The sequence below is a fragment of the Alosa pseudoharengus genome, unplaced genomic scaffold, assembly GCF_046254945.1.
Source record: "Alosa pseudoharengus isolate Yale_2024_CS ecotype anadromous, Long Island Sound unplaced genomic scaffold, YU_APseudo_1.1 YU_APseudo_1.1_scf_13, whole genome shotgun sequence".
NCBI classification, from domain to species: Eukaryota; Metazoa; Chordata; class Actinopteri; order Clupeiformes; family Clupeidae; genus Alosa; species Alosa pseudoharengus.
Genome location: NW_027468598.1, coordinates 4,827,656 through 4,899,744, shown reverse-complemented (window position 1 = coordinate 4,899,744; position 72,089 = coordinate 4,827,656). Strand labels below are relative to the sequence as shown.

The window sequence follows — 72,089 nt, the reverse complement described above, 5'->3', positions numbered from 1 at the left end:
CACCCCTGTGCACTGTTTGCTTCCCCACCACACCTGCTTCCTGTGCGAGCTCTGCCAATCAGATGTCACAACACCAGCCACCAGACAAGGAGGGAAAAACACAGGAAGTTTCTGCACATCATGAAAAGGGTGTCCGATTGAACAGTGCACTGTACTGTATGTACTGGCTTATTTTGTAGTGGCTTGTCATGCTTCCAACTACAACCTTTGTAGACGTCTCGACGAACATCCCTTGGCAAATCAGTGCAGCAGCTTTACATTGTAACACAACACTTTTCAGTATTTAAAAACTCAGCAAGTGTAATGAACATGAGCGATAAGACATGACACGAATGGATGATGTCTTCACACACCACAGCATTGATCCTCTACGAAACTCACATTATCAACATTATCCAGCTTATAGCAAATGTCAGATCACATTGATTACTGCTCATTTATAAAATCCCATAATGCAACAATTTGCAAGGCCTCAAAAATAAACAGTAAGCAATTATGATTATATTAATTACTCAATCAATGAAATATGACATCATGTTTACTGTAAGCCAGTGTCTTAACTAGTTTTATAATTTATACATCTACCACAGTATCATGCATTGATTCTGTCAGCACTGATGCTGTCTGCATAGACTCTTTTATTACCTATTACCACACGGAACAACTCTTTAATAAGGGCATTCTTTTCAAAACCCAACAAAGCCATTTGTAGGCCATTGTTTGGTCTTGCTGCCATCTAGTGGCAAAAGTGATATATAATGTTTGGCATCTTTGTTAGTTTGGCCATAATTTGTCTACCTAGTTATGTGTAAGCCCTGTGTTCCTTAAAATATGTTTGCCTCCATGAAAAAACTTCATGAGCTGGATGCTTCATTATGAAGTTGAGCAAACAAATCACCATTAAGAAATGGCTTTGAAATGTGGCCAGAATGTACCCAGAACACTAATTACCTACTATGAGAAGCACCTGTAACGAGCATACTGTATACAGCCTATATCAGGTCAGCAACAGTTATAGAAGAGATCAGACACACCTAGCACATAAACCACGCAAACCTGTTAAAGCTAACAAGCTAAAAGCTGACAGACTTGCCTTTTCAAAAGCAAGAGTCAACAGAGCTGTTATAAAAGCTAGCTAAAGTGTTGAATGGCAATGCCATGCTGTAAAAGCTCAGAGCACAAACATACATTGTGAATAGTACAATCTATCTAATAACTCAAATTCTAATTCTATATCATCTCATATAAACTTCTCATTCCCTCAACAAATAGATTTCAGAAATAGTCACTGACCTTTTAGACATGACTACTGTGGAGCATTCCAAATGACCTAGCAGAGGAGGGCACTGAGGGCATCTGACAAATGCTGTCATTTCCCCATGTCAAGCTGCTAAGAGAGAGAGAATGCCATCAAAGTTAATGGGCACTAACACAGCGCTGCCAAGATTTTTCCAGGGCTTTATGGAACTCCTGCAAAGTGGTGTGTATTTAACCCAGTCTCTGGCAGAAGGGGCAGGGGGTCAGCATTGGCAGAGCTGCTTGCGTTGTCCTTGCCAGCACCATTAAAGCAGCCACGGCCCTATAATGGGGACTGACAGGTCAAGGACCTGTGGAAGGTCTATGTCCCACCCGCTCACCCTCCAGCCAGAAGCAAAACACCAGCTTGTCAAAGTAGTTCCTCTTTAGCTGCTGTCTTAGTCTTTGCAAACTGCTGAGAGCAGCACAGGCTTGGTTCTGAATGAATGATACTTTTGTGGATCTTTTTTTGGCCATCCAACAAACATGAGTGTAGAATGTATTCAGTGAAAGCCACACTGTTTACACGGTTGGACTTGCAATATTTTAAATATCTTATTTTCTCAGACTGACAGAAGTTTGACAGTGAAAATGGAAATATGTTAAAAAGTTTAACTTTGCGATGTATCTGACCAGGGGATGGGTTAATGAGTCTGAATACACAATAGTGCAATAAGTATCAGTAACTTAGCTAATTTGAACCATATTACCATATAACCTATATTAGTTGACTTGCACTTTCTTACCTGTAGGTGATTTTACATCATTCTCTTCCGTTTGGGCATTAGGGAATTAAAGTAATAGGGAATTAAATAATGAGAACTGCTTAGAGTCAACTTTCAAATCTCCCAGTGTCCTTATAGCCCTCTGTACTGTGTAATCTTGGCTTACCAGACAAAGGATAGCTGGTGTTTGTGATATAAAGACAGCATGATGTTCACATAAAATGTGAATTCTGGTAATAAAAACCAATGTGTTCATTATCAACAAAAGTTTATGGTGGATGTCCATGTCTCATATCAATGTAATTTAAACGAATGCAGAAAAGTATTTTCATGTTTGCAGTGTGGTATGGAGGTGGATGGGTAAAGTAAAACAAAACAATCATACCCATGTACAGGCTGCACCTGAGTGAGAATTTAAGCCCGTCCACAAAATGTTAGGGAATAGAATTGAGTATGGCTACGTCAGGCTACACCTGAGTATGAACTGGAATAGGAACAGAATTGAGTATGGCTACGTCAGGCTACACCTGAGTAGGAACTGGGTTAATACCAGGGCAGCAGAACGTTTACAAAATCAATGTATAAACCACAGTTTATGCTCAGGAAATTCAAGTCAAGTTAAGTCAAGTGACTTGACTTGTCTTGACTTGAGGAAATTAGAGTAATGTTTTCTGTGTCAGACACCAAACTATATGAAAATGGCAATAAAAAAATGCATCTACAAATAAAACAGTTTGCTCAGTTTGCGGTTGCAGTTTGCTGACATGAATGAAAACAATTTACTACTATCAAGACAAAAAAACAATCATGTCAACATTCTGTAGCTGGACATACTTAGTCTTTATACTGAAAAGTGCATGGCATTGCATTACACCTGATTGTAAGCCTCGGTCACACTTGGGTAGTCCGCCCACAGACTATCTACACATGCACAGGCTATCAACACACTGTTGAGACTGTGTCAACTACACTATTAGGGCTCAGCGTTGGGTAAGGTGATGTTCAGCAATTGTTCAACAAGTTTTATATCCTGAATCTATTAACAGATGATCTGTGGGCAGACTATCCAAGTAAAAGTGTTACCAAAGCCTCAATGACCTCACCAACCTAAATGTCAAGCTCACCTGCCTTAAGCTGCTTTCTGTGTCTCTGGGATCACCCCTAATCTATGGCTGAGTCAACTCATCTGTATGGAGAGGAAATTTCACATGGTCCTCAAGTTAATACAAAATAAAATACAATTTGCATTTCAGTGATTTCATCCTGTTGTCACTTTAATCAGTAAAATCATTATTGCTGTGTTTAATGGCAATCATTTTAGACATTTTTTGTGATAATATGCTTCTTTATGTGGTTTCTACAGACAGTCAGACAAATAGACACATCATTAAGAGGCTCCAATGAAAGGAGAATATTAGAAAATCATTCTGTAAAACGTACAAAATAATTAGGTTAGTGAGACAGCTAACCAAAGAGATATACTTTAGTTTTAAACATTACAAAACACATTCTGGACAGATTCAGGTCTTTAGGGCAGATGGCTTGGAAAGGGTCACTGATAATGAGCAGAATGCCTAACTGGATCATGATTATTTCCAAATCACCATGCTCCTTTACTAAATAGCTCTGAAAGTCAGCCACTCAAAACGCATCATTATCAAATGAATACACTTGAATTTAATAACTCAATAGCATAACACATAAACTGTTATTTATGATCATACACATACATGAGGTGTTTCTTCTGTTAAACACACCTTCGTAATCTGAGTCCATCTAAAGGCCATGTGATCTCTGGCATGTTCTACCACTTAATCATAAGCGTTCAAGTCATAGATATAGATATCTATGGTTCAGGTGGCACTGACAGCATCATCTGTGATCTTCCTCACTGACCACAGCCCCCAGTGGTCCCACCTCCGCCACATGCTCCGTCGGACAGTCCATCTGCTCCTCCACCGACTCCTGTTTTAGAGCACTGCTTTACAGAGGCTCCAAGTTTATCGGCGAGTAGGAAAGGGCTGAGGTGGCAGTACTGCACACATACACACACCACCAGGCAGACAGACCGACACACACACACACACACACACACAGTTAACTAAACCATCAGTATCACAGGAAAAGTACAACTGAATATCTTGGTGAGACCATGATTGTAGACTTTAAAGGAACACTATGCAAGATGTTCACCTTTACAAAGCCAAATTGATAGTGAACAAACTTGTAGGAGGCGAATCGTTCACCTAGCATAGCTATACAGCATAGACATTGCGAGTTGCTACCGAGAAACCAGCCATGCAACTAAAAGAACGGCGGCCCGACAAATCTTGCGAGATTCCTGAAACATTACCTTGACAGTAGATATAGCTCTTTGGAGATAGTTTTTGCCTGTTGTTATTCCTTCACCTCCACAACAAAAGCATTTTCATTGTGTACAGGGGGATAAGTCACGAGACATTTGCTATTTACAACAGCAGAGTAAAATATAAATATATCGTGACTAGAGGGAGCTCTACAGTCGCCAAAAATACCTAAACCTGCATAGTGTACCTTTAATCTATTTCACATTTCTTAAATACACAGACAGAATATTCCAGTTGAAGACATTTTTCAGCACCTTTGATGGCTTCTGATGAGGAGTGTCCAACATCTGGATGCTGAAGTCTGCAGAAAAGCGTGTGCACTGCAGCACAGTGGCCATCTCACCATCAACCTCCACAGCAACGTTCGTCTGACACAAGAAGAGTGTTGACACTGGTGTTGAGAACACAAAACCTCACTCTTTATGTTCCTTCATATGTATTATTATTTTGTGACTTATTTTATGACAAACTTTTTCCTGAAATTAAAAGATACATTTGTTTGACTAGAATCTCAGGTATCAGCAGTAGTCAAGAATGGTATGATGCTGCCCCCTAATTTGAGCCCTGCTGATGATGGACCTTCAGGGAACTATACTTTAAAGGAATGTGAGGCATCAAAATCCAGCTGTTCTGCGCAGTCCAACACTGTTCCTTTGTACGTCACCAGCGCCTTCTTCTCCAAAGTGGTCTTGGGTAATTTAAAGAAACGGTATGTTCCGGAGGCATATTTAACACCACCTAAGGAAAACAACTGACAATTTATAGAAGTTTGAACATTTTACTCTAATAGAATGACAAGATTATGCCAACTCAATTGAAATTATACATCTGACGAGGATGCAACAACTGATGAGAACTGAAATTAAATAAACAACCTGTCACAGACTCAGACAGTTCTCTGTAGAAAGTAGTTTATTAGTTTCAAAAAGTATTACATAATCAAGAAGAGTATATGAGCAAACCATTTCCATAACCTACAACGAATTACAAAAAACAAAGAGTAGGAAAAGGGACGTATTACATGGCAGCACCTGTTTTATAAATATACACATAATTACCTGTTTTTTTTAAGAGTTCACAGTTGTGGACCACAATATGAGTAGCAGCCACAAGGTTGGGAGTGCTGAAACCAATCTCCTTCACCATTGAAATTAAATCTTGCCAGTAGAGGGAGCCAGCCATTCCTTCACCTACCATCGATCCATCCATTCAGAACAAAAAAATAAATAAAGACTTTCTAACATGATACTGATAAGATTTGGTACATCAAACACCTATTTATATGACAATTGAAGGACTCTGGCAAGACATCCTGAGGTTTAGAAAAGAGAATGAAGTGTAAATGTCCATATATGACCCTTCCTGTACATCAGTGCTAATATTAGTGCCTAAAAAAGCATTTACCCCACAAGACAGGATCTTCCTTGAAGGATTCTGGCACAACTTCACTGGCATACATATCGCTGAAGTAGAGCTCCCCTCCTTCCTACGAGATAAATTATGTCACATAAAAATGACACAGCATAGTCATAGACCCACTGTAGGCTACTGCATGTCTACATATGCGACTGCATTGGTGCTGTGGTTTCACTCTTCTACAGTACTGCAAAAGGTTAGTGCTTCAGCTTTTGTTATTTATTTATCGTGATGAAATACAACAGATGTTGTGCTTGACCTTCCCTTCCTTAGAATTCCATGATTACACACACACACACACACACACACCAGGGTTGCATCAGCTGGCACATTTGATATGATACATGCACAACAGCACAGTCCCACCCATGTGACATCAGTGTATACCCCTTTAAGTTTTTTTTTTTATTGTTTTTGTGTCTGATTTGTTATGTATTTAATCATGACCAAATGTATGCTTTATATGGTATTCCGCACACATGGCTAGATTTACTTATGGCTTGGCAGTCTTGCTGAAGGTCAAACATGGCTAATGGTAATATATGCAAGGCTGTAAAATTTTAAAGGGACACTTTTCTCTTTACTGTGTGTCCTCAGGTGGGAACTGAAGCACTGTCTCCATATTTCCCCTTGACACATAGCCGAAGGAGGCGAGTGGCTCACCTTGAGCACTCTGTAGGCTTCCATTAGCACAGCCCGCTTGTCAGGGCACAAGCATATCACACAGTTAGACCTGCACAAAGCCAGAGTCTGCATTTACCACAAGCCACAGACATATATCATCTTATCTTATCTTTTTGTGAGCTACCACACTCTACATGTCAGCTTTGACTTTGTTGAAACATAAATGGAAAATGAAATATAGTTCAAACCTACACCACCACATCCAAAGAGTTACTTTGTATCCCAGCTTCATCAAGCTTCTCCATATAACCCTGCACAAACACAGTGTTGGGTTTTTTGTAACCAAACGTCTCCTGGTGGTACTGAACAAACTTCTGCGCGGCAGAGACCTATCAGATGAGAGAGACCGGAAGGTCACAGACACCATAAGGCCCATGCAAGTACTTCATTAAAAGCTTATTCTAAATACACACCAGTGATTCTGTCATGTCGATGCCAGTCACTTGGCCATGCTCCCCAACCATTTTGCCGATGACGTAGCAATCTCGTCCCGAACCACTGCCCAGATCCAACACTTTACATCCCTCCAGTTTCTCTGGGATCACAAGACCACAGCCAAAGAACCTGCAGCAACAACATCAGCATCCATCCATCCACCCATATTATATTAATTAACGTCTGTTTAGGCCTATATGCCAGAGTTAAAGGACAGACCTTCATATTAAAATATCTAAGGACCATTCTGGAAAAACATGACAGGCATGTAGGGGCTACAAATCTCCACTCAAACATTTACGGGTATCTGACCAATCTTACACAAGCAGGACTAGTAGGCTAGTACATAATTAACACCAGAACTCTCAAGGAATGAGGGTTACCTTTTGCACACGTCAGGGTGAACTACTTTTAAGGCATCCCGGGCGCTTTTCCGCATTAAAGGTGGAGGCCTGGAGCACGACGTAGCACTCGTCTGCAGATCTGCAGAAGTTTCCAATCGCGAGCCATAGTAATTCTGTGGGAAGTCGGTTGTATGCATAAACTTCACGTGAACTTTAGGGTTTTGCGGTATTTTGCTTCGTATGGCGCTATGAGTTAGTGGCCTGCAATGTTAAATATCTACATTTGTAAAATCTTTAAAACATGCAATGTAGCACCTTGATACTTTCGTGAACTTGCGACGCCATTGCGTCCTTTATGTAACTTTGTTGGGCTATGCTGGTTACTGCTGCCGCTGCAAAACAACACTGCAAAAATGTAATCTTACAACAACAGGGTCAAACACAGTGACATTCGACCAATATAGTTTCCATCAAAAAAAGGTGTTTCGGTTAAGTAAAAATTTGAGTTAGTCCGCTGACAAGCTCAGACGGCTATGCCATTAATCGTTCTTACAATAACACTTCTTACAATAACATAGGCTAAGCCTTTCCAATTTATAACTTGTATGGCTTCTGCGCGATGTAGACTAAATGTTATAGTCTAATCAATAATTAGTCCAGTCCTTACAGAATTACCGGGGTAGCGCTCTGAGTTAGTTCTCTAAACTCGATTCACCCCGGGCATGATCATTTCCGGTGCTGTGGAGCAATCTTGGAGTACATTTCCTTGTGTATTTTATGCTTCAGTCAAGGATTCAGTAGGCTATTCACTTTTTTCCTCTAATTTTCTGACTACATACTCGGTGATCGGATGAAGTATAGCCCCAGAACCGCATTTGGAAGACTGGGAATTTAGGCTACTCATCACCAATAATGAACAAACAATAGATTTTTTCTTCAATTAATTTATATAAACCCAGCGCTAATAAATGCAGGATTTATTATCTAAACATGATTAATGCACTGCAGGGTCTCATGTAGCCTGAAGAGACAATCAAATATCAAAGACACTAAGTTTCTGTTTTGTTATGGACTGACCTGGGAGTACCTGGATAGTGCAAATGCTGATCTATGTCTTGCATTTTAATTAACTAAAGAAAGAACATGCTTACAAATGTTGAGCATTCCTGGTCAGGTTTTAGGGTAACACCATAGACTCACCTTAATATCAGTCCTCCTCAAAATGACTCGGTCACCAAAAGCAGACAATTTATGTTAGCCTCTGGCCTGAACCCTGGACTTCAGCAGTGATAGGATAAAATCACTGTGACTCATGATAATAAATAAAAAATAAAAAAGCACGCTGAGAGTGACAAGTTAGCATGACCGTGCATGTATCACATTGTATGTGACGAAGATGGTCATACAATTTATGCAATTTAAGTTCTTCATAATGGATGTCCAAACAGGACTTAATCCTACAATGGGCACTTAACAAGTATGACAGGTAGCCCAAGGGTAGGTAGTCTATATTTGTTTGATCTTGATCTTGAATTTCGGTTAAACTAAGAATCAATCAAGATTGATCCGGTTCCCTTTGTTTGTGTGTCATTGAAACATAACAAACATATCATTCAAATGATGTGACTATAGTGTAATGCTTATGTCTCTTTTTAAAGTACACAATTACCGTAGTTATACAGAACAAAAAAATATCACAGTGGACAACTTTTTTACATGTAGGCTAGACCTATAACTTAATTTCCTCAATCATTGAAATAGATATTACATTCCATTGGAAACTATGCTATTTAATCAGTTTGCATATACGATTCTTGGTTTATATATGCTTGCTACATTTTTTAATCACAACTGATTACCTTGACCATGCATTTGCATCTAAAGTTTATTTGGAACATAATAAAGATTTACTCAAAGCAAAACATTACATTTGTGTAAACCATAGACATGGTCTAAACGTGTTCAGCGACTAATTGGACTTTGTGGTTTAGCACTTAGCCTTTTTGGACATAATCATCAGGATGAAGACATCATGTCCTGTTCTTACCAGAGGACTGTCTATGTGCTGGCAAATGTTCTCTTTTAAGATCTGTTCCTTTCTTATGTTGCCAACCAGTATCACTATGAGGCTATGTTCTGCAACCCACACACACAGACCACTGTAATGACAGTAGTCTCTTGGGCCCAGACATGGGCAGTATTTTAATTATATGTATTTAAAATACGTATTTAATTACTTTAGCGTATTTTGTAATTTGTATTTTGCAGGATTGGAAAAACTCAAATGTAGTTTGTAACAAAATACTTTGAGGGATTGTATTTGAGCATTTCAACTACTTAAATACTTCTCAAATAAGCCAAAATGTCACTCAATTAAATATACTACCCGCTATAACCATGCAATAGGCAATGATTGGTGAATCTGGTTTTAAGAATAGGCTGGGTGCCTGGAGATATCATTTGGGCAATTCCTTATATTCAACTGTAAAGTTGACTTAAACATTTCATTACCTTTTTGGAAGAAAAGCATGAAATGTTTACCCATTTTCCATTTTTCTTGCTGTGGTATGCCACATTGTGACCAACTTACAAGTGTTAGATCCAACTTTCTCCTATTACGATCCCCTTTGAACATGTGTAAAGTTGAAATGAAAAGAAAAGTCAATTGAAAAGAAAAAAAAAGAAAATGAAAAGAAAAGTCAATTGTGGGAGCCAAAATGGTCAACTTTATCACCCTTCTGTAAGGACAACATGGGGTGTAAACCCAATTTGTTTGTTTATGTCGATTTTTGTCACCCTGTAGACAACTTAAAGCCCCTTAGAACCTCTTAGGCTTAGAACATGTAAGGAAGTTGACAGTAAAAAGTAACTAGGAGCTTGAATTGTCAGGTGTGTTAAGTGCTACAAGGCTACAATTTGAAAACGATACAGATAATATACTGAGGAAGAATATTAGGACCATGGCCTTTGACCCCATGACCTTAAGTACCTAATAGCTGATGTTCATTCTCACTACAGGACAGTATTAAAACTTTGAATATTTGACATGAGGATTTATGTAAGGAGTAACATCTGCTGAGGTGTCCTGATAATATGCAGAAATAATGGAGGAGACGGAGACAAAGACCTCCCGGAGTGGAATTCTCTCCCAAGTTAATTCATTCCGTATATTGGGACACCTTATAGGTTGTTATTCTGTTTATCCCCCATGTTGCCAGTAGGCATGCATTTATAGCACAATAGCATAACAAGGGAAATGTAGTTCAGTTTAAAAAGAGGCCAACCTGTTCAATTTGTTGTACTACTTACATTGGTTACGGAAAATGATGGTGGGTAGTTTGCTTTGTTACAGTTGATTCCACTGTTGCGAAGCCTGCTTGTCAGTTCAATCATTGTTTACATTGATATGGGATGGTGATTACATTTTTTATCAGATCTACTTCATAGGTCCCCCAGTGTACAGAATTAATAACCCCTGCCTGCCAATCAAAAATAGTATTTCTTGTCTCTTGGGGTACATTTCAATAATATGCCTTGTTAGTACCATGATTATTGTATTTTTGTATTTCCAAACTACTAATTACTTGTATTTTAATTAAATACATTTTTCACATCAGTATTTTGTATTTTATTTTGTTACATTTCATGAGCCAGTATTTATAATTTGTAACAAAATAGTTTTTGATGTATTTGTGCCCACCTCTGCTTGGGCCTAGACTAGTAGAGTATAACAGCTTCTCAACATTAAGATGTGTCCTATCTCTGGGCCTCACGTTCCTCATCTCTGAATGTTCACTTATGCATTTACTTAACCTTTAGCTTATAAAAGTGTGAGGGATTTTGTTTAGTACTGTAGATGTCTCGAGAGACTTTATAATGAGGAGACACAGCACTCCAAAAATCTTCCATAGAAATGCATGGGGTTAGTTTGTAACGCCAATATGACAGTTGTCTACACATATCCCGCCCCTTAGGCTGCCAAATGTCAACATGTGAATACATTCTGCAAATCATGTGATGTGTTGTGAATACATTGTACCAATTATGTGTTGTGATCTCGTTGCTGGAGGTTGGTGTTGTGAAGACTTGGGCATGCGCTGTTCTGCTCGAAATGCCCGACAAGTGCCCAAAATACGTTGCAATATGGCCGCAGAGCAGGGCCGTAGTCACCATAGACATTGAGGGGGACGTGTCCCCCCCAATATTCAAATATGACCAAAATGTCCCCCCCCCCCCCCCAATATACGGAAAAATAAATAAAGAAAAAAGCGCTAGACTAGGCCTACAGGAAACCAACACACATCTGAAATGTAACCAAACATAAATAACGCACAAATGAGTGACCTAGTGATGGTTCCAGAGTAGCCTACACCCCTGAGTGGTTTGTCCTGGTGATTTTCCGTTTTTCGTTAGTGGTGTGCGCTGTTATAAGCTTCCATTTACTGCACCCTACTGCAGTGAGGTAGGGCTGTCAACAATATCGCAAAAGCTACCGGTACAATTTTCACAAAACTTGTTGGAAAGGTGTAGCACAGGCTAAGGACACCCCATACATTTTTGGAGCCGATCAGACTCAAAGGGAACTTTGAAACATTTTCCATATTGTAGCCTATTCTCGCAATGATAGCGAAAGTGAAACGTTATATTTTTAAATGATGCATTTCTGCAAGCCTGTGTCATTCATTTCTTTCACATGTCTTTCAACATAAATAATGCATTCATATGCTAGTAGTAATGCCAGAAATTACCGTTTATAGGCCTCTTAGAAATGGTTGTTGCATCTTGCATATTATTTAGATGCGCACTCAATCGCGCATCCATGCAGGCAAAACGTAGGATTCAAATGTGGCGACGGCACACAAATTGAAAAAGACGTTCACAATGCACTGGCGGTGATAGCCTACAGTTAATGTGAATCGCGGACAATAACTAAAGAAAGGAATTTGCACCTCCATTCACCAATTAAAGGCTGTAGTAGGCCTAGTGTTTCTACATGTTGTTGGCACAAAACATCATTTCTGTCAGAAGCCAGTCTATAGCCTAATGCAGGGGGTGACGTGAGTCAGACAGAAGAGGGGCCTGTCTTAGTAGCCTATTCCTGAATCCTGTCCCTTTCAAACTACGTTAAAATTGTGTGAGTAGCCACCAGCATAATACAATCTAAATTAAAAGACAAAATCTTATTAGGTTATAGGTCCAAACCTATGAGTCTAAGCCTTAGTTAAAAAAAATCTTTAGGTGTACAGTAAGTAACAAATCAAAGAACCACATTCTGTGTAATATAGAGCTTAACAAAGATACTCCAGTTTGTAATTTATTTTAAAGTATACATTTTGAAGACAAATGGAGTCATACCACAGGTCCAGGGATGGATTACTGAATGGGCCTATGGGCCTACTGCAGGGCCCAAGAGCTCAGGGGGCCCTGAAGCCCAAGCCTCTGTGTGAAGTTGCCTCTTCTCCACCCTTCTCTTTTCACAAAACTCACCAGAAGTCATCATTTAAAGGGTATTTTTTTTTTAAATAAAAAATCTTCCATGGGAGAATGCCTCAGGACCCCTCTATCTGGAGGAGAGGGGGGGGGGCATCTCTGCCCAGGGGTTCATAATCCATCCATGCCATGCTATGTCCGTCAAATGTTTGGAATACCCTAATTGACTGACTTAACTAACGACTTGTTTGTGATTTTTAATCATATTTTTTGCATGGTAGGAAATGTATTGAAATTCTGTTTGGGGGTCCCTCAGACCCCACCACAGATTTGGTCCCCCCCAATGTTGACATCATGACTACGGCCTTGCCGCAGAGTGGAGGCACTTGCATAAAAGGACTTGATGTCTCTCCCTTACAGAAAACTATACTACTTTAAAGGAGAAATCTGGCAAGTTTTCACATAGATCTTCATTTCTCGAGGTCACCGAGTTCAGTCAGTAGAAAAACAAAAAAAACAATCGGTTTTACCTAGCTTGAGTTGCTACAGCCAGGCAGCTAGAGTGCTACACTCTGGGGGCATGTCCGTGAGCTCCCATTTACATGCCCACAAAGTGTAGTGCTGTAGCTGCCTGACTGCATTAGCTGCTGGCGGTAGCAACTCAAGCCAGAGACTTTCTAATGAAGAGACACAGCACTCAAAAATCCTCCATAGAAATGCATGGGGTTAGTTTGTAATGCCAATATGGTAGTTGACTACACATATCCCTCTCCTTCCGCGGCAAAAAAGTCGACATGTGAATACATTGTGCCAATCATGTGGTGTGTTGTGAATACATCGTGCCAATCATGTGTTGTGATCTCACTGCTGGAGCAAAGTTGGTGTAGTGAAGCCTTGCGCACGCGCATTTTTGCGAAATAGATGGCCGATAAGGGACTGTACGATATTTAGCGGGGGGGAGGGCCGGTCGTCAGACGATCGGGTTAAAAATGTTCTGCCTGGCCCTCCCCCCTGGTCAATTTTTTTTTTCCAGGGGCCTCCCCCCGGCTCAAAAAAATTCTCCTAGGCCCTCCCCCCTACGTGAATCAAATAAAACTGGTCGGAAAATGACGTTTACAAGGTTAAAACGGCCAGCAAATGTCATAAGCACACTTACACACACGGGTACACAGTGTTGCGCGAGTTTGGTCACAAGCGGCCCGCGGTCGCCCGATATTTTAATCAACCCGACCGCAACTCGGACCGCGAATAATTAGGACAAAATTATACCCGACCCGCGATCCGACCCGCTTATTTACAAAATGTGTGCTTTTGGTTATAGCCTGCATGCAGTGTGACAGTTAGGCCATTTCTGTAAAACAAACTAATTTATTTGCGAAACTTTATGCAGTAGAACTACACGCAGTAGGCATGCAGGACATAATGTTTGCGCAGGAGAGAGAATGAGAATAAGAGCGCAAGCACGCACGCAACCACCAAGGATTAGAACACTAGGATAAGATTTGAAGGCCATGGACATACATCTTTCTTTCGAAAACAGAAATGGTGAGGCAAGGTAGGCAAGAGAGATACATTGCTGGTCAAAACGTTAGCGTAAGAACTGGTTTATAATGCTGAATGAAGCAAAAAGCTTTACTAAAGCACATCCACTGTTTAAAGTCACAAACACAACGAACTAACTTTTATGCATGCGCGAACCTAGCCTACCAGTAGATATGGCTGTGTAGCCTAGTCTGTGCCATAACATTTATTCCTGCAGGCTGCCCGTTTTGGCTGTCATACTTTTAAATGGCTTCGCAAGAAGTAGGCCTACATAGACCATAACTTGTACTACTGTCATCTTCTTTAAGAACTTTTCCCAATATTTCCCATAGCCGCTTTTCCTGAAGGGGTGTCTATATTATTTTAACTAGCGTCTTCAGCTTCTTTACTGTTGACTTTACTGTATTGATGCTTTACTGTATTGATGCTAGCCTTTTCGTGATATTTTAAGTAGGCATATTTGTAGAAAATACATATTTAAATAATTTTAACTGACCCGCCCGCAAATGACCCGAATATCATTAAAATATTTTGTTTATGACTCATAACCTCGGGTGACCTGCAAGCTTACAAGGGGGGTTGTGGGAGATTCAGGTAGCGTTGTGACTTTTTGGACTCGCCCACTCTGTCAAAGAGACGTGAATCATGTTTTGGCCTACAAACCTTTTAAAATATCGAAAACGGATCATTGATCAGGGGAAAAAAATATCATGGATCAGGAAAAAATAATTTTCCTCGGCCCTCCCCCCAGGCCAAAAAAATTCTCATGGGCCTTCCCCTAAGGCTTAAAAAATTCTCTTAGGCCCTCCCCCCCCTGACGACGTTACAATATGGCCACCAAGTGGAGGCACTTGCCTAAAAGGACTTTGCTTGAGCTAGGTAAAACGGATTGTTTTTTTTTTTTTTTTCATACTGACAGTACTTGGTGACCTCGAGAAGTGGAGATCTATGTGAAAACTGCACTTAACTGCAGAAATCCAATATTTTGCACATTGAAATGTTATTGTAAAGCATTAGGGCTGGTAACCTACTCTACTGTCATTGTTTACCTTCCATGATGTGTTTTCTTGTTGTTGTTGTTGTTGTTGCTGCAGGGGTATTTAAATAGGATACATCAGCCACATTACCTCATTACCTTTGTTCGTTCAAAGTGATTCTAAATTATCCCTCCTATTGTTGTAGCCTACTTTCCGCTATTAGCAATGTTAAGCTACATGCATTTTTTATTGCGTTGCGCAAGGAATAACTAAATTTATCCACCAACGAATTAAAAGGAGCTTTGCTCAATCACAAATCAGGAAAAGAGTTGTAGTAATAACAGCAGTAAAATAGGCCCATGGTATTGATTTAGGCTACCGCTTATTCTTGTTTATCGCCGGTGAAATGCGGAATCTAAATCCTGAATGATCCTGATGATCTTTTAATTGAAGTCTAGGCCTTCTTCTCGTGTTCATAAATTCCAAACGGCATTTTCCTTCTTGACTGACCACACAGTGGCGCAATAACACCAAGTACCCTGGCGCCACTGCCAATTCAAGAGAGCAAGGCGGCTGGCCGTCGGATTCTCTAAAGTGGGTATAAGATAGATATTTTGAATACCTCGCACGACGCGCCACATTTCTAAAAGGATCCAGTCATTGGTTATGAATGACACAGTTGACTTTATTGTTTTTATTATTTTCTCAAAGTCATTGATATCTATCCTTATCACTGTAGTCTGAGGATGAACGACTCGTTCTTATCTAAATAGTCAATGCAAAACCATAAACATAGCAGTCAGGGTTCCTTTATGTCAAACTGATAGGTCTATCCCAATTTGCACTGAATATTCATTTATTCCCATCCTCTCCAACATTATCTTGACAAGGGATGTTAAACAAAGATGCAGGCTTTGGTTGCGCACCAAGGCCAAGACAGAAAATGAAAATGAAAATGAAGACATATCAGTCAAATCAAATGCCTTATTCTATACATTTTACTGATAGGCAGTAGTTCAGTGATCTAAAAATAAATACTCCATAGAAATGGTAGTATGGAAGTTATATGATAATAATAATATTATTAATAATAATACAACCAATATTAAAAAAACATACTTTATATTATTGACTTAATTGCTAAATTAGGCCATAACACAAATATGTATTTCTGTTGTCTGTTGTGACTGCCTCAGCCTTCAGCAGCTCTGGGAGGCTTCTAGACAAACAGAAGAACCCAGGTGATGGTCTGGGTAAAACAGAAGGAGAGGGCGCTGAGGAGATGTAGCCTGGGAATACCCATACAAACATTCAGGAAATTTGGAATTTGCTCTTGTGAGGGTCTGGGTGTTCCCTGGCTAGAGGACAGGGAGAGTTTGTTTTAAATCTGGGGTTAGCGCTAGCCCGATTAGAAGGTCTTGACCTATGCATGCTAGTCTACCTTCAACATTTTACACCTCAGTGACCACCATATGACATACCAGTTGGCAGTTGGTGGAGGGAGTCTTGGCAGCAATAAGAACAGATAAATAAAGCTTCTTGCTAGAGGAAGAAGGCTGATGTACTACAATGAATGCAGACATTGTTGTTTCTATGCCTGCGCCATGCTCGAGAACTCTTCCCACAGCACGCTGTCTGACATTAAGCAGAATCAGTCAGCTGTGACCTCTTTTTGCCCTCTGTGTCCTGGGTCTCTCACAAAAGAGCGCACGGCTGCCTTCCAAAGGGCAGGCTAAGTATGTCAGTTTTTACCTTGTTGTAAGCAAATATCTGTGGGATAAGCTGAAAGACATTTTTCCCTAAAGTGATATTTGTTAGGGATACTCTCTAAGTCTGCCTATTTTACTCATCTTACTGTCAGTGTTAATTATCTGGAAAGGTGAAAAACAGGTCAGGGACTAAAATAAAATCCTTGAACTGCAGAGGTCAAAAGGTCATGACTCTGAACCCTTATAGAGGATAGAGGTTTAATGTCTGAGGCAGCTGTCAACAATAGGGTGTATGCAGGATGGAAAAAACACAAAATGGGAGTTAAATTACTGGGCTTTTATAGGAATCTGCAGTATACATTTGATGGTAAATTCATAATGAAATTGAAGTAGGCTACTGTACCTTACCAGCTGTAGAGTGCAATTAAGTTAAGCAAATGCAAAAATTATCCATTCAATTTTTAAGCAATAAGATTGTTTGATCATCAGACATGGTACTGCTGTCTGTGCCATGCGCTTGAATGGGCCAGTGGATGTTCATGTAAGGGCTTGTTATCAGGTTGATAGCCAATGCTTTGTTTGGAAAATTGTTTTCTTGTGATGGAAAAAAGATACAATTTCGGTTTGATGTTAAAGAGCTGACCTTAATCAAATCTCCTCTGCTAGAATTGTCTGTGACCCTTTGTACCACATCCAAAAAGCTTTGACCACTGACTTAGCCTTGAACATCAAAGCCAGTATTTAGAAAAGACTCCCAGTCTTCTCTTCTTACAGAAGTCTCTGAAAAACAGATAGCTGTCAAACTCCATAACCTGGCCTCTGGTTGAATGGCTTTCTTATTTGTTTAATTTCTTTTCCCTTTTTGTTGTCAAGGCAGGCGAGGGGTTATTGTTAGTTCAAGCCTGACAAACATGTCCGCAGAGGGTAGGTTCACTGCTAGACTAAAGGTTACATGAAGTTTAAGCAAAGGGTAATCATTGGAAGATCAAATAAAGTGGAAGTCAACATCAGGGGATGTGTACAGTGTGACTCAGGCGCCCTTCTGCTCAGGAGACAAAACCTTACTGTTCACATCCGCTGAGCTAAGTTCTCTTTCTCTCCCTCTCTCTCTCACACACACACACACACACACACACACACACACACACACACACATGCAAACACACACACACACACACACACACACACACACACACACACACACACACACACACACACACACACACACACACACACACACACACACACACAATGTCTCAGGCACATATGCAGACATACACAAATTCAGGGTCATAGTCTTGCACAAACTGAGATCTCACTTAACCTCTGCTCTGCCTTTGAACTTTCAGCCTTTTCAGTTAAAGTGATACATTACAACACTCACTCATTTCCCAGACATAAATACAGGAACATTAAACTGGAATGTCAGATAATTAGAGCATGATTTTAAAAGTGGCATAATGTTATATATCTCTCAGGAAAAGTAATAATAATTGAAACATATAATTGATATTGAAACATATGTAGCCTACATGAGGAGGACACTTCATTCATCCTCTCCTCCCCTTTTCATTCTAAGTTCCCCATGGCAGTACAGACTGACTTTGCAGGTTGATGGGAAGTAGAAAAAACAAGAACAAAATGTTTCACTTCCAGATTAGTCTGCCCTTTGGTAGGAAAGACTGTGGAGGTTATGGTGACTTTTTCAAGGTGCATGTAATGTCTTGTACATTGAGTTCATCTATGACGGATGTGTGTGTGTGTGTGTGTGTGTGTGTGTGTGTGTAACATACCAACATATACAGCAGCTGTGGACCTCTGAATAATATAAATCAAATGTAAGATTTACATTCTCCCACTTAAGCACAGGGGTCATTAGCTCTCATCTGCGCAGCAGGGCATGCTTTATGTGTATTGTTCCACATCAGCAGATTCATGCCAACTGTGCAACTTTCTTTAACCCAACAAAACTGCACGCAAGCTCTCATCCAATTACCCGGCCGAGGATCTGTAAAACCTCCAGCAGGGACATGAAGTGTGTCATCCACTTACACCGAGTGCTAACGCGCCTCTACTCCCTCTCTCCATCCATCAAAGCTCAGGGCCCAATGGATCACTGACAGGAGACTTTTTTGGAGGGAAATTTCAGTGCATTAGTCGAATAGGGGACCTGAAAGCTAAGCTCAGGCTTTTAGATGGTTAGCCCACTCTGGATGTTAAAAATGGCACCTTCGTCTTATGTTGGCATCAAAGATGTATTGAGGTATTTCACAGATTTATTTTGTGATCAACGTGGAGATTTTGCATTGTGCACATCTCATAATGACCTGAACTGGCATGAACTGGACATTTGTGCACAGTCTTGCCTGAAAACAAAACAATGGTCTGTCAGCTGCAGGTGTGAGGCGTCTCTCCAGCACTGCTGTGAGCAGTAGACGTTTGTCATATCTTTCAGTTCAACGGAAAATCTATTGAATCTGGACTGTGCAGCCCGGTGACCTTGCTTCTGGTGATGCCAAGAGCCGTAACTCCCCTCTGCTTGTTGGTGTCATTTATCTCGCACCTCCAGCATGCTGCTGATTCACTCCTCTGACCTTGCGTCGCTTTTCCTGCCATTGTCTGCATGGCGCGGCCCTCCGATAGGGAAGGCAGCTTCCAGAACTCCTACCAGGCAACCCGAAAGACACGCTTTTTAGTCTGACAGACCACAAAAGAACTCTGCTTCAAACTGCAACATGATTGTTTGTGTTTTTAAAGAAAGGGTTTGTCAGAAAGAGAGGTAATTACTGTGTGTGAGAGAAAGTGATGGAGAAGAGACATTAGCACTGTGTGTGTATGGCTAAGGGAGAGAGAGACATTAGCACTGTGTGTGTATGGCTAAGGGAGAGAGAGACATTAGCACTGTGTGTGTATGGCTAAGGGAGAGAGAGACATTAGCACTGTGTGTGTATGAGTAAGGGAGAGAGAGACATTAGGACTGTGTGTGTATGGCTAAGGGAGAGAGAGTCTCTTTCTCTGAGGCCGGTGGATCTCTGTGTGCATGAGTTCTCTTCCATTTCTCGAGATGCAAACTGTGAGCCTGAGGGAGGCTGCTTTTCTTCACAGAGTGTCTCTTTCTGGAATAATTCTCTTCACAGGCCACTGATCTCTCTTGATGGTGACCCAGCTGAAGCTCGGGGTCACACCCACTCGATCACTTCCTTCCACATTTATGTCACAGTGACCAACAGGAATTAAGGTCACAAGTGAGGGCTCAGCATAGTAGGTTGGGAGTCTGAATATAGTCAAAACTTTCTCCTCTGCTCTGTCATTCATCAGAAGCAGTGCATGCTAATTCTTTTATGGAATGGTAAATTGTATGTATGTACCTCAAACATATATATATATTAATTTGCAAATCTATCTCTCTACATTAACAACCAAGGAAAAGTGGGGTTTAAATAATATTACTATAAAATAAGTATTTATTTAGTGTGTATTGGATTTATCAATTCAAACTGCTGTACATAATAGGCTGTACACACTAAATTGCAGTGTATGAGGAATTTCTGGGTCCCAAATCGCAAGAAGATGTAAACATATCTTAACAGTGCATCAAGTATATTAGCAAAATTCTCCTTAGCAGACCAGCTAGCTTTTATTAGTGCCTGCTGTGCTGTTTGCAAGGTGCATTGCCTGTAGCCAATTGGCTTGCTACAACTCTGCTCCTGTATACACAGTATGCAGCATTTGTATATTAGCAATCTCTCTGTATGTACTCTATGTACATACAGTACAGTATACTATTAGTACCGGTATGTGTGCTGACCTGAAAATGCACTGATAAACAGCAGCGCATGCTCAGCAATATACAGCATATTTTCTCAGGATAAGTACTTCATATGTCAGGAACAGGATTTTCCAAAAATAAATCCATTTTATTCCAGTTGTGCATTTTAGTACTTTATTTAAAATCTGTGCAAGTAAACACCAAAAATGAAAACATTAAAAAATGATAATATTAATAACCATAATCATAATATAGCAGTTCACCTGCAAGAAAACAATACATATATTTATATATATTTATATACTTCTTTAAACAAGCATTCATTCTGAAGCTCCAAAAATGATTTTTAGCACTTGTACTGTGTAGAGCTTGATTGTTGGTTTTCTACTTGTAAAATAACAACATAAAGAAACAAAAACAAAACAAAAAAAACAAGTATAATGCACATCTGTTTCCAAAAGTTTAAACGGTTTCTCTTTTTTTCTTCTTTTATCTTTTGTTCAGCAGTCTACTTCTTATGACTGACAGACAAATCACATTGTTTAATGCTATGGGCTTCATGACAAAATACCTATGCTTTAAGACTCAGAAGATCCCCATGTCCAGCGTTACACAGGGACCATCCCATGCATCATCATGCAACAGGCAGTCAATATCAGACATAACACAACATGTTGCAGAACAGATTACTGTAATATTACCATGTAGAGACACATGCAAAAGAGGGACTGGAAACAAAAAGAACTTCATTTTCTTTAAAGTTATGTACAGTGTCACACAACAGTGTTAATATTTCCTCTGGGAATTTAAAACAGCTCTCTTTCATCCATACAAAATAGCTCATCTTTCATAAAGTTTTGGCTATTTACAGAAATATAGATTGCAATGAGTATGACAAGTCTTTTAAGGAAAAGAAAAGCAATGAAACTAATACCTAGGAAAATGTAAGACTTCAAAATGTAACATTTCAGCAAACTTTCTGTGGGACACAAAAAACCCTTTTGCATCTTTGACCACCCTTTGACATCCATGACCCACAAAATAGCTTTGACTTTGAGCAGACTTTAGGTGTACCTCATAGTCCACCTGGACCGGCCACCTCACGTGGATCTAACTCACTCAACCAATGTTTACACCAAAGAGACTGCACTTGTCCAGTGTATGTTAATTGGCCAAAGCTGACTGAAGAAGCTGTTGTTGTTACAGTATGCCCCTTTTAGCCAATGATTTTGTTTTTGTTTTTTAAAGTAAAAATTTACATGTTGGCACAGTTCAAATGCTACAACAACTTACACCAAGCAGTTCACCAAATAGTTGACTAAATGAATAAATTAAAGAGGCTTCAGAAAAAAAATACAAATTGTATTCAGCCCACATCACGTACCATGAAATGTGGAGACAATGTCACAGCATCAGAACATTAATCCATCGGCATTGCACCATCCCTGACTAAATGAAATTGATAATAGATTCCCATTTGGCTCAGTAATAGGGGCATCTATAATATTACAAACCTCAGCTGCAAATTTTAAATGATCATTCTTCAAAATAAAAAATGCTAGTTTCTGAGAGTGAGACACAGTCTCACAATTATAAACAAATTATTTTTCTTATTATTTATTACTTTTAGTGAAATATTGTCGAAAATATTTAAAAGTACTGTTTGGTTGCACTTCCCACAGAAAGGGATCATATTAAATGTATTCTGCAAGTAAAAAAGTGTAACATAGATTAAAATGCTACAATCAGCTTTAAGTATGTATAGAACACAAGAACAAAACAAACAAGGTCATCAAGTGGATGAAGCACAGTCATAGATAAATGGAGATGGTTGTTTCTCAACTCAGCAACATTTTATCTCTTCTATGAAACAGTTTTACATTATACATGTAAACAAAAAGCAAACCAAAAGGAAAAAGCAATGTTTTGCAAATGTCTGGGAATTGTTTCCTCCATTAGAAATAATTGCAGATTAAAAAAGGGGAGGAAAGCCAAACAGCCACAAAAAAAATGTCAATAGTCAATATACATCCACAGATTGACATGACTGTTGATTCTATCACTGGCATTTCTTGAGTGAACCATTGAGCCTCTGAGTTTCACTCTGAGGTCTCTCTGTATGATCCTCCCCACTGTGTCTAGGGGTCAGGATGTGTTCAAAGCCCTGCATGTCTGCAGGTGGTTCCTCTTTTACCTTCACCTGCACCTGACATGCTGTCCGACCCCGCTCACGCTCTTTCAACAAGTCTGCATTGCCCTTCTGTAGCATGTAGTACAAAATGGGGTTGGACCTCATCAGTCGAGGCGAGTCTGGTTGGGAGATGTCCTCGTCCCCACCAGTGGGTGTAGGTTTTGGTTTTGGAGACTGTGGTGTGCCCTGAACCCCCCAAGGTGATCCAGGAGCACTATGGCTCATGTGCCCAGCATGCAGAGACCTCGGGTCAGCTGGACCATGCAGTGGGACAGGACTACGGCTCTGGCCACCGGCTTCAGTGCTGTGCCCAGAGGGCTGATGTACCCTGCTGCCATTGAAAGTGTAGCTGTGCTTGGGAGAGCCTGTGGGTCCTCCCGGCTGAGAGAGCTCCCTCAGACAGTTGTTAGAGAGCAGGAGCTGCTTCAGCACATTAAATCCACGGCTGTCACTTGGAGGAGACTCACTGACAGGGCACCTCACCGGTGGGCTGTCTGCAACGGGAGGGCTCCGTGGACCTCTGACCTCCGGGCTGCCAGGCAAGCCAGAGGCAGAGCCATTGTTGTTGACCTTTTGGGTGTCAAGGCTGTCAGGAAGCGCACAAGTCTCACTCCCTGTGGGTTGTGCTTTTGGCTCCATGGAATATTTCCGCTTCTTAGGGATAGTTGGCCCTTGGTGCTCCTGCTGTTCCTCCTTGACGGAGACCTTCTGGGAGTTGTCTGGGGTGCTGAAGAGGACAGCCCTTGGCTGCTTTAAAAGATGGCTGAGAAGACCATCTCTAGGGATCATCTCTGGGGATATGGGTTCCTGCTTAATGACTGTCACATGAGGAAGACTAAGAGGACTGCTTCTGCTGGAGTCTGACATCATACTCTGGCTCTGTTTGACCTCCCTGTCATGGTCACTGGTGTGATGCTCCCTTCTGGGTTCAGTCTTCACTGTAACATCTCTCACAGGGCTTCTGGAGGCACCCAAGCTCTCGCAGAGGCTCGACTGCAGCTCTTGGCAGTTGCCCCGGCCTGCCTCTCGTTTCCTCTTACCTCCCACTTTGTCTTTGTTGGTGGCATTTCCCAGGAGAAGCTGGAGTACTGTCCGTCTTTCCAGAAGATTCTCAATTTCAGAAGTGGACTGCGAGGACTCGGGCCGTCGTGGGGGTATTAAGTAGGCCCCTTCAGATCTAGGTGAGGGGCTCTGCTGAACTGGTGCTGTGAGTCTATCCAGTAAAGTCACACTGTGATCAAGCTTCATTTCCTGAGGGTGCCTCTGGACAGAGGGCATGGAGGTTTTGAGTGGTGGGGATGAGCTTGCACTTTGTTTTCCAGACTGGGCTAAATTCTGCAGTAATTTACTGGCACTAAAAGCGGGCTCGGTGACACTTGGCTCACTTGGGAAGGATTTGTTTTTACACAGATCTAAGGGAATGGACTGTGAATGAGAAGAGTCATATAAACTGTAAGGGGAGGAAGTACTGCTGGTGTCTTTGCCATATGACAAAGTGGGTAAGATCAGGGGACTTTTGCTAACAAGTCCACATTGAGGACTGAGAGTCCTTATTTCCTCACACCTATTAACTACAGTCTGTCTGGCCACTGGCGCCCTGCTAACCTTGGGGATTATGACTGGGTGCAAATCTGGATTATCCAGACTTTTGTTTACATTCCCGTTATTTTTATGATCTAGCAGCAACTGCAAAAGTGTAACCTTGTGATGGGGCTTCATTTCAGGGTTACTTTCAAGCTCTCTGTCTTTGCTGTAAACTGCAGAGGGTGGAGGAGGTTCAGGCTTCCACTTGTTTATCAGACCCTCAGTTATTCTGTCTAAAGCTGGGGAGGAGGAGGTGGAGGAGGAGGCCGAGGAGGCGGCCGGTGGGGCACTGACCCTCCTGCCCTTTAGAGAGAGGTCTATTGGGGAGCAGCTGGAGCTGCTGCTCTCGGCGTCACTGCTGTCTTTGAGGAAGCTGCTGTCTGGACTCGAGTGCCCCCCTTCAGAGAGCACAGACGAGCCCCGGTGAGATGTGGCGCTCAAGTCACTGCGCAGGTGGCCCTGGCTGTTGAGCTGATGCTGTGTGTTGTGGTTGTTGAGCAGCTGCAAAAGTAAACTGCTGCAGTTTTGAGACGGCCTGCTGGCGAAAGGTCTCTCAAAGGGCCGCCGCTCTCGGAACGGAAGCAGTGGCCGAGGGGAGCCCGCTGTCCTGCCAGGCCCTGGAGGAGTCCCACTTGTACTCTGCCTGCTGGACGCTGATGCCATGGGGGCCGATCCGTTTTTGGCTTGTAAGGAGCTTACAGTGTCTGATGTGGTCGTCTGTTTTGTGTCCTGCGTTTTATGCGTGGCCATGGCTGCCAGCCTCTCGCTTGCTGACCGCCCAGCGAGCTGTGCTTTGAGGGCTTGCTCACGAGAGTACTGTTGCAAGTGAGCTTCGCTGGACAGCAGAAGAGCCAGCTGACTGCAGGCCACACTGGGTCGGGGGGATGGGGCCGGACTGGACCTAATGGTCACCAGGTTGGCCACCGCTTTCAGCCGTTCTGCACAGGAGAGCGACTCCGTGGAGGAGGACTGGGCGTTTTTCTGCAGCACCTTTGGCGACTCACTTTGCCTCTCTTGGCTGGCCCGCCTGCGCTGGTAAGGCACACTGTTGCTGTGGTTCTGGACTTTGTTCTTCTTCATCAGGCCCTTGAGGCGACTGGAGGCCGACTCACGGCACGGTCCGGCCTCTTTCCCGTCCTCTGCTGGGCCCTTGTTTATGTGGCCGCTGGCCTCTTGCTGCTGCACCTGCTGATGCTTCAGACTCTGCACGAGCTGCTGTGACAGGGCCACATTCTGGAGCCTTGAGCTGAAGGACTGCAGCAGGGACGCCAGCAGCGTGCTCTCGCCTTTGCACTTCGCCGAGCCGTTAAGGGCAGCGGCGTGCTCCTCCAACTCTCTGTGTCTCTGGCCATTCAACTCTGCCGGGGGCGTCGGCCTCTTCCTGCTCTCGTGCTCCATCCAGGCCTCGGACCTCAGCAGCCGGGCCTTCTTAAGGTGCTGGGTGACCCCAGTGTGGGGTGCGGTCCTCTCCGGCTCGGTGCCTTGTGGCGGAGGGGCATGGTTAGGCTGCCCTTGGCCTGGTGCAGGTGCTTTGCTGTTGCCTTGCTCCTGGTTGCCGTGCCCAGCCTGGCATCTCTGTGTAGCTGTGGCAGCCTGGCCTCCGGTGACCTGATGCATGAGTAGGCCTTCGAGATAAGTTAGAACAGCAGAATCTTGGTGCGTCTCAGGGCCAGGTTCCTCCCCATGAGTCATGTTCAACACTATAGTCTCTAATATGGTTCGCCACCACGACAGAGAAATAAAAAAATAAATAAAAATATTTTCCTCTTCTTTGTCCTTTTTAAGCTAGGAATCGGTGATTTTAAAAGTTACAAAAGGTACAAAATGTAATGATAGGGATGTTTTTTGATCCAATCTTGAAGAACAAAAGGAGCATGCATCAGATTTTTTCACAGATTAACCAGATGACCTTGTGTGCGTCATGACTGTCCACTGACGAGGGAAGTTCATGTGGATTTGTTACAGCCCCCGGAAAGGATTGAACAGGGGCATGTCAGAGCCTCCCCTGTGAAATTCCATGGCAGCCGCCATGCGGTCAGTCTGCCCCAAGGCTTCAGGGATGTCTGTGAAGATCCTCATCCACAGCCTAACCTCCTGACCACTGGCTCACCCACAGAAGAACCTACAAGACAAAAACAATTGAGCATGAGAAACCCTGGGCAATGACAGAGTAGCACTTCATACAAAGGATCAAGCTGCCAAACATTCCTGCAACGATTGCATTATTTCACTTTATTGCTAGCCACTCTTTTCTCCCTTGCAATTTGATTAATTCAATTTGATAACAAAATAAATTGTGTGCCCACATTAGCTAATAATGTTTGGTCTTTTAGGCTGTCTCAAACCTTTTCCCACAATGAACAAAATACTGAAATTGATATTAAAAAAAATATTTTAAAAAAGACTGACAAATAATACTATGGAATTCAGCAAGGTTTTCAGTAAAGCAGATTTACAAACAGGTTTTCTTCCAAAGAAATAAGAAATGCCTTTCCCCCTCACTGCTCTGGAGGGTATGTGTGAGTGAGGACACAGGCAGGCAGTTGGGATCTAGCCCTAAAGCAGTACATTAAATGTGGGTCTGTTCTAGCATGCATGCGCTGGGCCTTCCAAGAGCTCGTTTCCCCTCTCATGCGAAAGATCTTGGCCAGGGATTAGTCCTGAGCACGCACTTACGTGCACACTGTCACTGCACTCACTCACTCGCCCTTTCCTTCCCCAGCTGCCACACGCATGAGACCAAGGTCTGCCGAGGACTCTAGGGTAGGGTAAACAAGGTCATGGCTAAAGGAGCAAGTTCATAACCTACAATTAGCCCACTGCTTATTGTGACCACTGGCAATGAGGTATAGGAATTAGAGACTTCGAGACTAGAGGCTCATAATGGCTACAACTATAGACAAGTGAAAGACAAAGAGATTTGATTGATTGGCCAGGTATTAAGTGAAACAACAAGACAGTGTAATCCTTGCAAAGATGAGATGTTTTGACAGAACTGGTGCCAAGATAACCCACTTGAATGCCAAGAATAAGACTACTCCTTCATATGCACGTTAAAAGCAAAAAAAAAAAAGCCCATATAGGCCAAGACTGATGTCCGACTCATTGAACCAAACATGATTGGAGAAGGTCCAAGTTTTCAATGTTTCAAAGTTATTACGAGAAAGAGACCATGAAACCACAGCAAGCAGAGGCCCTTGTGTACGAGTGCCAGTGTGCCACTTATAATACCATTTAGGTCTGAGTCACAGACCAGGCTATTAGAGGGTGAGCCTGTGTGCTGTGACCCTGTGTTGATGCTGTGTGTGCATGCCTGGGTCTATGTGTGTGGACGTTTATGGAGAGGAAGCAGATCAGTGTGCTTGAGGTCACGCCCCCTCATGCTCCCATTCCCTCCTCTGCGGTCACCCCCACCCCTCCACTCCCCCCAGAGCTGTGTCAGCGCCTACCTGCTGCCTCCCTGATAACCCACCACCAGCTGTAGCCCACACGCAAACACCAGTATTGTACTCCCTCTCTCTCTCTCTGTGTGTGTGTGTGTGTGTGGGTGTACTCTGCCCTAAAAGTGGTTTGGTTTACTCCAAAAAATGCTCTACATTTCCAAACTGTAACAATCCTTGTTGTTGTTGTTGATGATCATGCCACTGAATCTAGCATCTACCTCAAAATCAAATGAGGAGGCGATACACAATGTAGAAGCACGTGAGCCTGAAATTAGGAAGAAGACTGTGGCAGTTGATTTGAGTTCATAGCAATAACTAACCTCCTGACAACTTTGTGGGGAACGGCAGCCATTTGAACTATCATTACACTGATTTTGCAGCCCATGGTTTAGCCCAGTAAATTGGATATCTTTGTCCTTTACCACTGACCCTGGCAATTAACCCACACATCACAAAAGTAAGCAATTAAAACCACTCACGAGGGAGTTAAATGACAGCATTTCAGCCCAGTAATTAAAGGCTTGGGAGACTTCGCCAGAAACCGAGGGTGATCTGTTAAGGTGGAATAATAAGCCTGTGGCTCCCCGTGACAAACTAGGCCAACTCTGACACTGCTTAATGGTCAGCCCATCTTCAGAGCAGCCCATTGGGTGGGCTCTACCACTAATTGGCACCTGAACTTGCAGGTTCGACAGAGAGCATCTGAGTGGAGGGGAGACCTTAAGGCCTTGTCAAGCTGCCGCCCTGCATGACAGAGGTACTTGACAACAACCCCATTCCCTTTAACGAAAAGGCTAAAGAAGTCCCAAAACAAACCTGCCCACTGCAGAAAGACCAATTGAGGCCAATCATGAACACACATCCTTCTGTTGTTGTCGTGTTTTTAGAGTTACGAGAGATCAGCTTGTGTCCTAGCCAGTTTAAATGGGATTAGAGGGTTTTAAATACACACTGAACTGTCTTGGTCATACAGTGTTCTGTATAGAATTATAGTCTCAAACCACCCTCATATACTCTCAATTTCTTCAGAAATTAAATGTAACCATTAAACTATCAATTTCACTTTATAATAATAGTAATATATTTCATAATATTTTAATGGTGATCAAAAATGTCATATCTGTTAGATATGCCAGTGCTCACTATTCAGCTCATATTTCTGTCATCACTACAGTATGCCATCATGATGAGTGCTTAACTGTAGTCAACTCTAAAAGAGAACTCAGAGATTTTTTGTTAGATGAGTGACCTGATTAAACAAAATGGTAAAAATGATTTTGATATCTGGTTTGAAAGTCCCACTTTGTAGGCCAGAGGTGTTAAGATTAATTGAGCCCCAAAAAAGTAGCAGATAATAAATGACATCCCCCTCATCCAGAAATTGTAATCCATTTGTGCTATTTAAAATGCATGATGAAGCAAAAAAAACCTGCAATATCCCCCATTTCAATTCAAGGTCATTCCTCCTCACTGCTGAGTCTCTCTAGTTGATGCAACAGCTGGCGCCCATACAAGGCATTAGGTTATAATAAAAAGTGACAAACCTGCCCTTGTTGGTGTGGATCACGTTTAATACCTGACAACTCTTGCTTAGCATATGTGGCCCGGGTATTAGAGATGTCTCAAGGTTAGATTTGATTTACAAAGCCCCAGCTAGGACTCAGAAAAGACAGCCACAGCTGCCTCCGTAAAACCAACAATAAGACTGGCTTGTTAGACCGAGACGCAAAATCAACTCGCATAACTGCAACAAGCGCATTCCTGAGATAGCGTTCAGTGACTCAGTCAATCAGGGCCATGCACCACGCAAACTAGGTCACAGTGACCTACTTCCAAAGGAGCATGACGGGCATCACGCATCAATGTTTTCACTGATGGAGCACGCCCCTCTTTGTGGATTTGCCAATTACAAAGCAAGACTTGAGCAAGTTGGGTGGGGGTTGGAGGTTGGCAGTGTTGAAAAGAAAAAGAAGAAAGGCCTGAGCTTGACCTACATACACATAACCTAAACATGTCTCCTGGTCCTTTGAAAAGGACTACCCTCCCCCTCATAAGTCAGTTGTGAGGAGTAAAACTAAGCACACACTCTATTCACTGGAATCTAAATATTACAGAGAGGTTACTTACCCCTCGGACAGATTTAGCACGAGTGTGTGTGTGTTTTTAACATCAGGAACCACAGCTCTTCGTTGCACTGTACTGTACTGCACACATATGTGACCGCTTTGTCCCATCCATTTGGGTAACAGGGGGAGAATGGAATGGATAGTGAATAAACCCCAAAGTCACACCACAGGAAGCCATGCGACCAATCCACCACACGGTGCCTTGGCTGAGAAATGTGTCCAGCAGAATAAATATTTGTGTTTTCTAGCCTAGATGAGGAACACTTGTGTTTCCTGAGGGGCAAATGGAAGTGTTAATGGGAAATAGTGTGTTAATGGGAAACTGTTTGTCTGGGATGTCCCACGATAGCACTCCGTGTTCCTTCTCATAACTTAATGGAGGTGCCTGCCATGCTGCATGTGCTCAACAGAATTGGAGGGCCTCATTATGAAGGACACACCCTCTCAGGAAAGTGACCATTCTGACCTAAATTAACTAAAAAAGGTCTACGTGATTGAACAGGATGCATAAAGATATACAAAATTTTCCTAGCAATATCTTACCACTCTTCAAGGCAATGCACTGTACATCAAATAACTTCATTAAGGCATTTGACTTACATAATAAACTAAGGGGTTTATCCATATCTAACAGCAATCAAAGATGTAGCGCTGGAACAAGAGCAAACCAATGCTTTTACATGTCCACATCAAGCTTTAGGAGGGTCAGACAGGCACTAGTAGCTTCATTAGGTCTGGCATCACAACACACGGTGGGAGTGAGAGCCTTAACAGAGACCACATCAGGGACGCGGCCAGTTTGTGGTGGCATAGAACACTGCATTGCTTTCATCCCATAGCTTCCTTGGAGCATCGCCTTCTCAAATCCACTGTAAAGATCAGATAGAACGCCATATAGGAAAGCCTTAGGCTGGATTGTTTACAAATTTGATAATTGCCTCAATGTCCAGAATCACACAATATTTTGTTATGCTGCAAAGCAGTCCATTGATCCACCAGACAAATAATCAAAAATTAGCAACGTGACTGCACTGTTCATCATGCATGGTGTCCATTATTATGTGGACAGTTAATTTAATTCCATTTGGGCTTAGTTTATAATGATTATTGTCTCCCAACATCTAATGGGTGGTGTCAGTAGATGCATAGCAATATTTTAGAATAGTTGCTATCTTTTAAATTCTTTTCTCTCTTCCAAATATTAATTGTTTGATAGCATCATCAATCCAAGATGTGGCCTACATCCCATCTTACGCCTTTGTTGCACAGTGTCTACATGTGTGGGTAGTTAAATAACTTTTAAATAAAATAAATTATCTAAAAAGAAAATAAAATGGTCAAGGTCAACTTTGAGTAAGAAAAACAATATTAAATATAAAAACTAAAATTAAAAACTTAGATAATTCTTTTCATAATTCATGCATGAAAGCTACAGTAAGTATTCCTCTGAGGAGATAAATCACATGACCACTCTGCAGTTCAGGTCTACGTGTGCCAGTCATGAACGGCTTAGTGGCATCAGCAGCCATTCCTGTTGGCTGAGGATGATGTAACCAAGCTTTCTTGGCTTGTTATCCAGACATGCAGGTGGCCAGGTCACTACTCAACCTTACTAGCCTGGTCACTGTGGCCTATATCTTCTGCAGGCACATACTGAACCTCCTTCATCCCTCACTTCAAAACCATTAAGCTTATGTGCCTTAGCATTTAGTATCTTGTAACTTGTAAATATACTGCACTAAATATACTGCACTCAGGCTTTCCACAGCCTTTGCCCTTGTTTGTGTGGATCACCAACATTAAACATCAAACTCAAGGACATTTCAAGAACTTTCTAGGTCCAATTACCTCAAGTTCAAAGAACCAACACCTCATGGTAGATCAAAGTTAATTACTATTACAACACTGAGATTTGTTATAATAAGAACTGGCAGGCTTTACAAAACCTCACAAACAGTACTTAAAAATAGAGAGTCTTGAATGTGTGGGCACTTCTCAACTCAATTGTGTTCTTGTGTTACCTTCATGGCAGACTATGTGGTATCTTGGCTTTTCTTACACAAAATGTATGAACACTTTCAATGACCCAAGTCTATTTTCAAAATCTTCCAAGGTCTTGATCCCCCCCCTCCCCCCCCTCAAATTCACTTAAAGGGATGTCAAAGCCCTGTGGATTGCCCTGTGTTATGACTCACCATTGGCGGCTAATACTTTGTGTGGTCTGAAAAACAACCCAGACATCTGTGCTCTGTTCTTCTCCTATTCATGTGCCTTCACCTACTGTTCTCCCTTCACTCCTTCCAATGCCTACACACCAGAATGGGTCTTATGGATGTCAAGCCATCTGACCTGTCCGTGTCTGGCCCTGATTTGTCGACTTCAGGACATAAATGAGAGGATCTCCTCACCAAAACACTCAGTAGCCATGGAGGGTTAGTGGGAGTCTGATGCTAAAAGATAGCAGGGTGCTGAAACAGCTGCAACATATTTGATGAGCTCCAGCTCTCACAGATGTTAATAATTCATGTGCAAAATCAATGACATTGATTCTTGACCTGGGATTATGACCAAGGTAAGAGTGACAAACGCATGGGTAGTACAGTGAACTAAAACTACAAAAAAGCCAAAAGTTTGCTAGTGTGTCAAACAAGAGCACCTCATGATGCTAGCAAATGATATGCATCAAAAAAGCTGACTTGTCATTTAAGCCCGCTGTCTTTTGATGAGTTATAAGGTTATGAGTTTAATCATTCAATCAAATTAGACACGGTCTTTATCCTTCTGCTTCTCAATGAGCCTCGTCCACCTCCACTCAGACTTGCTTCAGACGCTGCTTGTTCTCTAACTTTGACCAGGACATTAGAACGCCGAGGCCCCAGCGATACGGGAGTGTTGTGTTTCCCCTCACACCAGAGGTTAGGCGAGCCTGGCGTGGCTTCACTCGGCGATGCTAGCCCAGACACACAGTGTATAGTATAGTCCTGCCTTTTTTTTCTTTTCCGGGACTGAGATGCCAAGCACAGGTACAGTGTAGTAATCAATTTGCACTGCAGGCAGGGAGACTGTGTCTGAATACTAATGTGCCTTTGCTCCCCACCACCACCACCACCACCACCTCTGTCTCTCTACACCCCCTCTGTCTCTCTTCCTGCACTCCCTCCCTGCCCCTCTCTCTCTCCCTCATTGACACTTCCCCTATGTGTTCCGCTCCTAAGCAGGGTAGGGGGCAGCAGCCTTGTCTCTGTGCACAGATAACTACCAGCACTAATAAACTGTGTGAGCACCAGGATTAGAGGACTCTGTCAGCACAACTCAGCAGTGAAAAGCAGCTAAGTGAACGCACAACAAGGTCAACATTAAACCTGTGGTCACCCGGCCACCTCTCTCTCTCTCTCTATCTCCCTCTCTCTTCCCCCTCCCTCCCCAGGCTCACTTTTTTATCTCATCTACACTTATTCCCTACATACACACACACACACACACACACACTCTGTCTCTCACTTCTTCTTATTCACTCTATCCTTCTCTCTCACACACACACACAAAATAACACACACACAAAAGGATGCCATTTCTATTCACCTCAAACCAATACACACAGCCACCCACAGTCACGAGAACTTGCATCATTCACCCACACACACACACACACTCACACACACTCACACACACACACACGCCTCCATCAGCATGAGATAATTCATCATATTTTACTACTGACGGCTTTTTACCTCGGCTGAGCGATATTGCATCCTGGCGAAGTGACAACAGCAAGACACATGGCCAGGCTCCTACATCCTAAGGACACTTGCAGTCTCCCCCCACATCCCCCCCTCCTCTCTCTGCCTCAGTGGCTGCAAGAGCTGCTCCAACTCCACAGAGGTGGGTTTTAACCCCAGACGAGTGGACACGGCCATGGTCAGTTCTTTCTTTCTTGATATGCACTCCAACACAGCCCCCCCACCCCCCCCCACCCCCCGTTGTGGCACACACCTCTCTCTCTCTCTCACACACACACACACACACACACACACACACACACACACACACACACACACACACACACACACACACACACACACACACACACACACACACACACACACACACAAACAAAAAACCCAAGGAAAAAAGCTAAGCCAGACCGAAATGCTTGAATGGGTAAGACCTCGATTGCTTCAGCATGCCCTAGAGCTTTGAGCGCTCACAGAGAATGGCATTTAAAGTCTTTTTTAATTTGCCAGGGAAGATAAGGACATTCCCTGACAAATCACAGCATGTGCTACTAATTATTTGGACAGCAAAGCTTTTTTTAAACCATTACAGCTGAACAAATACATGTGGGATTCATACATGAAAGGCCTTTCAGGCATCAGGTCGGAGTCATCTAAACCATGTGTTTCTGTACATGTTTAAAGATTTATTGACTAAAGATTATAAAAGCTGAGCATTGACTAACTAATGTACATAATTAGTGTTGCAATTAAGCAGATCAATATTTAGCAAAAACTGCACCAAGAGCAAAGACATTGAGAAGTTAAGTTAAGTCATTGCATTGAGAATGACAAGTTAAGTCATTGCATTCAGGCAGCAGTTTCCTTTCTCCTATCTCTCCGCATGGTAAATAAACATGTTTTCAGGGCCTGCACGGCAAACGCAACCAAACTGCAAATCCACAACCTTGCTAAATAATTAGTTTCTCTCTGTTTGGGTCTAATCTAATTCCATCTAAATTATGTTGATTGAATGCCAAATTCATTTATCTGTTTGTCAGTTTGTCAGTCACTTTCTGGTGATTCAGCACTTTAATTACCCCGGGCTGAGTGGAGATGGAAAGTGCACACGAGGAAGGCGTTTTGGGTGGCTGTGAGTGAAAGGGAGAGCCTGTCAGGCTGTGTGGGGAGAGAGTTAATATAGCGTATTATCCATCATGCCCTGCTGGAGGAGATTGTGGGGGTGGGAGGGCAGGGGCGGGAGAAGGGGGAGATGGATGCCAGGACTGCTTGCCTTTGCAGAACTAGAGGAGCTCCATCATGTACATAACGAGCGTGATTATCAGTTTTAAACGAGAGGACTCAACCTCCCCGTGGCTGTCTCCCCCAGCCGCAAGAGAGTGTGCGCGGAGAACAACGGGCGAAAACGAGGAAAAAGAGGGAGAATGATGGGAGGGAGGCGGTGCAGGAGTGACACAGAGAGATGAAAATAAATGCAAATGAAGGAAATGGAGAGAATAAAGGTGGAGGAAAATAAGCAAAATCAAAGCCCTCATAACAATCGGCTGCTTGGAGCCTGCACTGGCTGTGTCGCATTAGGGAGCAAGGGGGAGACAAACAGCAGCAAAACACTTTTTCACAAAGGTGGGGGCAAAGCAGGCGGGAGGCGGGAGGGCTGGCAGTGCCAATAGCAATGCCCTTGACTTAGTGACATGAAGGGGGTGGAGGGGGGGGCAAAGCTGTCATGTGACACTCTTGTCATTGGCCACCTGGCAGATCCTCCACCTTCTCACGACCTCATCCTCCAGTGACCTGCAGCGCTCGTCTGGGTGCGGCGGGGGTGGGGGGGATGGGGGTGGGGGGTGGAGTCAGAGGGGGTGCCCCCCCCCCCCTCTGCTCTGACTGTGGGAAGGTCGAACAGGTCACTGTGTCCTCATCTGTAATCCGCTGCCATTCGTCAGCAGCCGGGGCCAGAGGAGCCAGCCTCGCTACAAGCAGAGAATGCCCAATTAGGCAGCTGTCACACAAAGCAAAGCAGAGGCTGCAACTGAAAAAAGGGAAGAAATCATCCCTACACACACGCACACACACAAACACACACACGCACACACACGCACACACACACACTCGCACACACACACACTCGCACCCCTCCCACTCCCCCGCCGCACCCCCGATGCTGACTGTCTGTCAAAGGGGACACGCAGCTGTGGGTGCCAATTACAGCGACATGTTAACCATTTCCCTTCAGTAAGGGAGGAGTCACCCTCCTTCCTCCCCCCAAGCCTGGGACTGCTCTGGCCTCTCTAGGGGCTGTTTTTGTGGGGTCTCTGAGGCACAACGCCCTCCACCCCCCGCACCCCCATCCCTTCTTCCTCACACCACTAGGCAGTCATGATCGCTGAGGAGAGCTGTCTTGACTTAAAAAAATACTTGGCTTTGACTGGAGCTATTTTTAGAAGCAGCTCAAAGATAATTCTTCTCGATGGCTGATGGCAGATTTCTCATCTCAATCTGTTGTATGCGCACTGGTGTGCATGCAACACAATATTTTATCTAGCAGAGAAGAAAGAAAAAGCTACACAGTTACCCATCTCTGACAAACCCCTCCCCAAACTCTCTCTCTATCTCACACACACACACAAACACACACACACACACACACACACACACACACATTCCCTCCAACAGTATCAGACTGTTCCAGTCGTGGAACTTCACACCCACGGAGCTGACGCAGCACCCAGGACGGCGACACACACGGAGTGTGAAAGAGGGAGACAACTGGAGAGCTGATCTCACCTTGGCCCCTGGACCTCTCCAGCAGCTCCCCTCTCCACCTCTCCACTAATGTCACAATACCATTCTCCCCCTCTCTCCCTCCCTCTCTCTCTCACATTCCCTGTCTCTATCTATCCATCTCTCGCCACATGCCCCAGAAAGAGAGGAGCAGTGCAGCTACAGAATGTTACAAGTTTAATCAGAGATAGATGAGGGTGCTGGAAGGGAGACGGAGCTGACTCTGGGCTGAATAATCTCTCCTCTGCTTAATTAAATGATTGAAGAAAAGCCAGCACATTAAAAGGAAGAGTGCGCCTGGGTCCTCTGCCTTTTCCCTGGATGGGGGCGGATGGAGAGAGGGGGCAGGTGGAGAGGTAGGTGTTGGGGGAGGGAGAGGGTTCAGAAGAAAGTGAAGTCTCACTAACAGCCATCCGAGCCAACAGCACAAGCTCGGGGAGAATGTGAGGACTATCTCAAGGATACAAGCGGGCTCTGACAGAACAAGGGGCTCTGCGGTTTACGTGCTTGAACAGCTGTACATGCTCATGCTTAAATGCTGATGGTGTACATCTTGGAGACTCACTACAAAGTGAGCTCATCAGCAGAATTCACTGTTTCACTGAGAGGCCTGGCTAGGAAGTTTGTATATAAAATCAAGGCATTACTGCTCAAGACACTCATTTCACTTTATTTTCACTGGGATGTATATTTACATTTACCAACAGTATACAATATAACTCACGTCCAATGCATGTTCACTAAGAACTAACTCAAAAGATAGAATAATTCAAGGGGACTGGTCTAAGATCAGTCTCATTAGGACTCAATCAAACCCCCCTTATCACACTGATGACCTCATGAATGTATGTGTCAGTGTGCTCTGCAGACAAAGGGTGTGTTGAATATTTTACGCACAAGATTCTGATGGAGGTCAATCAAAGTCACAGAGCGGAGGGAGTCGAGGTGACCTTTGTTTCACAAGAACTTCTGCAAGCGGAAAGTTGAGCTGAGAACTTGAAATAGATGTGTTGACAACGCGCGGAGGAGGGGAGCAGGGCTTGCGTGTTCGTCTTCTCTCTGCGGCCCGTTTTTGCTCTTCAGACGCTGAGTGGAGCATCATGAATAATACATGGCGAGAGCCAAAACCGCCGTCCCAGTTTAAAAGCCGATTCGCTCGCAAATGGCTTGTTTTCCTGGCCAATCACAGCCTCGCCTCTTTATTGACGTGGCGTGTACAAAGATAATGCTTGTTTCCAGTTGAGAGAGTCAGGCAGGCATTCAGTTTGTAAATGGTCCCCATGTGTACCATTCCAATTGCTGTGCTCTAGCCCTGGGATCTGACTGGATTGTGCCACAGTGTGGGATGTTATAGGAAACTCTGTTGTGCCTTAAGCTCTAATAAAACAACATGAGTAAGACTGGGATGGCACAATAGTTGTAAGGCACGGCTGTCCTAAATTGGACTGTGCTCTCAAAAAAGAGACCAAGAACTTTTATTTCCCCATGAGCCATGCATTATTGTTTACAAATAATATTAAAATAAGATGGCTGTTTGTGTTTTCTCCGCTTCTGACAAGGGCCGCGTCCCAATTGGATCTCATAAGGCCCCCCTTAATTTGCAATTATGTTCTCACACTTCCCCATGCCAACCTCTGAGGGCTGAGTGTGCCCTATTTCTCATCCGGCGAGCAGGAAGGGGCCCTCCCTGCTACATCTGCATCTTTGGAGTCCTCTGCAGTAAAAATGATCACTGGAGCGCACCTTTAGATAGTCAACGGCGCCACCCGTTTAGCCATTTACAAGATGGTTCATCCGTTTCATCCAAGAAGAAACTCGGTACAGTGAAGCCAGACAAGGCAATGCTATTTGTATTGCTTTGGAACTGAACCAAATGACCTTGGTGTTAACACAATGGTTCTCTATTCTCTCCTAGTCAAGCTACAGATGTTTTAAGGATGATATCTGCTCATCTGTTTCGTGGCTTATTGTACTCCTGTCCACCTCTGCTTTATCCTTCCTGGTTAGCGCTCTTCTGGCCTAGCTGAAACGAGGGCTAGTGGCTGTTGAGTCAGTTTCCTCTCCCTCATCACATTCCCTGCTGGCTGCTTCTCTTGTTCTTCCAGCTCAGGTTGGGCTGGACTGTGCCGTGGCGTGGTCTCAGAAGAGCTGACGACACTCTTTCCCTTTCGCTTCAACCGAAATAATAATAAGCACTTTTGAAGGACTTGAAAAAGACAAAAGTAATGACAGCAACTCTGGGGGAAGGTAGCAGTCGAGCCGCCTGCCACAGACGGATGGGCAGGAGGGGCGCGGACCTGTCACCAGTGGCAGGGCTCAGTCTTCCCTGTCGCTAATTAGCAGAAATGAAGCCGGATTAAAAAGTTAATGGGGGGGATGAAAACAGCATGAGCCATCGAGCGGAGGCCTTGCTGTGGACTTCACAGAGGGCCTGTCCCTTTAAGGGAGTGTGTGTGTGTGTGTGTGTGTCTCCTCTCTCGTCGTTTTCATGGCGGCTGCCCTCTCCCTCTCAGCCTATGTGTCAACAACAAAGCTGTTTTCAAAGCTCTCTCAGTGCCACCAACTCCGTGTGCCCTAACTGACAGATGACCATGTCATCTGCTGCCACGGCGTGTCCTGTGGAGTGACGATCGGTGAAGCCCCAGCGTGCCCTGCCCTGTCCTGCCCCGTGATGGCTGGAGAAGCAGCAGCCCAGCGGCCCCTGCCACGCGGCAGAAGTTCTCCAGCAGGAGAGGAGCACACAGTGCAACAGAGAGGCTGTTTACCCAACTCTCAGGGGGAGACATAACTTCAACTGCAACCCTACCTCCGCTCTACTCCACACACACACACACACCCCCATATCAACACACACACACACACACAGCCTCCCTTTCGAGTTGTTGCAGAATGTCACGGGGTGAATGTACGCGACCTTGAGGCGCTGCTGTGCCTCAGCGAGGGTTGAGCTGCCTGCAGCCGTCCTTGAACTGCATGTGCAAGACAAAAAAGGAAATGGGGGAAAAGAGAAGCTTCCCCTGCGCCCAGATAGAGATCTCCAGCAGCCTCTCTCCCCCAGCTGCTTCTTTTATCTTGCACGATGGAGGGCGAGGGGAAAAAAATGTCCTGGTGAGGGGTGGATGCTTAAGATGAAACGTAACAGTTCTCTAAAAGGTCAGGTCGTCTACGTAGTCATTAAGCTGCCATTTGCTTGCTTGCAACTGAGAGTGAAATGATATATCTGGAATTGAGTTTTACCTGCTATATTTGGCAGCATTTCAGAGAGAGAGAGAGAAAGTTTCCCATTACGGGATGGTATTTTAGAGGTTATGCAACTTAACGAATGAAATGTGGGGTGGACAGCGCTGTGGCAAAAAGGTTCCGGTCACCATAAAAGACAAATCTCAGATTGAGTGAACACCTCAGATCACACCCTTGGAAGAGTCGAAAAGAGTGGAGCAGAGACCAGCACTCCATCCAGACTTGAGTTTCCTTCATCCAGTGGACTAAATAATCTAAACACATACTGCAAATCAACACACAGGGGTAGGGACACGTTGCGGAGAGGGTGGAGACTAGGAGGGTACCTAACTGCCTTGGAATAAACAAAGTTTTTTTTTACGATGTGAATGATGACAGCTTCCCAGAGGCCCGGGCCCCGTTCCGAGGAAGCGTGGGGCCCTACCCTTCATTGGATGTAACTTTATCTCCTGCCGGAGTGCTGCCACACTTGTACCCAGCTGTTCTTGTCCTGTACTTGGGTGTGCTCCTCTCTCCGCAGAACCATCTCAGGTTCCGCCCCGGGAGAGCCATCAAGAAGAAGGAGACCTGCACTGAATTTTCCGACCAGCCCTTTCGTACATACACACTGGTGACACATGCTCTATGCCTTTGGCTTGTTTCTTAAATGTTTATTTTTTTTTTTTAAATGCACATCACCATCACCCAACAACTTTTTTGACCTGTAAGCATGTCTTCTATTTGACATGATTCTAAGAGGTCACAGCCGCATAAGTGTTGTGGTCTCAGAAGCGTTTAGCTCCGAGAATGCTCAAATTGTATGGCAAGCACGTGTGTCATTTCTCAGAGCGGCCTCTCCTCTTCTTGGGGGTCTGACCAATGTCCTGGGCTTTGCGTCACAGGTACATCTGAGAAAAAGCAGCACACTCTCTGCCATGCCCATCACTCTTAATTTAGCTTAGTGAAATCAAAATAGGTGAAGCTCTCCTAGTGCCAAGTCATGCCAGTTAGGGGGAGGTATTTGCATACGGCAATGCCACGGACACCTGCCAGGGACCTTGAGAAGGACCAGGGGCAAGAGCAGAACCTTCACAGCAGTGACAGCACACAGAGACTACACAAGGTCAAGGCAATAACACTGCAGAAACAGAATCCTCAGAGACAGGCAGGGCAGACTCATGACATTACGCCACTAAAAACCCTTTAGACACAGACTATTACCAAACACAGCCTGGCAACAACAAGATATTTGGAACTTATGAAAGGAAAACTAAAAACATACTTATCTGAAAATGTGATGTAATTCAATGAGTGCATATGTTATATAATCTCTTAGAACACATAAACCCTTTAAGGGGAAAAACTGTTCTTGTGCATAGTATATCGAATATAGTGTATAGTATAAAGTAAGTATATAGGAACCATTCTTGATTTACTGTTGATGGCATTTGAGGACTGAGGTGCTATTTCAGATCTCTCTGTCTGTAAGCACAGATAACACTATGCCCTCAGTGTGAATTGCTTTGGATAAAATCTGGATTGTGTCTAAATATAAGCACACACTTAAAGATGGCTAGCTCTATAAAAAAACACATACGGCCTCTGTATGCTGTGAATACAGCTGACTGCTGTTAAATACAGGTGCCTCTCTTTACTCAAAGCATTCAAACTCATGGGTGAATTGTACCTGTTCTTTGATCATTCTCTATTTTTGTAAGTCGCTCTGAACAAAAGCATCATCAAAATGAATAAATGTGATGTAAATGTAAGAATAAATGTGAATTATATTTGACCTACCTAATTCCAAATATGGGCCAAGCCACAGGCACAAGCAACCCCAGGAAATTCATACCAGATTACTTTTTTTCTTATTTACTGTGGCTTCTCATCCAAACAGTGCTGGGTTCTGTGACCCAAAAAATAGGTCATGCACACACGGCCTACAAAGAAAAGTTCCAGACTTCCACCGAGCCTGTCCACAGAGACAAGCCATTATTAACCTCTAGTGCCATGAGAGCAAATGTTCGTATGGTCAGATATGCTTTCAACCCTTATCAGGGGTCATGTATGTGACACACGGCCGTCTTTATTAAATACCATTCAGAGCCACGGGTCATGCGTCGGTCAGGCTGTTCAACACATTTACTGATGGTGCATGCACATTGCGTGTGAAGATTGCATATGCCATATGCTTGGCCTTTCCCTCAAAAAAATAAAGCCAATATTGCCACTGGCAATGAAGACTCTTGTGGTAATCAACAGTCCTGTAGGGCTCACTGTCACATGATGAAAGAGCCTTTTGTTTGTTTTGTTTGTCTACTCTGAAAACATATGAAACTAGTTTTCCGTCTCGTCATTGCCCGCATGCTTTTGTCCAAAGCAGCTTCCTTTCTTTGAACCATGACCTTACGATGGCCAATTCCATCCTCTAGCGAGCCGAGTTCCTTGCACGTGCCTGGGTCATGTCAGCCAGTGTTGACAGCAGGGGCTGCTTCCGGCTGCAGGTGCTTACTGCCATTTCCTGCTTCCATGGTATGTACGTGCAAACCATAAACAGCTGCTGCTACTGCTGTCGACTATCTCTCAGTACAAATTCCTCCCGTGTGATGATTTGTTTTGTACTGCTATAAACAAATAAATAGCCCAATATCGATTCCCCTTATTCTCTTCTCCTGCTGCGCTGCCTTTGTATCTTTCTCATTTTGTGTGTGTGTGTGTGTGTGTGGAGGAGGGGCATTGTATACAGCAGACTAGCACACACACTTAATCATGAAGAGGAATACCTGAAGCGCTGGTTGCAGAAAGGCAGCGGGGGGAAACACTAACTTTATGGCCGTAGCCCTTCTGTGTGAAAACACTTTTTGTGAACTGGAAAAATGCTGGCCTGCATTTGGGCTCTGAGCCACGGTCTGCTCGGCTCTCCGCTGCTCTCCGCTCTCCATCTCCCTGCACACCGCCCCTGCCTGCTAGCTGTGGCCCTGACCTCCAGTTGACCTTCAGCGGCGAGGCAAACAAGGTTGACCCGTCGCTAAACTTTCCCCCACTGGATGATAAGCACTTGTTTAATTATATTCATCTACATGGATCTGACATTGTTCCAGGATGAAGTCAGTGCTCTCTGAAGGTTACCGGGGGCGGAGGGCTGGACAGGGGGAGGTGGGGGCTGGGGGTGGTGTGGGCGGCGGAGGCTCCAAGCTGAAAGTGGATGGGAATTTTAAAAGCCACGCACACTGCAGCAAGAGTGCAGCCAGCAACTTTTATTTCCTGCTCTGTGTCAGAGTCACGGGGGATCAGAGAGCGGCTGCTGTAGGGGGGGGAGACAGAGGTAGGGCCATGTGGACAACGCTGGACAAACAGCAGTTTATCTCTCCAAACGCTACTGTACAGACTAGCTTTCTTCTCTCTCATTCACAATGACTGGAATCATTTGAGGAGGGAGAACAAAAGAAGGTTGCACAATAGCAGCTTTTTCCATGAACTTATCACTCATGGCCGGGTCAATTCCCTTTGACAGATATAGGTAGGTGTGTGTGTGTGTGTGTGTGTGTGTGTGTGTGTGCGTGTGTGTGTGTGTCTGAGTGTGTGTGTTTGTGTGTGTGTGTGTGGTTGTGTGTGTGTGTGTCTGTCTGTCTGTCTGTCTGTCTGCATGTGTGGGTATCTGTGTGTGTTTACACCCCAGGGGAACACTGATCATGGCTGCCATAAAGTCTCTTTAATGGCTGAACCTGGTCCTGCCGTGTGTCGTCTTCAGCACATTTATAGGCAGAATGGCTGCTTCTCCTCCCCTTCACCTCTCCTTGCTGGCTCCTGCTCCTGCTCCCACCCACACAAGCAGCAGCGCGCTGCCAGAGCGCGACTAGAGCGGCAGAGCCCTGTCCAATTAGATCATTGCCCTTATTTACAGAATGTTTTCAGGTCAACCCTAATCTCGTCCTAATCAGTAAGGTCAAGCCACAAAAAAGTGCATGCAGATAGCTTAGAAAGGAAAAAGGGCCAGCTAAATCGGAGCTGTCTGGCTTCTGTGTCAACCTCAAACTGCTGAACCGTGTTACATAAACAGAGCAATGGCACATAAAAGCTTTCTGTTGATCAGCACAAAGCTAGGCGCTGATACATGTGTGCCATGCGTCCAACAGCTCTCTGACAACTCTCTGAAGTGGTGGCAGTTGATTAGAAGGGAATTTTTTTTTTGTATTTTGTAGTGTGAGAAGGGATGACTGAATTGATCTGGCGTGTTTCAGAAACTGACAACAATAAGCACAGAGATGTAGAGGAGTGAAAAGATATTACATTGGTGTTCCGCATTATATACTTGTATCTCCACTTCATCACAGCTCACACATTTAAGGATGCCTTCCTCTTCCTTAAAACTACAAATGAAGTAGATTCAGAAGAGCGCTCTGGCACTGAAACAGTAGCCCAAGGGTCAGTCACTGCTAACTGTCTCTGTTCAAAAACAGTCACTGCTACCCAATCTCACAGGTCCCATGTTAAGCCAGTGATCTGAATACAAGTTGAACAAGCGGCTATGTGTTTGCTTCAGGTTGGCCCGTATCATGTTGGAGGGGCAGTGACATTTTCCCCCGTTTTCCGGTTCAGCTCTGCAGATCACCAGGCTTGTTTCAGCTGTGAATGGTGCAGACCAGCCACCCAGGTTTGCCTCTGTGTCAGAGTGAGTGACTCAGCTCTGCCAGCACTGAGACCAAAATCCATTTAGCCTCTGGCAAACGCCTGACAAGTCTCCATTACAGAATTAAGAAAAGGCATGTGAGTTAGATGTTGACATTTTGGCAGGTCTCTCATACAGTGGTACTAATCAGACAATTTCTATCTAATTTTTCAAAGTGTTGACTACTGTCTTCTGTGTCCTGCAATTTTGTTGCAAAAATAGTATTCAAGCCTGTCCTTTGATATGATTACACAAGACACAAACACAATGGCGTTTCATCTGTCTGCAAGTTCTCGATTTTCTTTTTCTGAACTAGTAAGAGAAGAATGACTTATACTCCAATATGGGGAAAGAGAAAATAGACACTGCAAAGCAATAGTAGAAACAATGTCAGCAAATAGCTCAACCAATCCTCACACTTTACTGAACTTCCAAACATAATCTAAAGGTTATGTAACCACACTTCAATGTGGAGCAAGACTGAGGCTCTTTTCAGACATTGTGCAATTCAGTTTGTTTGCATTATGAAATGATGCATAGCAAATTCAACTACTGCCACAGCTGTCGCCATGGCTCAAAATGAACCCATATGACTGCCCTTCAAAAGGTCTCATGTCTCCAGACCTGACAGCAGCTTATCAAATCCTGTTTGACCTTGGCGTGACATTCAGATTGGATAACAACCTTGAACTGTGGGTGAGACTCGGTAAAAAAGACACCCTTTCTGCACTCAGCAGTAGGAGTGGCATCAGGTTTCAGGGACCCATTACTGGAGATGCCCACTAAAAATACAACAGCCAAGAGCAGCTCCAGAGTGGATGAGCCCATCAGCTGTAATTATGTGATGAAGTCAAGGGGAGATGGCCTGCCCTGCGCACCATGGTCACTCTGCACACTCACTGAAAGGCGTCAGGGCCACAATGCACACACACACACTTTAGCCTGTTTTAATAAAGCAGACCTATCACCTAGCAGCATCACCTATGTCTGGGAGTTCTGATGAATGTGTGTGATGATTATGATTATTCCTGATTCTTTCATTTATTCATATACTCATACAAGACACACACAAAACATATTGAAATATCCTGTGATTAACATCAGTGATTATGCTGAGAAAAAACAAACAAATCAAATCAAGAAGTTACAACCTAAAGCAAACAGCAGGAAGGCGGGCAGCACTCTAGAAACAAGTGTTGGCATATCAAAGAGACATGTGAAACACACAGGAGTGTAATGTTTATCCAGCTGTCCCCAGGATCCCCATCACTGCCCTGCACAAATTCCTTCAACAATTCAAACATGGAGGACAAACAGAGAATACATGGCCATAGAGTGCCATGACCTGAACTTAAAAACACTGAAACCCCCTGGGCAGGAAGACTAAACTGCATATCCATCTACGCTGGTGTGGGGGATGGGGGTTGTCCTCTGTTGCCCAGCAACAGATCACCGCCACCTCTTGAGTTCAGTGATTCAGCTCGACAAAAAAACACACACAGACACACACACACACACACACACGCACACACACACACACACAGACATACACAATATCTCAGTCTGTTTGTCTGTCTGTCTGTCTGTCTGTCTGTCTCTGTCTGTTTTTCTCTTTGTCTTCACTTACCATCTCTGAACTTTTGACGCCTGACTGTAAGGCACTCAAATTGTCACTCACTCCTGCTCATCTCTCTGAACACATACCTTTGGCTTATTCCACTCTGTGCATATGTACAACTTATTCAGACGTGACGAAACCCCTCTTGCCATGAGCTCTCCTGAAAAGCAGACCTGCTCACACGTGTTCACAAATAAAGCCTCATTCCCTTCAACACATCGAGCTCCCAGAGAGAATCCTACACTGCTCCTAGCTCAGTCTTTGACTAGGGACTAGCCCATCAGACATGACAGATGCCACAGTCGTTAGCCCATCTGCCCTTTCGGAGGCACAGAATTGACCGGTGTGGAAAAATCCACCCCAGTGCTGAGAATGCCATCAGACATGAATGTGTGAGTTGCAGCACGGCAGCCTCCTCCAGTTCTCCAGGCATAGCGATGGATTTGCCCTCAGGCCATCAGGCTTTGGCTGAGCTCTGTCCTAATTAGAGGTGCATACTGTCAAGCGTTGGGTTTCCCCTTAGCCAGTCTGGGCTCGAGCGCCTTGCTCGCTACCTGGGAAGCATAAATATAAACAAGCTGCAGGCCAGGCATCCAGTCTCCCATTACCAACACTAACTAAGCGTGGTAAGGAGATGCCATTGGCTCGCCACTTATATAAGGCCCAGAGGTGAAATATACGGCTTAATTATTAGACTTAGTCATAAATATAGAGTAGCTTAAAGGATTCTTTCAGATACATTTGGCTTGACTTCTGGTGGTCTGGCCAAACCAGCAAACAAACAAAAACAATTCTATTGACAATAATTCTATTGATAAAAATATTGCCCCCACACTAGTATCAATAGCAAAATTGTCATCAAGGACTAAATAGCTCATGTCCTTATAACCCAATTTTGGCCCGTGATGACACGGCAGCAGTTCGGTACATCATGCAACATGTAAGATGTCAGCAGCTGCTGTGTATTAAAAGGGGACCAATGGGATCCAGCAGGGACCTGACTGGTGCAAGCGGCTGGCCTGGACCTCTGCATCTTGGATGAAAAGAACTACTCAGCAGTAAATCCACAGAGCCACACTCTGTCAGCTCTGCCTTCGCCTCCATGCCACACATGTCCCCTTGAACTGTATATCAATCTTCACCTGTCATTCATAAATTCTCAAATTCCCCTTTTAGTTAATTGCTGGTCAAATTTAATTTCTCAGAAAAGCTTTCAAAAGCAAAAGACACAATCAAGTTCAGGTACTGTGCCTATCTCTCCTCTAACACCATACTCTTGTCCTTTTATCCTTTCTCTTTTTATCTTCCATTCTTCTCCCATACCTGCTGAAGTCAATGAGGGTGCATGTGTGCAGTGTCAGATGCTTGCATTAGAATCAGATGATTATGTAAGCATGAGGCTCCTCCGCTCCCCGATACCGAGCGAGACACAATGCCCTTGGCTGAGCTCGGAAGACTCTAGAAAGGGCAGCTGGCTAAGAAGTTGTGAAGGACAATCCCCCTCTACTAATAGGACAGCGGCTCTGCGGCGGCCTTGGACTTGGAATCCGTTTTTTTTCCCCTCTCTCCCTCTCTCGACAGGAACATGCATCAATCCGTCAGCGAGCCAGAGACAAGGTCTCGTAACCTTCAGAAAGGTGAAAAAAGACACAGGTCTTAGGATTGGCTGAGAATGACTAACATTGTGGTCTTTTTTTCTCTCTTATCACTGGGGCTCCCTTGACTGTTAAATTAAGACACAGTTGAATAACACTCCTAAGTCCAATTTAACCATCAGTCTGCCACGTCCTCTTATGCCTTCAATTATGCTGAGCCCTTCCAGAGCTTTGTTTCATCTTGAGCCTCTCAAACCTCTCCCTATCCTACATTAGCATGGCCTACAAAAACCTAGCAGGGCTGTACAAACAAAGGCACAGCCAAGACTAATCAGGAGCATTCAAAATAACCCAACTTTACTATTTCAGCTCCACAACACCAGGCCACCCTCATAATATTACTGTTAGAATACAAACACACCTCAAAATACAGACGGACCCAGAACAATGTTGGCACTCTGACAGAGTTGTGAATAATGTATTTGCTTCACAAGATTGTTACTGTGTGTGAAAATGTCTATATTAGGTAATGGTAATGCTATATGAACAACATATATGACACGTAACACAACATATGTGTTTGTGGAAGTCTTTCTCTCTCGACCCAACAGAAAATTATAACAGACTAAATGACTGCTCGTTCATTTTTAAATACCTTTGCTTCTGTTTTGTCCCATTTTTAGCAAATTGACTGGAGAAATGCTCAATACTCAGTGTCAGTGCCCTGCATGCATAGGATGAGCAGTGTCTTATGTGCTCTGACTGCCTCTTAAGTGTAAATGGTTAAGGTGACTAGCAGCAGCCTCTCACAGAACAAGTGCTAGGTAGGTCTGATTATATGGTCCTTCCCCGAAAAGAGATAGATGGCGTGTGCCAGCCAATAATCTACATCTGCCACCCTCTACATCTCTGAACTGGGATTTCTGACCCCCACTTCCATAACCCTGCAAATAAAAGCAATCCAAGTGTGAAGTGCAATTATGTAGATATTCCAATTATTTTTAAAGGCCTATGTATATATATTCATACACTGAGCAGGATTCTTGAGAGTATTGATATTTTTAGGGGGGGGTCTGTCTTTACCTTTCAAATTCAATGCATATATTTATTCATGCGCGTTACGGAGGGGGCATGCACATCATAAATCCGCAGGCGTAATATAGGCCCACTCTATAAAAATGTCACTGATACACCTCGGCTGCCTCGGGGTGACATTTCTATTCTACAGATGGAAAAATCATTTCTGCGCTGCACTGCTGATAGATGAGCTGGCACAGAAAGACATGATTTAAGATGCTCCCTTTCCTTTTGCCCTCCACTTTTGCTTACGCCATTAGTTTAATACTGGATCCTTTGCTTACATTTGTCTTTTTCCCTTCTTCCTTTCTTCTTTGTGTTCACAAACCACGAACCAAGCCAATTTAAGCAGCACAATAAACGTCTCTACCCTCCCTCTCTCTCTTCTCTTCTCTTCTCTCTCTCTCTCTCTCTCTCTCTCTCTCTCTCTTTCTCTCTTTCTATCTCTCACCCTCTCACACACAAGCTGGTGCAGTGCTAAGTTTTCCTGTTGGCGTGTGCTCATTGATCTGGTGGTGTTTACAAGATTTCATCTAGCCAGTTGTCTTTTCAACAAGACGGCTGTTGGCGTGGGCCCTCCGCTTGATTTATCTGACCTCGATCTCAGTGTGGGTTTGCTTGGTACTCTTTCTTCCTCCCTTTACCCTCATTCTTTCTTTCCGTCTCTATATATTTCAGCCTTCTTTTCTTCCTGTCTTTCAGCAAAGTATGAATAATGTAGTTAAAACTCAATCACAAGTGATTAAACCAGGGACGCTGGGAGGTTTCGTGACCCGCTGTACGTTAAATGAGCCTATAATTATCTCGTGAACAAAGACACTCTCCGCCCACTCACCACCCACACCCCCAAAACTCCCATCCTCCACTTCCAATCTTTTCATGTCATCCTTTTCCACACCAACATGTTATGTTTGCCCTGCCCTGACACATTGGCACTCACTCAGTGCCATTTTATCCCTTTACATGTTGATGTGTGTTGGTACCGGGGTTAAAGTCCAGTGCCTGGGGCTTGCCACTTGTGATAAACTGGACAGACAATTTCACTGAACAAATAGAAGACTGTATCTGGCTGTGGCTATACTCATGCAGTGACCAATACAAAGAGCAAAACACCCCTGTCCTCTCTGCCAAAGCTTATGTCTGCCTGTTGTCTCTCAGTGCTCAATGAGTCACCAGAGCTTATTAGTGGCATGCTGTATTAGGTGTTTTGGGTCACGAACAGAGCTTAATAAATGTCTCCTGCAGTTGTCATACACTTGGGCATTAGCCTTGTGTTTAGGTGCTTTGGGAACAATGTGACCTTATAGCTACTGTTGCCCTTTCCAGAACAAAGTCCATCTAGGGTATTGTTCCCTGTTGACATTTTCTTGTACGTCTACAAGGCTGTCTCTTAGATAAACACCAAGCAACAAATACATTCACAGCAATGCTTTAGCATACTGTGGCTGTAATAACTGAGAGGCAAGGCCTGTTGTTGAGTATCTGCCCTTGTCTGACTCAAAAAGTAGACTGGAGATAAACAGGAGTCCTTGGAGAAAGAGGCCACGGAACTGCATAGGCTGACCTGACCTGAGGTTACTCGCAACCTAGTGTTGACCAGGTTCCAAAAGTATTCAGTAAACACTCTTCAGAGTAGGACACACTCAGCATGGATCTAAACAGGCTTCTATCCACAACCACTGTGTTTTCAGTGCCATGTTATTTCTATAGTGACAAGAAGAACCAGCTTATATAGAACACCAGAACAACAGAAGTCTACTATAATGGCAAAGGACCTGTTATAACAAGCTCAGTTCAGTTCAGTTCTACTGTTGTAAAAAATTTGATAAACCTTCACACATACAGCATACAGAGTTCAACGACCTACAGAGGTGTGTCAAGCAAGAAAAGACTATCTCAATGAGCCATGGGCGGATTATGAACTTTCGGGCCCCTGGGCCCAGATGTATTAAGGGCCCCCTTACTTATTTTCATATATATGTGGGAAGGGGGGGGGGGGGGGGGGTTTGGGGGTCCTCCCTCAGAATTTTTTTAATTTGTTTGATGTGATTTCCTGTATTCTGGTGCATTTTGGGGATGGCCAATACTAAATTCAATCAGATTCATAGCCTACATCCTAATTTGTTGATATTGAGGTAATGATTCCATGCAAAGACTTGGGCTTCAGGGCCCCCTGACCCCTTGGGCCCCTGGGCCTGGGCCCGGTAGGCCCGTGCAGTAATCCATCCCTGCAATGAGCCACGCAGTTTAGAAGCTTCTTAGCTTGCTTAGAAGAAATGCTGAAGCAGAGGCATTCAGAAGAACGCTTGGGCTAACCAAGACTAGAAAGTGTCCCTTTCACCCCTTCCACCACCCACTAACCTTTGCCACTAATGCCATAGATATCTTCATCACTCTACTGTCTGAGACCACATTAAAAGACAGTGGATGGCCAGTGAGGTCATTTTTACAGTTACAAGTCATCCCTGAACCACATGAGATGAATGAGCAACGGAGGAAAACCAAATTATTACTCCACAGCAGCATTTTGAACAGTTTCAACAGAAACGACTTCATCTCCTAACAGACCAAAGGCAAAACCCACATTCAACAGTTAACATACCAGTTTTGTAGGTAGGCTATTACATCAAAAACACAAAGTTCTCAAGCAAGGGGGAAAAAAGTTAAATGGGTAAGACAGATAGCCTATAATAATAATAATAATAATACGCTAATAATAATAATAATAATAATAATAACAATAATGGAAAATCGGATTCTCGTTAAATAAATGATCAAATAAGTCCATCTTACTCTTCACAATATCCGTTATGCAAAATACTTTCTAGGCCAAAAATTAAGATTCATACGAATAGCCGTTACAGCCATTTGGTATCGCTTAGGCTACTACAAATAAACTCCAACCGTGTTTAATTAACTGAATGTGACAAGTGAAAGAAACTCTATCCATTAACCAGACGGCATCCACTGTAGACATAACGTAACCCTTAATGATGCTGGCTACATCGTTCGCAAATGAAACAAAATGGAAACTAATGCTACGTTACCGACACATCAGTCGGTGACACAAACCCAATCTCGTTCCTAAAGCAGAATTTCACTGTATCGTACCTTATTCTGCTCTTCCTTCGACAAACAGAGAATGTATTCGAAACACACTGATATTGCATGCTAGTTCACACGAACAATACTGCTGCCGTGTCCTCGTCATGTCATGCGACGGCTTGTGGTGAAGTAGGCTACATCCAGTTGGTCACGTACCTGTTTAGATGGAGACCGATAGGAGTCTTTGGGAAATTGTGCTGCATTTTTAGAAACGCGCAGGATTTTTCTGAGTCTTCATACAGTCGATATTTTCGAATTATGTCAGTTTCGCCAAATAGGCCTACATGGTTCTGAACATAACGACCCTTCGTGCGTTTCCTTCACAACATTCTGTACACGAAAAGGTCTTTCTGCCTCTAGTAGCAGTTCAACACCAGGTCCTGCAGTCGACTCCGGGTGAATTGTTTGTTCAAGGTATCCCCGGCACTCTGCAATGCCATCTACACTCCTCCTCTCCCTTGCATGGACAACACCCTTAAAGGCACAGGGACACAACTGACCCAGTGTCCAGACCCCTGCGCGTTTGGCGTCGTCTTTCTGCATAAAGTTTATTACAAGCATAATACAGGCAGGAACACCATAATTCTGAAATTATTCTATGAGACTTTTCATTTTGGCACATGTTGCCATTTTGCTATACTGTATTAAATGTCCTATGATACATATATGTTTAATACAATTTATAACAGAGAGAGTTTATAATAAAAACAACTGTATTACAATCACACGGTAGGCTATTTTAAAATATTGTCTTGAATCTCCAGCCATAGTTTATGAAACACCAACAAAATGAAGGGAGAGAAGCAAGGGATTGCATGTTTCTAATGATGCTATCAATAAGTGCTGAAAAAGACATTAACCCAACCTCCCCCTCCAGTGTTGTTGCCTCACACCTCTTGTTCCCTGCTGGGCCATTTTGGGTGGGGGTCTACCATTGCCTTTTGCTGTGGTCTCTTCCTCCTTGGCAGCTGCCCTCGTCCAGCTAGATCACTGACCACACAGCTGCCCAAACTCAAGGGTCCCATAACCAGCCTTGTGGGAAAAGATAGTTTAAAGATCTGCACATGTTTTTGACACTTAAAGAACTGTACCAAGGAGATGTTCACGCTTGACTGGGTTGAATGTATTAAAATACGTTTCTTGGTTTTATGAAGTGTAGCTAGAGACAACACGTACGATATTGCAGTTAATGCATTCGGTTAATGCAAATAATTAGTTAATCCAAATATTTTGGAACAAAATAGAGAGAACTACTGAACTGGCTGTAGTCATTGATTAACTGCAAGAACAGTGCCATCTAGCACAAAATAAATAAATAAATAAACAGTAATATTTCAGAATACCTGTCAATAGTTGATGCTGTTGATGACCCTTCACCCCAAAACCTTTGGCATTCTATGTTAGAATTTACCTTTATCACAGGTAGGGAAATTTGCCAGGAAACATCTCTCTCTGTCAAAGGTCATTTCACAGCATGCCTGCATGGAGAATTTGAGCTCACCCGTTGCTGGCTTTATATTCTAAAACCAGTCTATCCCAATATTACCGGGGTTTGTTGTTCTTCACGCTTTATTGTTTATTCATAGACACACCTGCGAGCATATCAGACAGTTGGAATAAGCAACAGGGGAATTGTTTTGACTATTGCTTTCATTTCAAAAGTTCATTCTATGGTCACTGTAACATTTGAAAACTAGATGTACCGCAGAGCGGTACAAAATATGACCGCCGACCAGTCCAGCACATTTTTTCCACAAAAATAAATCACGCTGAAAGGCCTATATGATTCTAACTGTCTCACTAAATTGCATTAGCCACACTCAATTCTCACTGGTATCTACTAGACAACAAGTACCAAAACATGATTAGTTCATAGATTTCACATGTAAAATTAATTTTATACAACCCCACCCCCATTTTGCCTGTTCATAATTCTGAGAAATTCTTGAATTGTGTGCATGTGTGCGTGTACACGTTTATGTTTATGTGTGTGTGTGTGTGTGTGTGTGTGTGTGTGTGCGTGCTTGTGTGTTTGCCTGCGTATGTGTGTTTGTGCATGTGCATGCATGCGTACATATGTCTGTGAGTATGTGTCATACGTATGATTACTGTGAATGTATGTGTGTGCGTGTGTATCTGTTTATGCACATGTGTGCACATGTTATGGGTTAACATGACCCCTGGAAGCAAACATACGGAAAAAATTTGTCATCCTAGGCCCTACGGTTCTCGAGATATTCACAGAAAACTGTGTCTGCCCTACCCTCCTTTTGGGGGTGCAGTCCAGCGGGGGGGCTACAGATCAAAACGAAAAACGATGGTTCCAAGCTATCCATATGGGGTTACATGCCCACCAAGTTTCGTCTACCCCGGTCTTTCAGTGTCCCGGGAATCATTGACGGAAATTTGGACATGCGAAAAATAAATAAATAAATAAATAAATCTGACTAAACCTATATGACCGCCGCTTCGCTGCGCGGCGGTCATAATGAACATTTTACTATACCTGAACCACGTACTAAGCTAAATAGTATATATTATTTTAGATGACAACCAAAACACATGAAATACATGAACATATGTAATCATGATACACATGTATTTGGTTCAAAGGTGGTTATGTCTCAGACCAAGGCAGCCTGCTACTAGGCTGTGAGCACCTGATAGTCACAAAGGAGAGCACAATGACCAGCCTGTGCCCTTTGGACCAGCCTGGTTATTCTAGAAATGACTCTGAACAGGAAGAGCAAAGAACAAGAGTGCAAACAAGGATATGCAGAGGAAGCACACATATTACCATGTCAACTTTGGACTTCGAGTCAAAGGTAAAGAGCTGGTTTGGACCGACAGACAGGTGGAAAATGAAAACACACAATTACTGATTAACACACTACTCAATAAGGGATTTTACAAAACATCCTAAAAATAGGATCCTGTTGGTGGGAAAGAACAGAGTGTGTTGTTTACTATTGTCTCAGTGACACCATTTAAAAAAGCATTCAAAGATAATGAATGTATTGTAAACTGATATGCCCAAAACCCCAGTCTCAGTTACACTACAATGTCTTATCTCCATCATAAAACCATATGATCGGATCATGTCAAGAGGTAACCTTTTCTGTTGTCTTGTGATAGCCTGTTTTGGGATAAACATCTTGTGACTGCAGTTACAGATGAGCCAATAGCCATCATATCTTCTACATCTTCACATTTTTCACTGTGTACACTGTGTACTGTCCTTACTTGGTAATTCCCTTGAGAATAACTCAATAACTTAGACTCATGCTCATTTACTTTCCATTCACCAAAACTCAGACCAACACAATCAATACCGATTCACTTAAGCAAAACCAATCTATCCAATGTCATTGGATTGATGCTACACTGGTATGCAAGAACATACAGCATAGAGTGCAACATATTCAAAAACAAAAGCAAGATGTATCTAAAGGGGCTTCCTTAGCCTCTATCCCATGAATAGAAGCACAACTTGACAAACTACTCTTACCCTACTGGTTTTGCTGAAATCCACTGCTGATCATGCCACTTGGCCCAAGAGGGTTTGGTCACTGAAATGAACCTTTTAACCAGAATCCCTTCTGACTAGACACTCTCTCTGGATTAAAGCTGTTGTACCATAATGTAACCCTCGTTATTTCCCAGAGCATGCTGAATCAATACAGACTGTTTATGTATGCAGTGCATGTATAGCGCACAACATCTCATTGAATGAAAGGTTGCTATTATGGTCGCTTAAGACCTGGCAGGGACTCAAGGATGAACAGTGGCCAGAGATGAGACTGCTGGCCTGGATATCTTCTGCTAAAATGACTGATTCTCAATTCTCTTCATATCATAAAGTGTTGAGTTTTAAGACTATGAAATACGAGGAGGGCCAAATATCACAAAATGTGCATAAAATCAAAAATGCTAAAACTTAATGACAACCTCAAACAAACAAAAAAATACCATAAAACCCTTTACATTGGCAGAATATGTATCAGAAATCCCAAGGATCAACACACACTCTACCAGGGAAAATGGGAAACAAAAAACTGTACTCGCTGTGGTGTCATATAAACCATCTGACCTGATGTGTTGGTGTACACAGAATCAAGACCGTCAAATTGTCAAGATATTTTAGAGAGAAACAGAAAAGCACCAAGATAAAGAAGCAACCGAGAGGAGGCAAGAAGAAGAGAACGGGCAGAGAGGCAGAGCATGTACTAGAAGTGTATTAAAATGTGCTCAGCTCTGACAATGTCTCGCTGTGACATGTTTTTGTAGGCAGTGGGGGTGGAAGATGTCGGCAGGACAGGCCACTCACTGTTTGCACATTGTGCAGCCATGTATGGCTTTGGAAGGTATATTTTTACCCATGTACATCTTCCACTCTCTTTCCCATAGGTATTGCCCAGTCTCAGGGGCATTGCTCCCATTTTGTTTTTTTTCTTTGTTGGGCCACTTAAGCATAAAATATAACTGACCTAGCTTTGAGTACTTTATAGGTTGAAGGAGGTATGAATTGCACCTGCCTATGATGTATGAATGCATACGCTGAATAAAAGCAGCTCTCTTTTCAGATCTCATTGACCTAACACATACTGTATGAGTAATTAGATACACAAAATCTGAATCTCAACACAGCACCCACTTCTCAAAACATGTTTTAAAATGCAAATGTTTCCCTCATTTCTCTGACTGAATTGTGCTAATCCAGCAAGCTGCACTATATGTGAGTGGGGTAACCCCATCAAACCATGCACTCGCCATGAAAAATGGCTCCAGCTAATCTCTGTGTGTGCACACCTCTTATCAATGGGCTAAGACTTCATATTCTTTGCCGATGGCTCTGTCTCCTCATGTAAGGGATCTTATATTCTAATCCTCTGATCACACACAATGAAGCTTGTATCTCGTGCCCTGCTGCACTGCCTCGCTATCCCTTTAAAGAGTGTGCTAGATGAGAGCGAACGGAGGGGATCTTTCAGTGGGCGACTTCATGCTTGTGTGGCTTGGATCTCAAACACTCTGTGGATTCTCAGTGTGACAGAGAGACAGACAGATACCCAGACACAGAGCCGTAACGGAGTTGGGCAAGGCGCAGAAACATGAAGATGCTGTCAGCCATCACACTGTTCTCACAAACATTAGATGGATCGAGTTTCAGTATCATTCCTGAGTCCTGACACATTTTTCCTGGCATAAGAAGGATTTGAAAGCCTATGATTTTTTTGTTCCTTTCATAGATCAATATACCAATTTTTTTCTAGTTAGACCTTGGAATCCAAATGGTAGACAATTTTAGCTGAAAGTCTCCAAAGCAGCTCAGCAATAAGTATGTTCATCCAGAGTTTTTTATGTTATTTTTTTGCAACGGTGGCCTATATTTCTTTGAAAATAAAACACTGTAGGAATTTCTTGTCTATCATGTCTCTACCCCCCCAAAAAAATATGTGAGAAGCAGGTCATGGCTGATCCACATCTGCATGGATGTGTGCCACGGGGAGGTAAGCCTCGCACCAAAACATGAGATGCGATGTGTCAGACCTGTTTCGCATTGTGCCGTGCCACTCATTATTCTCGCATGCTTTTGTTTCCGCATCTTGTTGACCTACTTTGTCCTCTTTGACTAATCCCCTGGTCGTTTCACGGGTGGTCTGGGTGGAGCACTCTTCTGGCTCCCCTTCATTAGAATATCAGACAGCAAGAGAAAAGAGGGGAAAAAGGAGGACTCTGAAAATAAATAAATAAAATAACAAGCATGTACTGTCAGGGGATTTGGAAGTGGAGCACAGGCCTTGGCGTGCATTGTCTCAAGGGCCTGGCTTGAACTCATTTACAAGGGACCTGGCCTGTAATCTTGAAATCAAACTTTATGCATTGAGTTCATGCATTGTGTGTGTGTGTGTGTGTGTGTGTGTGTGTGTGTGTGTGTTTGTGTGTGTGTGTGTGTGTGTGTGTGTGTGTGTGTGTGTGTGTGTGTGTGTGTGTGTGTGTGTGTGTGTGTGTGTGTGTACTGTATGTGTCTGCAGGTGTGTTTCACAGATAGACTATCTGTGTGTGAATGCAGCTTTACTGTTTGTGTGTGACCTCTTACCCTATCTCCTAGTTGCCATACAATCCAAAATTCTGCCATACAATTCAACACTCTATAATGTCAAAGCCAGTAACAATAAATCCAGCTGTGAGATAATGCATACCAGTTGGCTTCTTGTCAAACACAGACAGGTCAGTCTTTGCTTCCCAATGTCTACCAGTATTAGACTCTCTCAAGTGCCCTGTGTTCCTGTCCAGTTGTTTGGCACAAGGTAATGCTTTTGTATCATTTGCCATGCCTACAATAGAAAACATTCAAACCTGGTCTCTTGGACTCCCCTTGACTCTTTAATAGTTACTGAACTCTCAACATATTCTTTCTGATTAATCAGGAAACCTCTAAAGATAGTAGAACACCTGCTTTCCATTTGATTTGGGTGTGGACTACACATTTTAAGGAGGGTGGGACTGTAATGGTAACTCTGTAAATTATCATGAAATGCTAACATTACTTACAGCACCTTTAAACAACGTGAAATTGTATCCATTTTCCAATATGCCAAACCATAATACCCACCCTACGACCCGTAATAAAAAGCTGTGGAGCCAAAGGCATTCATAAAATTAAATTTTAATTGTGTTTAATATTTCCTTGCTCAGTTTTTTATGATCTTTCTCAGATTGCTGAGTCCCTAGTTAATAAATTGGATTTCATTCTGGCCCTTCCCTCTCCCAAGTCACTGGTATAATTACAGAGATGATGTTTAATTAGGGCAAAGAGAATAATTATCCATCGTCGCTTGATGTGTTTTTCAAGATGTACACCATTTTCTTTATCAGTGAGCCAAAAAATTCTAAAAGGGTGGATGGGCAGAAATTGAGAGATAAAAAAGAAGGCAACATTGTTGCAACATTAGCATTTGATTTCCTGCTCATTCACCCATGTTTTATTGCCTGTCCTTCCTGTGGCCCTCTCCAGTCAAACTCCTGACCTTCCACCCTGTTATCACACAAGGCTGGGCTGGCAGCACACCGGCAGAGGCACTGGAGCTCTGACTCTCCCTCTGACTCAGACGGGAGAGTGGAATAACCCCGGCTCAGGCGAGCACCAGAGCCAGCTAAAGGACACAGCAGAGGTCCTTGTCGGGGAGGGGGGGAGGTCAAGCCGCTTATAGTCTCCCCAGGCTGACAAGCAGCGAGCTGGGCAGGGGGGCGGGGGTAGGACAGTAAAGCAAGGGCGGCGTGAAGTGTGTGCTGGGGGTTACCTCAGTTCAGATGGCGCTATTGGCATACTGTTCCCCTGATTACTCATTACATGATCAGCGGGGAGCTGTCTGGGGCATCTCGCGCAGACATGGGGGAAATCCGAAAGCTTTGGGGACCCGCCCACCACACTGCGCTGCTGCCGCTGTAAGGCACTGCCCTCCTTATGCCCTTTGGAAGCGATGAGGCGAAGGGGTCAATGCCCTCACTGCACCCTGGCCAGAGCGGCGAGGTCAGGGCCACTGCCGTGTAGGTGTAAGGGTCATAAAAGCCGTAATGTGAAAGATGTGGCGCCAAACAATAGCCCTGTTTGTTTCACTTAGTGCAGGCAGACCATAAACTTCATGTGCATTTCACATGTTTTAAGGAGTGGGCGGATGTGCAGATTTTAGAGATGAGATTGGAGATTTGTCTGGCAATGGGATTCCAGATTGGATCCATGCAATCACGATAGGGTCAAATTAAAGTAGAATTAGCTTAAGTACAGCTGGACAAAGTTCATGGCTTTGACATTGGATTGTTTGTTGGACTGAAATGGTCAAGATAAAAATAGAAATGTTGTTGATGAATAGGATTGCATTAGAGCTGCATTTAGAAATACAAAAATCAAGAGATTAAAATATAGCCCCATTGCTCTGACTACAGAACAAAACATTATAACAAAACATTGTAACATTACAACAAATCTTTGAGTGCTTGATTAAACATGAGCATACAGTATGTTATTGTTTTCAGCATAAACAGTTTATAGTTGATTTGTCTTTTAGTTTTTAGTGCATTGCATGTTCCCTATTTCTTTCTAGAGAAAGAACAGTGACATTTGGGCTGAAAGTCTATTTAAGGATATCTCAATTTGTTTGTGATACTAAATAAAACACAGATTATGAAAGCACAGAGGTAAACTAAGTAGGGTGACCTTGTGCTGGCACTGTAATACTAGCCCCAGAATGATCTGCAGGTCAGCAACCTTCTCCTTCTCTCCATTATCATGTCTTTCCCTTCTTCCCATCGCCTAGCCTCCAGCTCTCTAGGGGCCCGTTTATGTCTGTTTGTCTTTGACCATCCTTACAAATTTATGTCTGCCTAAGGACTCTGCTTTTTCCTTATAGTCATCAATTTCTATGCCTTCAATGTAACATCAATGTCATGGCGGTCACCTGAAGGCATGGGTCTGTGGCTTGAGCCAGAGCAGCAGCAGGGTGTGAATGTTAATGACTGTTAGTGAGGAGAATGCCAGGCTTTTATGGCTTTTACGTCGTCTGTGTGTGGTGGGTGCTGGGCTTGGGAAACAGTTTAGGTTTCCAAGTGAATGTGATGTGTTAGTGATGTGTAAAATGTGTAAAATGTATGGACCTACAAGTAGACACTTACTGACACACACACGCCCCCCCCCCCCCCCCCCCCCCCACACACACACACACACATTACACCCACAACATACATGAATAAACACACTCATACAGACACACACATACACACACACACACACACACACACACACACACACACACACACACACACACACACACGCACACACGCACACACACACACACACACACTCAAGCATGCACGCATGCACACTTATATGTAGATTTTCTAATAAATGTGGCAGAATTATCAGCTTGTTTCTGTCCTTTACTCTGAGAGTTATCAGAAGAGAAATTGAAGGAAATTCTGAAAATAGCTTTCCTGCCTTGGGTTCACAATTCAGATAGAATTTTTTTTTTTTTACCCTGCACTGACAATATGGGTATTTTTCACCTTTCTTCATCAGAGGTCTTCTGAAATCTCATGTATCCAGTTATTTTCTCCCCAAAGTCGACATAACATTGTTATATCTAAGAACAAAAAATGATACCGCACTATACAGTACCTGATATTGCACTTTACAGCGATCCCAAGTTCTAGGACAGCGAGTGGACATTTGTTGAAGACCAGTGTCAGCACAGTAAAGCACTGGTCAGGTGACAGCATACATGGCTGCTATATTTCAGTAAAGCACTGGTCAGGTGGCAGCATGCATGGCTGCTATATTTCACGTTGGAGGTTACTACTATACATAGCAGTGGAAGGACCAGTTGTGCCCCTAAATTTACGGCATTCAATATCGTCTTACTGCAATGTGCCAATAATTGGTGTGAATATTATCTCAGAGCATCCATGTTCACTGGACACGGTTTTCCCAATGATACTTCTTGGAATCTTGTTCCATGTATCTATTACACTGTTTGATTCCACAAATTCCTGGTAACCTTGTGAAAATATGATAATTTTGTGGCCTATAGTGGCAGGGCTAGTGGGTAATAGCAAGCAGAAAATTATGAATAGAGGTCATGAAATTGCAGTGTTACATACATCTTCAACATCTAGAGTGTTGAAACATACATTCATGTCACAGTGTATACTTGAGCATTAAATGTTCCTCAATAATGTTGATAACCAAATCATGAGTTGTGAAATGTGGGGAGTGGTGAATGCAGTAGGTCTGAGGTTGACAATCCCTTTAATGTTGTTATAATTAGAACGAGAGATAGCAAGAGAGAGAAAGAGAGAGAGAGAGAGAGATGTGGCTTAATATTGATCAGATTATTGCGGAGGGTTGCTGCTTATAACAGCACAATGGGCAACATTTAATACCACACTGTGAAAGACCTCACATTTAATCAACAACATCAGAGCTCCACACAACTGCGATCATACATCTCCAAAGAAAATTATTTTGGGGGGCTACAACACTTTTGACAAAGGTTGAGCATATTTAAATTATGTAGCCTACTTACTGTAAAGTCTATGAGTTCTGGTTAACATCTGGGGATGTCCTATAACCATTCATTATGTTTATGCCAGTAGTTGTCAGCAGTTCATGATCATGATTTTTGCTCCATCTGACTCTTATGCAGGATTATTATTGTGTTGTAAGCTTGTGTGTGGTTACCCTTTTATGAAAATGTCACTGAAGATTCTTATATCACTGATGGCATTTATAAGAAACTGCTGTGGCTTTGTCATGTGGAGATACCATAAAAGAGTCTGTCTGTTCAGCATGATCTCCTTGTCTGGGGGAGAACTCTGTAGATTTAGTCCTAACATGATGAGGTTAATGGCATATTAATCCATAAAATGTCAGGTGTTCTGCTTGAAAAAACACATAATGAATAAAACATGTTTTCATGTTATGCAGGCATGTCATGGTAGTGGCTCTGTCTTTTAATAGGAGCGCCCTGGAATCTGAATAATCATCTCCAGTGTCATAAAGGGAGTTATTAGCCTATTTTCCTTGGAAAGCAGCACTCTGATATATATAACCGGACAAGCTGCATAAACTGTGAAATCGCTCAAAGGGTTTAAAATGAGTCAGCATATCCAATCAGTGTTCTGTACATCCCCCTAACAGTAGGTAGTGCAGCTCAGACACTGGACGTTTTATGATGGATTGCTGGAGGCATGCTACCCAGGTGTACATCATTAATTACTTTACTAATTACTTGAGTTGGGCAGTGCAGTACTTTAAAACAGTCATTTATGACATTAACTCAACTTAACCCCTCACTAATATCCTTTTAATGTTTTAAAACCGTCAATAACTAGTTTTGTTTTTGTGTGAATATTATTGAATTAAATTGAATTTCAAGTGAATTGAACTGGATTGGTCAGTGTGTCCACACCATAGAGGTGCATGCAGACCCATCAATGAAAGATGGCCCAGGCTGAGATAGTGAACCCTTTCAGCCGGGCCAACACAGTTATTTACAACAAGACAGAAGATTGCAAGAGCAAATAAAACAGTATTGATTTTGTAATTGATAGTAGCATGCCTTCTATTGATCAGGATCAAACACCTGCCATTTGCAAAGCTTTGCATTTCTAGCAATAGGAGAGTATGCAATTAAGGCTTGATTAGCATTCCAGTCCCAAGTGTAATTTGGTTGTAATTGGAGTTCATTAAATTGCTAACTTGTTCTATTCAGGTTAGGAGATGGATTCTCAAATCATATGTGATTGTCATTTTGAAAGACAAATACAATATTGGAACCACTGTGTGTAAATGTATGGTAGTCCACATGTGTACATGTACCAGGGCTGTGCAAGTAATAAAGCAAGCTAGATTGCATGTGGATCTTCTGAAATGGCTAATAGGTGGCTATTGTTTTCTATTTTAGCTTGAGTGCCAGGGTAATTTGCCAGTTCTAAAGGCTTTTTCATGAGCCATGAGGGGATATATTTGACAACTGTGCGCGTGGGAGTGTGTTACTTTCAGCGTACCGTCACATGAAATGACAGTGCTGGCTGTGTTCTTTCAACCGAGACAAAGACTTCAGGAGAGACGTCAACTGATCTGTGAAAAAGTGCGTATGCACAGCGCAGTACAAGTGCTCGTGTCTCTAGCGCTGAAAGAAAGGGGAAGAGGACTCTTGTTTTATGTGATGTCTTCTCAGTGCAGTCCTTGTCAGAGACAGAATGGATGGTCCTAAAAGCTCTCTGCTTTCTCCACACCCCACCTCTTCCCACAGCAAAATCAATGGGACGGTGTTGTACACAATAGTGGAGGACACTGTAAAAAAAAAAAAAACTCATACCAGGCTGAACATCCCAGTTCCATTTCATGCATGGGTGGCTCCAAGCTCACACCGTCAACCATTGCTGTCTTCCTCCTCCAGTCTCCTCTGACCTCCTCAACCTCCACATTCCACCAAATAGTCCAACTCCAGAGAACAACAGACTGGCATCTCCTCCACACATCACATGGTGACAGGCCCTCTGCCCACACAAACTCCCTCCTCGATTTTCTCCATGACTAACATGCTACTACCAACCAGCCAAGTGAAACTGTCGTGGCTGGATTAGACAGTGATTTGTAGCTGGCACGACTGGGTGTGTGTATCCAACCAGCAGCTAACTGGGACAGACCTGGGCCTCATCCAGTGTACACCTGGCAGGTCAAGCTGTCTCAGCTTCATTTCCAAAGGAAGTATAGTCAGAAGCCTGTGCATCGCATTTAAAACCTTGTATCATTTCGCTATTTCTGGGATCCAAGATCCAACCACCAACGTTATTGTTGATTCTTTGACTTCCACAATGCCGTGTGAGACGAAAGCTTAAAAAATGTCTGAACACAGGTGATCCCGCTGGTCAGGGTGAGGCCGGTATCTGGTTCCTGACCTGCAGCAGATAGGCAATGCCTGAGCCAGCTGCCTATTGCTTGATGCTAATTCATCATGACATGGTCAATGAGGATCGCTCCTACATGCCCTCCAGTGAAACACCCATTAGCTTTCTGTCGCTCACACACCTTGCTCCTCGCTGAGTGCAGCACGGACAGTGCCACTGACAGAAAGCTGGTCAGGTTTCAGTCTCACCAAGTTGTAAGCATTTTTATTCCCAATGTCCTACAATTCTCAGTGTCTACCTTGCAGCGCTGCAGGGGCTGATTTAACTCCCATAACGCCAAAAAATCCTCCAAATGTCCAAAAAGCTTCCCTCAGATGGTTGTCTACATTAAAAAAATGTGCTGTGCTGTGAAAAGCTTCGATCGTTTATCATCTTTTATTAAAAAGGCTTTGCCCTTTTGAACAGTATAGGTAAGTAATATTGTGAATTTGCATGTCAGTTCCTTGTGTGCAGTATCAACCTAGCTTAAAATAATCTAATATTATTTTATACTGAGAAAAATCCATTCTAAGCACCGAAAACATTGACTGTGTATGCCTCCACAGGTAGGCGTCAATAGCAAGATTTATAGTGCATTCACGTCATTCTGTGCTGCAAGGCTTGTTACGTGGGTGATGAGTGGAAAACTCAGCTTTCAAGTTCTCCAAACATTTGGCAAGAGCTGTAGGTTCCTCTAATACGAGCTCTGCCATCCACCTCTCTCTCTTCTGTTGTGAGGGCACCAGTGACGCGTCTGCATCCATCTCCAACACCCACGGCCTGCTGCTCAACACTGCTATCTTCTGTTGTGTCGGCCACCTGTATCGGCCTGCCAGATCCTTATCGTTTGATGAGGAATAGCTTTGGTCAGGCCCACTAAACACAAAATATACCTCTTTGGCTTCAAAGGTAAATTTAAGAAGTAGCAGACTTTAAACATGATGCTGTGACCTTGAAGTGTGATCTGCCGTTGCATGATGTCTATTCTAAGTCCCAATATGAATGAGATTCACTGAGCCATGGTAGCAGTTGCCTTCTCTATCAGTCACTTCAAGCTGAAAGAAATCCTCTTCACCTACAGTGACTTTGTCTCTGCCGTTCCCTTTCAAAACTCTGAAAGTCAACTCTCAGCAGGTGTTAAATAGATTGAGGGGAAAACATGTTGTTCCTCTTGAGATCTCTAAAAATTGATACGCCCTCTGCTTTGACCTCCAAATCAGCGGTGTAGACGGCATGACCACAATTTTACTGTGCATTATGTTTTAGAGGCTCCTGCGCCATCTCACGCTCAGCCCAGACACTGATATATAAGCATTTGGTTATTTAATATTCACACACAAGGGGAGAGGGATTTGGCCAGTAATATGCATGGCATGGATAATCTCTACACATTTAATTTCAAAACGCACGTCATTGAATTTGCTGGGAATAGGTATCCCACAATGCTCAGAAATACCCAATTAACACTGGGAAAGATCTGGCGCTGAAGTATTTGGGGAAATCTAATTCCTTTTAAACTAGCTCTCTCAGGAAAGGAGGCAATAAGGCCCTTTATCAAATACATGCCAGGAATAATTAGGTTATTGCAGTCCTGCCTGTTGTTACTCAATAATTAGGACAGTCTCTTATGGATTCGTACAAAGGACATGTTAACCTTGAGGGTAAAAAAAAAAGAATGGGGCACCATTGACATCCATGCGAAGGTCATTGCCTATAAAGCTGCAGGTGTACCCTGATCACGTATTGTGTATTCCTAGGGAACTGATGCGGCAAGCTGCTGGAAGTTCAGGACACCATGCAGATGAAAAGGAATATGTGATGAAGTGCACTCAAGTCCTCCAGAAAACAATACAGTGACTGCTCTTCTTTTCTTCCTCCTCTCCCTCCTCTGTTCTTTCTCTCTCTATCTCGCTCTCTTCCTAAAGCGTTTCTGTTCTCCCCGCTTGGTCTGTTCCTGGCCTGGACTTGAGAACACTGCACAATGAGTAATGTGTCTAGTGAGACTATCTGTTGACCTTTTTGGTAGACCTTGAGAAAGAAAAAAGACATTTCCCTTCAAATCTGTCTCTCTTCATCTGTGTTGACAGATTTAAACCAATGAGATCAAGGTCTTTCACACTGGCCACTTCCATCAGATCACAAATATACTGGCTTTATATATTTCTAGTTTTTGCATTAGGTTTTGCTATGTCTCAAATAAATGTACTAAAAATAGTACAAGTAGAGTAGAAGTAGACATTTCATGAGGTGGAGGATCATGTGATCAGGTCTGTCCGTCTGACTGCACTCATACTATGAAAAAACATATTGGTCTGATTTACTTCACATTTTTATACAGAATAGAAACAAACATCCATGATCTGGATCTGGATTTGGATGCAGGATTTACCCACTTTCTTTTACATGTATTCATTTCATTTTATTGACCTTGATCTTTTATCCAAAGTGATTTTTATTGACCTTGATCTTTTATCCAAAGTGATTTTTATTGGCATTGATCTTTTGTTTGATCTTTATTGACCAATTATAAGGGAAATGGTCTCCAGTCAGTGGGCTGCTGTTATTTTGTTGAATTATTTATTGCATAGTCACTGTATTAGTCTGAGTGAAGATAATTTACCAAACCATCACTGTACACTTATTATTAGAGGATAGTCCGTAATCTTGAGTCACACAGTGGCTTCAGTAGAAATGTGTCCTGCCCCTTGGGTGCTTGGGTGTGTCGTGTCAGAGGCGAGAATGCTCCAAGGATCCAATCCAATTTCAGGTGGGAGGCTCTGAGCAGAGTGATGGCAGTGGGGAAAATGTTTGTTTTCATTCACACCAAAGTCTCCCGCTGAGATTAAAATAGGTCAACGGATTAGAGCTGTAATAAGAACTGTGTTCAAAATAACATGCTATTTACAATCCATCTGAGGAGTTATTATTCATTTATGATATCAGCATATGTGAAAACCCCTTGTGGACAGACCACATAACTCACTATTATATTGGAATATTCAATAACTGACAATACATATATCTTTGGTTATTTACAATTCAGAATTAATCTAATCTAGAAATGTTGAAAGTAATGAACTGGGGAGTGTCTATAAATTTTCTAATTTATAATCAAAGAGCATGTTAGTGAGTAATTGAGAGGGGGACAGGGGTGACCCCCCTCCCCCCAAATAATACATATTTAGCAGGAATACCCATCAAGTGTTGATGTGATGGTGGTGGTGGTGTGCTTTATATTTTTAGATGTGACATTCTGGGTAGTCTTACTCATACTGAAATCTTGCGTCATTTTTACTCCAGACACTGCTATGAGCTGTTATCATGGAAAGATGTTATTATGGAAAAATCATGGAAAATACCATGTTAGCATCAATTAATTATTTAGTACAATATCAATGATTTCAAAATGGCAGCTCAAATAATGCATTCCAAGTCAAAATGTATTTTCCTTAAGTAGATGTAAACCACAAGTCACCAGGCTTTGAAAATGGAGCTGTGAAAGGTATGTCTGAGTGACATCCAAGGAGGATTGACTCCAACCTCGGCCGTGCACCAGCATGTCCCTATGTCTTCACACTCCAGAATCACTCTCTCAGCCATCAGAGGTCAGTGATCTCTCTCAGGAATTAGCAGGTAGCAGCAGAGGTCACGCCAGGTCGCCACATGTCAGGTCAGGGTGCACCTCCCATAATTAGAGAGTGTGTCGGCAGCCGTGTGGCATGAGATGTAGGCTGCTCTCCCTGCAGGTTCATGTGAGGTCAGAAGTTCCACGGAGGACAGCCAAGAGATTAACCTCTACCTTGAATCCTGGGAGATCAGAAAGATACACTGGTGTGTCAACTAGTACTGGTGCAATAAAACAAGAGTGATTATCCGCTTGCAAAGATGGGGGATGGAGGCATACTGTACTTATGACACATAATTGCACACCTTCATATCCATTGTACTGTAGAAGTGTGTGTGAACTCTTTGGCTATTAAATTACATTAATGTTCATAATAGATAGCAGTAATGCTATTATGGTATATACTATATTATTATAACTTGCTACAAAATACATGTATTTGTGCAAATATGTGCATTTGTTCTAATAGGCTACTGAAAGCACACACTGCTCTACTCTATGTTCCATTCTTAGTGTTTGATTATGGCATACAGTGAAGATTCAGTCACAAACTAAGAATCTTTTTAGTGTGAAGCAGAAACTGGGAGAGTTGTAGGAGGAGTGCAGAGCACAGAGTGGCCTGGTTTTGGAGCACACATGCAATTGCTGGATGACTGCCCCCATTACTGCATGAGGTGTGAGCGACATTTCTGGACAAAATGACAAGAGCGTCCATCCCTGTGGGGTCAGGGGGCTGATGAAAGCCTAAGCCAGCCTGTGTTTAACCATTCAGGCTTTAGAGAACAGCCATTGTTCTCCGAATCAGAAGGCTGTCTGGAGCATGTGTGGCGCCGAGCTTCACCAGGCCACCGCAGGGCATCTTGCGTGTTAATGTAGCGCCCAAACTTTGTTGAACTCAGTTCACAATTCACATACGGCCAGGCAGGTGGGAGACATGTATGTTGTTAAAGTGGTGTAACAATGAGGTTGCAGTTCTATTTAATGCAAGAAAACACAGTACCATGTGCACTCCTTCAACCATATCTAAGGCTATGTAAGTCGGGTAAATATCCGTCGACATTACCGTTTTCACATCATTTTTGATTGTTTTTCAAATGTTTTGCCTCCACACTAGAACACTAAAGCACCGTAGAAGTGTTTGTCGTTGGTGGTGGCTGGTGGTCAATTTTATCAGTATCATGGCAACCACATCTCATCGTATACTGAAACTCTGCATTTTCACTGTCCACGCTCCAATGCCAACCCGATGTTTTCAAATGTACTCACCTCAGAGAGCATTTTCGAAAAGTGATGTTTTCGCTGTCAGAATATGTCGTTTTAGTGTGGGTGGAAGAGCTAAACGGAGAATTAATTATGCATATTCATATTTAACCTGCTTAGTGTGGACAGGGCCTTAGATCCATCTCAATGTTCAACTGTCCATCCATACTAGATGTATGGATATTTGGGTGTATACTAGATGTATGGATATTTGGGTATGTATACTAGATGTATGGATATTTGGGTATGTATACTAGATGTATGGATATTTGGGTAAAGCTGAGGTGTTGTGGTTGTTACTTTTCTGCTGCCCATCCGGATATTGTTTTGGATGCTTTGGATACTACAGATGATAAGATATAATTTTATAACGACTTATATGGAAGCCTCAGATAAATCAATACTGAACATTAAGAATGATTCTGTAAGTTATATTCAGAATAATTACCAGTTTTTGGACTGTTTAAATGTGTAAAGATAATTGAATGATTTCAGAAGCCAGATGCCTCCATTTTCTAATCTAATGTGTCCAATCTAAGTCATCTTGGTCTATTAGAAGATTGTAGAGCTTTCTCTTCCACAGAAAACATGCAGAGTATCCACACAAATTTGTCCCAAATGTGAGTGTGTGATAAATACAACATGGCTTAATGCAAAATAGTAAATAATTAAAATCCTCAAAATGTTGTAGCTCAGAGAGACAGTGTGAGTGAATTTTCACCTGATCTAGGGCTTGAGTGTTGATATATTCCTACTAAGAAATAAAGCGGAAATGGTACAGCAGAATATATTTCATGTTTCTTTTGCCCAGCACTCATGCAGTATACACTGAATACAGTGAAAGATTGTTGCGCTCTAAAGACTTTGGAGGATAAGTGAACCTTGGACCTTGCCTCCTGGGGTTTGACACAGAGGACCCAGTGTCCCTCTCTCTCTCTCTCTCTCTCTCTCTCTCTCTCTCTCTCTCTCTTTCTGTCTCTCTCTCTCTATTTTGCTCCCTCTCTCTCACACATGCAAACACACACACAAACACACGCACGCACGCACGCACGCGCACACACACACACACACAGCAAGGTCTCTGTTCTAATAAGGGGCCTCGTATAAACAGGGCACCGGGGAGCGAGCGGGAGAGAGAGAGTGTGTGAGAGGGAGGATGCAGCTGGGCCATCTATCTGCTTCCTAAAAATGGAGAGAAAGAAAGAGACGGCAAGAAAGGCGGATGAGAGAGCAGCACTGGAGCGACAGAACACAATGAGTGCACCTGGCTGCTGGTCTACCACCCACACAGCGCCATGCTCACCCGCTCCCCCCCTCCTCACCCGGATGTGCTGTGAAAAAAGCCTCCCATGGAAAGAGAGTCCCCCACCTCAACCTTACTCGACTTCTCTGAGCCAAAAACACACTCTCCTCTCCTTCCTGCCTTTTGAAATAAATTTATGATACCGTATACACACTCTGAATAGCTTCCTGGGATAGTTCTGGGGGGTTCACAGTGACCTGACGCATACAGGGGCAAGTCAGTAGGTAGCCATGGGACCCAAACGGAGCTCTCGCCTCCGATGGTTAAAGATACAGCGGCGGCCTGCAGGCCTGAAAGACGAGTTGACCAGCTCTGGGTAACATCGCTCGGTCACTCCCTCTCCGTCGCCCTCCCTCTCGCTTCGTCTCGCTCCTCCACAGTCAATGTGCTGATGGGGCAGCCGAGAGGAGATCGGGCCATAAAAGGCAGCATTAATGGAAGGGCAGTGGAGGTCACCTGTCTAGCGTACCTTTTTTTCATGGGACAGAGGAGACAGAGTGTCAGCCTCACCAGGGACAGCGTGTCCCTGAGTCTGACGTAAGGGCACGGGGGCGAGAACAGAAGGTCGAGGGAGAGGCCGCAGGCCACGACCTCAAACTTCAGCCCCTCAGCAGCAAGGGAGGGGTCAAAGTTCAAGCGGAGGTATGTGGAGGAGGGAATGTCACTCCTCTACGCCATTGGTCGCCAGCTTGAGAAACAAGTCACTCGTTCACTGTGGTGGTGTGCATGTGCAATTTAACGTGTTCAGCATGTGTTTCATTTAACACACTGGACAAAACACAGTCTCCTCACCCGCTGCCAAATGTAAATGCAAAAGTTCATATGTTCATATGATCTGCATAAATCATAAGTGAACCACCTGGAGAATCTCTTCCAGTCCATCTTTAGTCTCACTGCTCTTTTGCTCCCTCTCTCTCTCTCTTTCTCTCTCTCTTGCTCTCTCTCTCCTTGGCTATGATCTCAGAAGTATACACAGAAAATCAGGAGCAGACCCTGGCCATCTAAAACAATCTGACTCACTTCATCCAAATGTGCCGTTTGATTCTCACTGCAGTCATGGTGGGGATATGTGAACAGAGGAGAATCTGCTTTCACGGCCCACTGCTTATTTAATTAGTTATACCCACGGTTTATGTGATAAAGCCTTTGCCACTCCATGCAGTGCTGCGACCGACCCCAGCTTACAGACAAGGACATGCGGAATACACAGGCCACTCAAGAGAGACTTTCAAGAAATAGTCCTTAAATCTCTATGAATGTATTTGATCCTGATCTAGCAGACTAGCACAGTCCAAAATGTACAGGTGATATGTGAGTTATATATGGGTGAAGATAGCATTGTTTATTTCTGTGTGTATCAGCAGATGTTTTATTCTTTAGGGCATGTTTGCATTTAAAAACACTAAAAACACATATTTTGACAATAAGTCTGATCTGAGGTATCTGGGGGTAAGACCCTGGAAAAACAGAAATAGTCCCTCTAATGTAAAGGAAATGCTTTATCTCAATTAAGGACATGAACATTGATTCACTTTCAGTGGATTGCTAAAGGTTTAAATAGGTCAGCTAGCAGCCCTGGTACACTGATCAGTATCACTGCAAAACCAGAATATTGGATT

General features: G+C 43.2%; 2 protein-coding genes across 11 annotated transcripts; both read right to left on the bottom strand.

Annotated features, from left to right (window-relative positions):
- Positions 1-3,274: 3,274 nt before the first annotated feature.
- Positions 3,275-8,485, bottom strand: LOC143121503 (arsenite methyltransferase). Of its 8 annotated transcripts, none has more exons than XM_076281886.1 (11): positions 8,467-8,485; positions 7,582-7,658; positions 7,306-7,439; positions 6,901-7,051; positions 6,680-6,816; positions 6,467-6,536; positions 5,792-5,873; positions 5,446-5,577; positions 4,983-5,125; positions 4,642-4,755; positions 3,275-4,056 (listed from the first exon to the last, which is right to left on the bottom strand). In XM_076281886.1, the coding sequence occupies exons 2-11, from the start codon at positions 7,609-7,611 to the stop codon at positions 3,910-3,912; spliced, it is 1,140 nt and encodes a 379-aa protein (XP_076138001.1). In that variant the 5' UTR covers positions 7,612-7,658; positions 8,467-8,485; the 3' UTR covers positions 3,275-3,909. The 8 variants fall into 8 exon arrangements, with proteins under 8 accessions (XP_076138001.1, XP_076137996.1, XP_076137998.1 ...); XM_076281881.1 differs by lacking the exon at positions 8,467-8,485 and adding an exon at positions 7,934-8,007; XM_076281883.1 differs by lacking the exon at positions 8,467-8,485 and adding an exon at positions 7,942-7,995.
- Positions 8,486-20,887: 12,402 nt separating this feature from the next.
- On the bottom strand, positions 20,888-52,222 carry nrip1a (nuclear receptor interacting protein 1a). Of its 3 annotated transcripts, none has more exons than XM_076281877.1 (2): positions 51,989-52,222; positions 20,888-26,590 (listed from the first exon to the last, which is right to left on the bottom strand). In XM_076281877.1, exon 2 carries the CDS (start codon positions 26,158-26,160, stop codon positions 22,753-22,755), a length of 3,408 nt encoding a protein of 1,135 aa, XP_076137992.1. In that variant the 5' UTR covers positions 26,161-26,590; positions 51,989-52,222; the 3' UTR covers positions 20,888-22,752. The 3 variants fall into 3 exon arrangements, with proteins under 3 accessions (XP_076137992.1, XP_076137993.1, XP_076137994.1); XM_076281878.1 differs by lacking the exon at positions 51,989-52,222 and adding an exon at positions 51,839-51,943; XM_076281879.1 differs by lacking the exon at positions 51,989-52,222 and adding an exon at positions 29,456-29,550.
- Between the last annotated feature and the right edge of the window lie 19,867 nt (positions 52,223-72,089).

What these genes read in the sequence shown, in the direction of transcription:
- LOC143121503 (XM_076281886.1), bottom strand. Translation starts at nt 7,611, where the DNA reads ATGGCGTCGCAAGTTCACGAAAGTATCAAG. An exon ending in AAGCCTACAGAGTGCTCAAG is followed by an intron (nt 5,874 to 6,466) that starts GTGAGCCACTCG and finishes TTTATCTCGTAG; the next exon opens with GAAGGAGGGGAGCTCTACTT. An exon ending in TGAACTCTTAAAAAAAACAG is followed by an intron (nt 5,126 to 5,445) that starts GTAATTATGTGT and finishes TGTTTTCCTTAG; the next exon opens with GTGGTGTTAAATATGCCTCC.
- nrip1a (XM_076281877.1), bottom strand. Translation starts at nt 26,160, where the DNA reads ATGACTCATGGGGAGGAACCTGGCCCTGAGACGCACCAAGATTCTGCT.